General features: G+C 38.7%; 1 pseudogene; it reads right to left on the minus strand.

Annotated features, from left to right (window-relative positions):
- Positions 1 to 7,341: 7,341 nt before the first annotated feature.
- On the minus strand, positions 7,342 to 16,269 carry LOC140516276 (E3 ubiquitin-protein ligase DTX3L-like; annotated as a pseudogene).
- Positions 16,270 to 55,275: the final 39,006 nt, after the last annotated feature.

The following is a 55,275-nucleotide window of genomic DNA, read 5'->3' on the forward strand; positions in this document are numbered from 1 at the left end:
AAAAACCTGTTCAATTCTTATGACTCTGGTCTTATTAACAATAAAACTATGAGAATATCAAATTAGGAACCCATAATTAACCTGAAACTTCAGAAATGCTCAGCAATTACTGATTGTATCTTTTTTCTTTATGATTATCAGTGCAATTTTATATATAATGTCAGCAACCCAATTTTTAGAACTTCTTTTTATAACATATTTAGGACCTGCATACATATAATTCTGATCTTGTTGTTTTCTCAAAATTTTCCATGCCTGGTAATTTTCCTGTAGGAGGAAAAGGTATTTTAAGGATCTTTTCCAATAAATGAATACATAGTTACCAGCACTCGTAAGTAGATGCTCTTTATCCATAGGTTCAACAGGTACACAAATGAACTTGCTTAGAAGATGCTTATTTAGTATTGCAATGAAAAACTTACACTGTTCAGCTGCCTTGATAAGAGATATTTGCTATGAGAAGAAGAAAGAAGTACATAAGTATAACAGTATCAAAACTGTTCCTCCAGGATTAAGCCTAAGGGCACAGAATAACTCAAGAAAACATACCAGTATAAAGCATCCTTAGTTCTGTTTGATTTTAGGTAAGTCATAGTTAAGTTTTAAGAATAGCCATCATATGACAAAGTTCACCTCATACTCAGGGTCTCACAACCAGTCAGGCTCAGGATTAACCAGGTGGGAAAATGCCTGTTCAAAAGGGAATAGCACCATAGGAAAACCGAGACAAGAAAATCCTCCATTAGGCCATGCCAAGGTCATTTGCTCATTCTTTCCCAGGCCTCTATATCTACCTATAGCAGTTCCCAGACTTCACTCCCTTTGGACAACACGTGACATCTCCCTTGACTGACTTCATGACAGTGTGGACAATCACACCTGAAATCCAAAATTAGGATAATATCAGATTACAGTTCCAAGAGATTTTACCTCAAATGGCCAGTTTCATTAATCATGCTTAGGGCTAGATACAGCTGTTTTTATTTCTATCTTGGTGTTGTAATAATAAAAACGTTTACCAGGCCTTAAAAATTTTGTTCAATGTTGTTTCTTTCTTTTGCTTTTTCTCCTTTTTCAGTTTCATCCTGATGTAAAAATAATTTATCAGAAATCAATAAAATAATTACATTCTGGAATTTCACAGAGATTGCGAATATATGATAAAATAATCACTCAAAAATCCAGAAAAACACTGACCAATTCCTGTCACTGTCATTCTCCCTATTAATGGATATCCATCTCTTAAGGTAGTCTATATTTGCCATTTAAAGCAAGAATTAATCTTTAAGACTGGATTTTGGTGAGACTAAGTTGGCTGAAAGTATAACTTCAATACACACTATTCCAGGTAAAATTCCATAATTTTCACAAGCGATAGGCAAATAACCTTAGACAAAACTTACTCTTTATTGTAAGCTGGCTTGGACATGTATCCCCTATTTTTTCAAGGAATAGAAGAGGGGATCCCATTTTCTCAGTTAACCAGTTTATTATTTAGGAATTTAACAACATAAGCAAATTCTTTCACAGGGCTGATAAGATTTTATGACATTGACATTTTATGACATTGCTCAAGCAGATGGCTTCAAGAAATTTTGGAAATTTACAAATAATGAGACTTTATAAGGTCTTTGTACTTTTCCCCAAACAGTAAGTAATTAGCAATTTTCTTTTACAAAATATACCCTGTTAAATTCTGGATAGGTTTTGACATTGACAATAAATGTTAATGACTTAATAATTTCATAGTAGTAGAATCAAAAGAAATTTTCAGCATGTATCATGGTTTCCTAGCATCCACAATATAAAGAAATTTAGAAACACAATAATGGTAAAAGCAATGTTATAGATATTTAAACTATAAAAGAATTTGGAGACACATTTAACTGGATGGAAACTAACTAATTTATTTGAATGTATCTATAATTTTTTTTAACATAGAAATCCCTTTATTTCATCTCTTTTAGCATTTTAAACTGATCATATCTAAAACGTGGTATAAAGTTATCAAGGATGGAACAATTGCATCTAGTTAAAGAAATAATAATATTAACCATAGTTAATGAATTTATATAGTGCTTGCCCTATTCCAGCCACTGTATTAAATACTTTACAATCATGTGATCCTTTCAACAACCCTGGGAGGTGGGGACTATTATTTCATTTTCTCCTTTACAGATTAGTAAACTGAGGTAAACAGAGATGAAGTCACACAGTTGTTTAATTTCTGAGATTAAATTTTTTGACTCAGGTTTTCCTCAGTCATGCATTTTTAGCATTTTTTTCTTCTGCTTTAATGTCCAATAACAAATTCATTTTTGCATTAAGTTCTGATTTATCATAATTATCCTGATAAGAGAGCACATTTTACTATAAATAAGACAACACGATAATTTAGTCTCAAGAACAAATCACATCTGGATTTATAATCACGAATGGTAATGTGTAAATCACAATTCATCCAAGGGTCATTTACTGCTAGCCCTTCAAGTTGTAGGGCCAGCTACTTTCAGTTAGTCTACTGACAAAGACTTAAAGTGACAATCTTTTATTTTTGCCCCTCTTTTAAGATTCATGAACATTTTCTGAAAAATAGAAATTGCAAAGATAACCTCTTTAATGCAGTAATGAAACTATAAATGCATATCACATAAGGACTAAAATAGTTTCTGCTAAGGCTAAGTTATCCTCAAGTAATTCAGTGTTGCAAATATATGTCTATATTTTCCACATCATGAAGAATAACCACATAAAGTTTCTCATATCCTTCTTCTCTGAATGAGTACCTGAAAAGGCCTTAGCCTAAAAGGTCTATTGCATCCTGGGCCATCTCCTGTCATCTTGATGAATATCTAGTCACTGGATCCAGATGGAGGAGAAAGTGAGAAAGTGAGCCTGGTGACCTTGCACAGCCCTCACTCAAATCAGTCAACTGTAAGTCATGTCATCATTCCCTGATGTCATGGTCCTCTTAGAAAATGGAAGACAAACACAGCCTGTGAGTAGACTGGCTGCCTGAATGGGGACCCAGCTAGTTGGGTAACTCAGCTCATCCTCTCCCTCTCCCTCTCCTTCTTCTCTCTAAAGGAAGGTAAATTTTGATGGCCAGAAGCTGCCTACTTAACTTGGCATTTACTGTCTAGATTTCTTTTTCTTTCCTTCTTTCCTTCCTTCCTTCTTTCTTTCTTTCTTTCTTTCTTTCTTTCTTTCTTTCTTTCTTTCTTTCTTTCTTTCTTTCCTTCCTTCCTTCCTTCCTTCCTTCCTTCCTTCCTTCCTTCCTTCCTTCCTTCCTTCCTTCCTTCTTTCTTTCTTTCTTTCTTTCTTTCTTTCTTTCTTTCTTTCTTTCTTTCTTTCTTTCTTTCTTTCTTTCTTTCTTTCTGTCTTTCTTTCTTTCTGTCTTTCTTTCTTTCTGTCTTTCTGTCTTTCTTTCTATCTTTCTTTCTTCCTTCCTTCCTTCCTTCCTTCCTTCCTTCCTTCCTTCCTTCCTTCCTTCCTTCCTTCCTTCCTTCCTTCCTTCCTTTCTCTCTCCCTTTCTCTCTTTCTTTCACTAAAGCTTAAACCCAATTCACTCTGAAGTTCATAGATTGTACCACAATAGATCCCTGCCCAAACTCCACTTAATGCCTGTATTTTGGGCCCTCCTGGGTTACAGTGAATGTCAGCGGTAACTGCTTCTCTTTGGAACAGCAACATTAAGGGTCTTCCCCTCCCAACTTGATTTTTTTTCTTTTTTCTAATTAAAGGGGCCATCCCTTGACTCACTTCATATAGCAGCAGGATGTTTCCCAAGCTATTACAACTTGTCTACCCTTGAGTCCCCTGAAGACCCACTCCTCCCATTCCCTTTATGAATACTGATATTCTCATGCAAATGCAGGCAAGGCCATTTACTTACTTGCCTCTTCTTCATGAGCCTTTTGACTTTCTCTCTCCTTTCCCTTCTTCCTACACAAAGGGAAAAACATCAAAATTTGGATTTGGGAACCTATTTCTCCATTTTCCATCATGAGTTTTGGGAGCTAAATTCTCTGCCACTTCACATCTTAACTAACTGCTGGGGTGGGCCAACTGTCAGGCAGTAATTGATTGCTGGCTCCAGGGGTGGAACAGGCCCACCTGCAGTGATAGCCAAAGGTGAAAACCCTCAAAAGCTCCAGGTAGTGCTCCATTTGTTAAAAGGAAAATTATTTGTTTGGGCTTTTCCCCAGATATTAAAAGGAGTTCATTAAAAGTAGCAACACATTGATAGGCTGATCTCTAGGGATGGAGCCAGCTTTTACTGATAACTTTCATAATGAGATAAAGACAGAATGTCCATATCAGCAAAAGGCATCAACCATTACTGAGTTCATTCATAGGAAGACAAACAAAATTAGTCTGAATATGAATGTTTATTTCTCTCAAAGCTTGCAGAACATGCATGTAGAGATATCCATGGGAGCTCATTGTGAGACAATAAACCCAAAGATGAACAGACAAAGCTGACCTTCTATCTTCAGAGCAATTCCCTCTCACCCCTCCCTCCCTTCCTGGCTCAGAATGCCTATGTCAGCCAAAATTATGATCTCCATATGGTTAACCATGATACGAGGAAAGGAATTTCTTAAGTGAATTGGTTGGAAATACAACAAGATAAGACAATCGACAAAGTAGTGTCAATTGGAAATTAGGATCCCAGGATATCTGTGTTTCTTTTAGCATTAAGATGACATAACATAATATATATCCATAAAATACTTAAGATAAGAAAATTCCCATTATTCAATGTAGTGTCTAGTCAAGATACCTTGTCTTTGGTAGTCATTAACAGAAGAATGAGAGTTGACACAGGAAGGGACATTTTCAGCTTACTCAGAGAGCAAAGCATGTCTATTGTGCTAGAGCATGCAAAGCAATATGGCAGATTAAACTCAGAGTAGGCCACAATGTCTCTCCTGATTGGCCAATCCAGGTTTTAGGCTTTTCTCAGATCTTAGCAGTTCAAAAGGGTTTGGCAAAAGGAATGGGACATTGCATCGAAGCTCCTCCCCAAATGCCATTAGGTGCTAGCTAACAGATGGCAGGTGACCTAGTACTGAAGGGATAGCAGAAATTACAAAATTACAGACTGGGTGAAGCTTCCCCCAACAGAGCCTTCATTTAAAGAGCCTCCCTAACAGTGAATGATAAGCAGGGCTACAATCCTATGAAAAAATGTAAGTATGTAATGCCCAGCTGCTGCCTGAGAAGATCCTGGTGCCCCTGGAGTAGCAGGCGGTGGGAGGGGCAGCCAAGCCTTACCCTTGGTGACCCCACCCTTCTCTGTTCCAGTTGCAGAAATTTATTAGCTGTGAAATCTTAGGCAAGTTATCTTATCTCTGTTTGCCCCAGCTTCCTGATCTATAAAGAGAAGAATAATAATGGTACCCCTCAACCAAAGGTGTTGTGAAGATCAAACTAATATGATTGTAAAGTGCTTAATACAGTGACTGGCACATGCTAAGCACTACATTATTATTATTTCTTTAATTGAATGTAATTGTTTGAAACCTGATCATTCTCAAGTGGTTTTAAAATGCCAAAGGTAATAAGATTTTTATATGCGATAATATGGAAATGCAGTTGATGTCATCTGAAGTTTATTGTTTGTGCTATTATTATTCTAAATTCTCTTATGTTGTGAAATTTGAGAGATGATTGTAACAAATGCTTTTAGACAAAAAAAAACAACTTTCCAATTTGGATGCTGTTACACATGAATTGGGCTTTTAAAATGATGTGATAAAAATAGATATTTGAAAATTATTAAAGATTTAATGAGGTATATTGTTATATAGCGGATAATAATATACGACAAATTTTCATTTGAAATTCTTGGCTATTATGAAAGGGTATACAATAGTTTAAAGATGTCACTTCAATATATTAATGCTGCATGTCTGAAGCCCCAGAATGTGAGTAGTTTTAATTTATAAGTGTGTTCATCCTTCGTTGCTGAAGAAGACCATGGCATCAGAGAAATAATGACATGACTTACACTTGACTTTGTTTTGAGTGAGGGAGGGCTGTGCAGGTCACCAGCCTCATTTCTCCTCCAGAGCCATCTGAATCCAGTGACCAGATATTCATCAGGATGAGTGGAGATGACCCAGGATGAGGCAGTTGGGGTTAAGTGACTTGCCCAAGGTCACACAGCTAGTGAGTATCAAGTGTCTGAGGTGAGATCTGACCTCAGGTCCTCCTGACTCCTGCACTGGTGCTCTATCCACTGTACCACCTAGCTGCCCCAATTTATTACTAAAGGATAAATGAAATATTAACTGTTAGGGAAAAACAGGAAAGATATTCAAGCCCTCAGTTGTGATTAGTGAAATTTTGCTATTAAAGTTAAAAATTCCTGGGACTGTAATTTACTCTTGTTTTGAGCCTTGATTACAAGGATAGTTGTCTGAATTTTCACAAAGCCAGTAATAAAAAATAGCATGTACTACTGTCTGGGATGTCTGTGCCTGGGGAAAGTTTTGGGGATGACTTAGGCAAGGCCTAGGTAGGATCTTCCTAAGCCTATTTGCCTATTGTGCTATTTCCTTTTTGAAAAGGAAATTTCCCCACCTGATTTATCCTAAGTCTTGCTTTTGACACCCTGTGACTACATAATTGGTTGTCAGATATGACTCATGCCTGGAATCAAACAGAGCTAAGGAAGTTTTTCCCCTCTGTTATGATATATGACATTATAATAACTATATTCTTGTCCTGCCCCATTTTCTGCTTGCAAGCAAACAATGGCTAGCAGTGGTACCTGGACCATACTTCCCGGATACATCGCCTCAAGGAACTAACCCAAGGGGCAACATCTCATCCTAGTCCAACTGGCCTCTCATGACATCTTGGCTTATATCCACCTCTACTTGATTGGCCAGAAGGATAGGGGTTCTTTCAAACTCCCTCTCTTTGGTCAAAAAGGGGAAACATCAATATATAAGGAAACAGCCTGCTTTCCAGAGTTATGGCCCAGTAAGCTTGGCATAACAACAATCATTTGCATTCACCCTCTGGATGATCTCAGTCACAGCAAAATCCCAGAATTGTTTCAGACCATGAAGACCTGCTATGAATCAAACTTGTCATTGTCAGGGCTGCAACTCACTGTACAGTCATTGATATAAGTATTAAGATCTCCCCACCCTGCTGTGGGACCCCCCTTTATGGATGGGGTTCCGCACATGTGTCCTTCCTTACAAGTCATTTCCCTAATTTTGAGATCAAACTTCTGTTTGATTCCTGACTCTCCTGTCTCTAACCTGCACTGTTTGGCTCTGGCTACCCACAAGTTAGAGGCTGGTTCCATCTAGTTGACATTCACTTAAATGGTTTTAGGATAACTACTTCTTTGACAATCTGAAGTAAGAGCATCTGAAAGACATCAATGAAATCTTCATAATTGTGTACAGAGAGGTCTAAGATTTGTCTTTTGGTTTAAATATAATGAGGGTTTTTTGGGTCTGGGGTTTGTTTACCACTTCCATTGCAATGTCATATGTTTTCTCTATTTCTGCGATTTCTTGGCATAGAAGATGCAAGTGAGCAGTGTCACCCTCAATCCCATTCTTCATCATGTTTTGCGAAACCATTACTTTCACAGGTTGTTCACAGGAGAAGTTTTACTTCAATGAAATGTTTATCTTCTGAAATATCCTTTGGGTTTCCCCAGAGGATTCAGACTTTTCCTTGAGCTTTAATGTGGAGGTTTTAAAACATGTCAGCGTTTTTTGGACATCAAGTATCAGCTTATAATCTGTGAAGTGAACATCATGACGAGTCACATTCTGGATTTCCTTCTGAAATGCTCTGGTAAAAGCTTCTTGAGCAGTTTTCCTGTCCCTTGAATTATTTGTGTTGAACTCTAAACACATATTGCCCAGAGGATATGCCAAAATACTTTTGAAACATACTTGATGCTCATTTTCTATTCTATCCAGAATTTCAGCAAAGAAATATTTGAAATTTTCATACAAATATGAAGGAACTGAGATAAGGTCTGACTCTTCTGTTCTGTGTTTGGGGTTTGAGTCAAGAATGGGACTGTCACAGTCATTTGGCATAACTTGCTCAATTGCTCTTGCTAAGACTGAGAAAGAAAAATCCTCTTTCTTGTCATTTCCTGGCATCCTCTCACTTAAGAATCCAAAATTTTTTTTTCAATATCTTTGTAGTTATCAATCACTTTCTCAGGTCAATCACAGTCTATTTTGAGATTTTGGCAGAGGTTAATAATTTTCTTCCTTTGCCCTTTGGGAAGCTTTAAGTTCAGCTGGACCTTTATGTGGAGAAATATCTTTTGCATAAAGAAATTAGAGGAGTCAAGAGCACTTCCTTCATCTGGGTGCTTCTCATCTGAAAATTCCTTAGGGAGTGACTGAGTCTGAAAGGAAAGCCGGCTTATTAGCAAAGTGTGCTCTCCTGGGTCTTCATTTGTTTCTAGAAAGATGTTCACTTCTGATGTATCACTGATTGCCACCAAGTGATCTCTCATTGCTAAAACACCATCCTTGGCTTGCCTTTTATAAAACTCTACCCAGAATTTTCCTTTGAGGGACCAGCTTTGACCCTGCACTTGCTCCCCTGCAACTTCCTCTGCATTCTAAGATAGCCCTCAGACACCCAGACCAGGACCTGGTACACCAGCCTGTAGGTAAATCCATGCCTAAATTCATGACTGAACTCTTAGCTTTCCCCACACAGTCTCTGAGTTGTTAATGGCATGCAATGCAAATCAGAAGTTCTTTTTTTTTTTTAAATTTATTTATTTAACTTTTAACATTCTTTTTCACAAAATTTTGGGTTCCAAATTTTCTCCCCATTTCTCCCCTCCCTCTCCCCAAAACGCTGAGCGTTCTAATTGCCCCTATCACTGATCTGCCCTCTCTTCTAACATCCCTCCCTTCCCTTGTCCCCATCTTCTCTTTTGTCCTGTAGGGCCAGATAACTTTCTATACCCCATTACCTGTATTGCTTATTTCCTAGTAGTAAGAACAATACTTGACAGTTATTCCTAAAACTTTGACTTCCAACTTCTCTTCATCCCTCCCTCCCCACCCATTCCCTTTGGGAAGCAAGCAATTCAATGTAGTCCATATCTCTGTAGTTTTGCATTTGACTTCCATAATAATCGTGTTGTGTAAGACTAACTATATTTCCCTCCATCCTATCCTGCCCCCCATTGCTTTTGTTCTCTCTTTGGATCCTCTCCCTCCCCAAGAATGTTGACCTCAAATTGCTCCCTCCTCCCACTGCCCTCCCCTCCCTCATCCCCCCCCACCCCTTCTATCCCCTTCTCCCCAGCTTTCCTGTATTGTAAGACAGTTTTTCATACCAAAATAATTATGCATTTTATTCCTTCCTTTAGTCGAATGTGATGAGAGTAAGCTTCATGTTTTTCTCTCACCTCCCCTCTTTTTCCCTCCACTGAAAAGTCTTTTGCTCACCTCTTTTATGAAGGATAATTTGCCCCATTCCATTTCTCCCTTTCTCCTCCCAATATATTTCTCTCTCACCCCTTAATTTCATTTTTTTAAAGATATGATCCCTTCCTATTCAACTCACTCTATGCTGTGTGTGTGTGTGTGTGTATGTGTAATCCCACCAACTACCCAGATACTGAAAAGTTTCAAGAGTTACAAATATTGTCTTTCCATGTAGGAATGTAAACAGTTCAATTTTAGTAAAGTCCCTTATGACTTCTCTTTGCTCTTTACCTTTTCATGCTTCTCTTCATTCTTGTGTTTGAAGGTTAAATTTTCTTTTCAGCTCTGGTCTTTTCATCAAGAATGCTTGAAAGTCCTCTATTTCATTGTTTTTCCCCTGAAGTATTATACTCAGTTTTGCTGGGTAGGTGATTCTTGGTTTTAGTCCTAGTTCCTTTGACTTCTGGAATATCCTATTCCATGCCCTTCGATCCCTTAATGTAGAAGCTGCTAGGTCTTGTGTTATCCTGATTGTATTTCCACAATACTTGAATTGTTTCTTTCTAGCTGCTTGCAATATTTTCTCCTTGACCAGGGAACTCTGGAATTTGGCCACAATGTTCGTAGGAGTTTCTCTTTTTGAATCTCTTTCAGGTGGTGATTGGTGGATTCCTTGAATACTTATTTTGCCCTCTGGTTCTAGAATCTCAGGGCAGTTTTCCTTGATAATTTCATGAAAGATGATGTCTAGGCTCTTCTTTTGATTATGGCTTTCAGGTAGGCCCATAATTTTTAAATTGTCTCTCCTGGATCTATTTTCCAGGTCAGTTGTTTTTCCAATGAGATGTTTCACATTATCTTCCATTTTTTCATTCTTTTGGTTTTGTTTTGTGATCTCTTGGTTTCTCATAAAGTCATTAGCCTTCCATTCTAATTTTTAAAGAACTATTTTCTTCATTGAGCTTTTGGACCTCCTTTTCCATTTGGCTAATTCTGCTTTTTAAAGCATTCTTCTCCTCATTGGCTTTTGGAACCTCTTTTGCCAATTGAGTTAGCCTATTTTTCAAGGTGTTATTTCCTTCAGCATTTTTTTGGGTCTCCTTTAGCAGGGTGTGGACCTGCTTTTCATGCTTTTCTTGCATCTCTCTCATTTCTCTTCCTAGTTTTTCCTCCACCTCTCTAACTTGATTTTCAAAATCCTTTTTGAGCTCTTCCATGGCCTGAGCCTACTGAATATTTATTTTGGTTGTTTGGGATATGGAAGCCTTGACTTTTATGTCTTTCCCTGATGATAAGCATTGTTCTTCCTCATCTGAAAGGATGGGAGGAGATATCTGTTCACCAAGAAAGTAGCCTTCTGTGGTCTTACTTTTTTCCCCTTTTTTGGGCATTTTCCCAACCAGTTACTTGACTTTTGGGTCCTTTGTCAAGAGTAGGGTATACTCTGGGAATCTGTGAGATCTCAGTTCCTCCAAGGTGGCACAATCAAGCATGTACTGGTCTGGATGCAGAGAGGGATTTTTGTGCCCAGAATCTTAGCAGATACCTCTCCACAGCCACTTGGCCTCCAGTTCCCAAGTTGGCACTGAGGGCTGGTTTTCAGATAAGCTGGATAGGCAGGGCTGCCATTCATTGTGAGACAAAGACCAGCTCTCCCAGGGCCTCCAGCCAGGGCTGAGGTAAGACTAAGCTCTTTAAGCCCCCAGGGGTTTTTATGCTCCAACAATGGAGCTTCCCTACAGGCTGCTGTGCAGGCTCTGTGGCTGCTGCTTGATGCTGGAGCTATGGGAAAGCCCTTTTCCCTTCCTGGCCTGCTGATTAAACCCCATCACTGACCTTTGGGGCCTGTGGGCTGAGGGATCTGAGGCCCCGCTACTGTGACTGGAGATTTTGCCCCCTAGGTGTCCTTCTCCCAGAGTCTCGTCACCCCACGCCGCTGCTTGGCCAGGGCTGGGCTGGGCTTGGTGCTCAGCTCCGTGTCCAGCACAACCAACCTTTCTGTGGGCCTTTCAGGTCACTGTGGGCTGGAAATCTCCTCCACTCTGTTGTTCTCCACTTTTGCTGCTCCAAAATTTGTTGAGAGTCCCTCTCTACAGGTATTTTATGGGCTGTGGGGAGGACCCTGCATAAGTGTGTCTTTCTAGTCTGTCATCTTGGCTCCACCCCGCAGAAGTTCTTTAATGATTACATTTTCACCTGTCTCATTTAATCCTAACAAGACCCTTGGGAAGTAGAGAATTTGAGTATTATTTTCTATTTTTCAGATGAAGTCAAGTCACAAAGAAGGATTTAACAGATGCTTCCTATGTGGTAGGCACAGCAATAAACTCTGAGAATACAAATAGAAGCCAAAGAAAAACCATCCCTGGCCTCTAGGAGTTTACATTCTAATGCAGAAACTCAGCACCCCAGAAGCTATAAAGGAGGGCAAGAGGAGGGGGTGGGTCAGGAGAAGGTGTGTGGTGGAAAAGGAAGGCCTGAGAGACAGGAGCAGAGCCCTGAGGAGAAAGAAGGAGTGAAAATGGCTGGCTTGGGTCCTTCCTTAAAATGAAAGCTGAGGAAGGAAGTGACCAATCAGAGGAAGGGACTGTAGAGTGGAGGCATGGTCCAAGTGAGAAGGTTGCTGGGTGATGGTGGAGAAAGAAATCCAGAGAGGCAGCAGCAGCCTCCAGAAAGGGTTGGTCAACCTTGATCTGGACCTTCCACTCTTCCATACCCATGTCCCACTCCACACTGTTTGAACAAGCATGCACTTTACCCCAGGGGAAAGAATCCTGGGACTCCATGGTGGCTCTCTGGCCAATGTGACTAGGTAGCTTTTCCTTTCTGCATCCATTGCATGGTTTATATCTTTAGTCTGTTACAGGGACTTACTGAGACAAACTGTCTAGCAGAAGTTGGTTATACCATGGCAGGGGGCTAATGCTTACTTCATTCATTTATTACTAAAAATCTCTGGGAGGGCCTCATTTCAGGATTCAGCAGACTGCATTTCCACCAAACACACTCCTTTACCAAGGTAAGATACCAGGGGGAAGAGGGTGGCATCAATGAGCTCTAAAGAATCATAGATCATGGGAATGTATACCTTTATCCTTGGTCTGAGTTCCACTTTGAGGAGGCTCATGCACTCCACAAAAAGGAAGCTGCTATCCCCATCACAAGCTCTGCAAAATTGGCCAAATTTCTTCCCAGCTCTGTCATTCTATGACTCATGAGCTCCCAACTCTGACATCCAGTATTACAAGGTCCTTTCCATCTCTATCCCTCTAAGTTCTGGGATTTAAGGGTCCTCCCAGCTCTGATATTCTATGATCTAAGCATATTTCCAGTTCTGATACTCTTATCACCTCTTTTCTAAGTGTAAAACCTGACACAATATTCAGCTCTTTGAAAGCCTATGTGCAATGTAATGGCCCCTAAGATTAATAGACTTACCTCCTCTCTTACTTAGTGAATTTATCTTAGACGAGAAGCTATGAGTTCAACCACAGCCTCTTTGGGCCCCCAGTCAGGAAATTCCTCCCATTTAGGCAGAGGCATTTAGGCCTAAGTTTGCATTTTCAGCTGCTCCCAAAGTCCCCAGCCAAAAACAGTTCTGTCAGTAGTTGGCAGCTTCAGGAGCCTTGCAGGAGGAGCAGCAGGGAGATGAGGAGGGAGCCCCAGAGAGAAAGGGCCACCGTTTCTTTTGGATTCCTGCTGCACCTTCACCCTCCCAGCCTGCAGGAATGGACATGCACACAGCAGGCAACCCAAAGCAAGAGAAATGGATACCTAGTCCTGGACCAAAACTTGGCTTGCTGCTTGGTGAAAGCTATCAGGGGCAAAATACTTTAGGCCTTAGAAGAACAAATATCCCTGCAGACAAGAGAGGTCATTGTCAAATGCAGCAGGTCAGCAGCAGGATAAAGATGCCAGTGACAGGTGCTTGGTTAGTCCCCCTCCCCCAACTGCTTTATTATGGGGGGAGGGGATGGTATGGGCAACAAGTATTCATAAATAGAACATTAGAGCTGGAAGGGACATTAGAATAAAAAATGTCTTAACAACAAGGGGACCTTGGATCCAGTCATCCAGTTCAAACACTTCAACTTACTCATAAGGAAACTGAGGTTTCAGGAGATTTCACTTCCCTGGGTCATCGAGAGCCAGAATTTGAACTCAAGCACTCTGATTCTCAAGCCATTTGCTCCATCCACTTCTTCCTGCTGCCCCTCTGCTTGCCTCTCCTGCTAATTTCCAAATAGTTTTTCATTGTTGAGCAGCAGCTTCTTGCCCCCGTCTGTATTAGCCCTGGATGGAATTAATCCCCTGAACTACTTCCTCTCTATTTGCCCTCTCCCACTACCTTGTCTTGACTCCCACAGGCCTCCATACTTGACAACCTTTATCCCCCATCTGCATTGACTAAAATCCCTTTTCTTCCTCAAGCCTTAGAGCAACAGAAGTCTCCAGGAAGGGTTCCCTGAAGCCTTGTAAGTGTCTTCTCCCTCCTCAAACTTCTCTTGACACTCTGAATTTTCCACAGACTAATAGTAGTTGATTTTCCTATAGGCTTTGAAGCTTAGAGCAGTTTTATTTACACAATCATTAGAGTTTTACCTTGGAACATCCTGGTCCTCACTCCACTCCTCTTCCCCCCCACTCCCCACAACCCCTGTAGACCAAGGTCATTAAAGGCAGGGAATTAACAACAATTCAGTGTTTTATGTGTGATTATGAGCTGAACAATCTTCAACAAACTCTGGCACACAAAGAAGGAAAAGAGAATCATATATGACACAAAACTTCTATTACATACAGCCTTAAAGTATTTATTGTAGAAGTTATGAACAAATCATCCAATTTGTTTCCATTTCATCTTCTGTTTATTGTTATTATATATTGAATTTTCTCCCCTATTGTTGCATCTCCGTCACTTCCCACTAACTCACCTACCTTCTGCCTCTCCAAGACTATGCTACCTTTAATTTTATATCATTCACAGCAGGAAGCACTAAGAGCCCTGTCAGCCCCCAGTAGGGACTCAGTGAACGCTTTCTGAATTGACTTGAAAAGTCCAGGTTGTGAGTGTAGACCATAGGCTTCACAGCTGGAAGGGGTCTCAGAGATCATCTAAGATAACATCCTCCCTCCCCTACTGTAGAGGGGAGAAAAGGGAGGTCTAGGAAGGGAGCCTCATTTGCCCAAGCTCACCCAGGTATCCTGGCCCATGAGGCAGGAGCCAGGTCCTTTGACTTCCAGACCATGGCTCTTTCCATTACACCACTAGATGCCTATGCTGGCTCAGGCCCAAGAGCCCAATTCCACTACTGTTCTTAGTCCAGGATAGTCACCCCATCAGCTTCTCAGGATCCCAAAGAAAATCCTCTAGGCCCTGTCAGACAGGTTCTCCCCATCTTGGGTGCCTGAATCCTTCATAAACAATCTGGAGGAAGTCTTCCTCAACTGCAATTCATGGAGAGGGGGGAAGGGGTACCAGGTATTACAATTTTAGGATTTCAGAGCTAGGAGAAACTTTGGAGACCCTTGAGCACAATCCCACTATTTTCTTTCTGTAAGTGATGTTGCAGAAATAGTCATTTTTACTAAAAACCAAATCAAACAAGATACTTGTTCTGGAATGGTACATTGACCGAATTTTACACACACACACACACACACACACACACACACACACACACACACACACACACACACACACGGCAAAACTATACAAATATTTTCTTTTTCTGTCCTGTTTTATATATGCAAATATTCTTCTTTCTGGGTGTGAAGTTCAGAATAAAACAAAATAAAATATGAATGTTTCTAAAGGCAAATATAAATGTTTCATCTGGGCCTATGTTGGCAAATGCCATTGAAATCAGTGCAGGGATGTGCTGGAGCCAGCTCATACCAGCTGGAGAGAGCCAATTGTGAAATTTTCAGTGGGAGCCTTTACAGCACAGCAATTGACAATCAAAGGTTGACTTATTATTTTGTTGATTGTCTATATTTAAGAAACGGATGGAAAATGTTAATAGTTCAGATTAAACATATAAGTGTGTCTTGTATACATTTTTGAGAGCTAGCTATTAAACATTCGCTAATATAGGTTAATCAGATTCCTGAAATGTCAGAGCTGGAAAGATCTTTGGAGATCAAAGACCTCCATCTACCTCCTCATCATAAAGATGAGGACAGGAAGACCTAGTGAGGGGATGAGACCAATAAAATGTCACATAGCCAGTGGCGGGCAGAGGGTGCACTACACCCCAGATCTCCTGGTTCTTCATGTAGTGCTATTTCTAGACACCTGTCCCCAATCAACCTCTTCTTCAAAGGCTTTGAAAGGTCCTATATCACCAGATGAAAACTCTTCTTATGTGGAAAAAATCAGTTGTCCTAGGAGGGCAATTTGGAATCTTGAGCTGCAGCAATATGGCTGGAGTCTATTTTATCTGGAGAGGTATATTCACCTTCATCTCTTTAGATCAAAACCCTTCACAGATTACCCAGTGGAGTTGTTCTGATCATAAAAGCCATTCCCCTGCAGACACTGAAGGGGGATCATGACTGTGATGGTCTTCTTGAAGAATGGCTAAACTAGTACTTAGACTTCAGACACCCAGTTCATCACTGAGACTTCCCTGGAAGCCCTTTTGGTTTGCTAGATATGCCAGAAGGTGTGCCCATCTAAGACCCAGAGAACCTTCTATCTCTTCTGCCTTCTCCTCATCAGGCACCAGGAGGGCACTGCAAATGAAGAAGTTACAGACATATCACCAAACATAGACTGCTCTTCTATGGGATGTGGCAATGCTTTGCACATGGCAGTCATTCGGAGATCCCTCTAACCAGTCAATCAACACTACTGTACTCTGTACCTGAAGGAAAGCTCACTAACCTCAGGGACACAGAAACCCCCAAAGCAGACCTTCCTAAAAGTGCCTCAATATTTTCTACTCTGGATTGGAACTCTGCTTTTCATTCCTAATCTTCATGACAAAAGAAGTTATAAGTCATACCCCAGTGCTTCAAACATCTCTGTAAGACTGCAGGTTTCAGAGCAAGAGTCAAACTGCCTAGTAGAAATCATAGGTCTGATTCAACCACATACATAAACATAACAGTTCCCATTATTATAGCACTTTCACATTTCTAAAGTAGCTTCTTTCTTCAAGACATTTATGTAAAGTTGTTAGTGCAAATACCATTTTCCTGTCTTCAAATATGAGCAAACTAAGTCCCTCAGAAGGGAAGTGAATTGCCCAAGTACATGTTTCAGGTGAAGGGGACAGAGAAAGCAGTGACTTCATGGGATAAGTATTAAAATGAAGTAAAGAGATTTCAAAAAGCAAAAATAAATGTGAGATTCATACTATCAAAAACAACTGAGTTGGAAATGCAAAGAGAAGGAAAATGAATGGTTTAAAGCTCGTGACTAGAGAATGAGGTGCAGTCTTGGTTCCAAGAAAGATACACTGTCAGGTCACTTATTAGAGGAGGACTGTGAGGTTTCAGCCCTGTCTGGCTTGAAGTGTTATGCTGTCCCTAACTATAAGAGAATTCAGAAGAGGGATGTGTTTGAGGGGAAAGATAATGACTTTTTCTGTGAACATGTAGAATTGGGGTGCCTATGAGACATCCATCTCAAAATGGCTTTCTTCTTTTGCAAGGCAGTGGAAGGATATGTCTCCATATGCACCTTGTCTCTGTAGAGCAAAGTGTGACATGCCCCTCTATATGTGCTATAAGAAGAAGCCCATTTCCAGAGAGGAGGAGCATGTCCAGGTAGGCTGGTTTTCTCCAGATTAATGCTGCATTTGGCTGAAGGGCTTATTTCAACTATCAAAATAAAAAACAACTCTGAGGTACCACCTCATACCTTTTAGATTGGATAACATGATAGAAAAGGCAAATGACAAATGCTGGAAGGGATTTAGAAAGAGATACTAATACACAGTTGGGGGAGTTATGAACAGGCCCAATTGTTCAGGAGAACAATTTGGAACTGTAGCCAAAGGACTATAAAACTGCATAAAGGGCAGGTAAGTGGTGCAGTGGATAGAGCACCAGTGCAGGAATCAGGAGGACTTGAGTTCAAATCTCACCTCAGACACTTGGACACTCACTAGCTGTGTGACCTTGGACAAGTCACTTAACCCCAATTGCCTCATCCTGGGTCATCTCCACTCATCCTGATGAATATCTGGTCACTGGATTTAGATGGCTCTGGAAAAGAAGTGAGGCTGGTGACCTGCACAGCCCTCCCTCACTCAAAACAAAGTCAAGTGGAAGTCATGTCATTTCTCTGACAGCATGGTCTTCTTCAAAGGACAAACACACATAGCCTTTCACTCTGCAATACCACTTGTAGGTCTGTACCGCAAAGAGATCAAAGAAAAGGGAAAGGATCTATATGTACAAAAATATTTATAACAGTTCTTTTTGTGGTGGCAAAGAATTGAAAATTGAGAGGATGCTCATAAATTTTAGGGAATGACTGAAAAAGTTATGGCATATGATTGTTATGGAATACTATTGTGCTACAAGAAATGGCACATGGGATGGTTTCAGACAAAAATCCAGGAAGATGTATATGACCTGATGCAAATTAAAATGAGCAAGACCTGGAGAACCACACACATGCAGCAGCAGCAGCAGCAGCACTATTTTAATGATGATTACCGTGAAAGACTTAGCTATTCTAATCTAGACAATTTCAATGGATCCATAATGAGAAATACTACCCACATTCAGAGAGAACTGGAAAACTGAGTGCAGATTGAAACATAATGTTTTCTCTTTGTTCTTATTGCTTTTTTGTCTTATAATTTTATTTTTGATAACTTTATTATTTCTTTTTTAAATAAATAGTTTACTTTTAGTTTTGGCATTTACTTTCATAAGATTTTGAGTTTTGTTCACTGCTCCAAATACCGCAAGGAAATTTAGTTAGTATCTAGCATGATATTGGGAGGAAATATTTTCTCTGCCTGATTTTGGGTGAAGGAGTTCATTAGGAATGACAGAGCCAAAATGGGAGTGAGGAGAGAATAAAAAATAATCTGGAAGAGATTGATAATCCACAAACCAAATGAGTAATTCCATTTTAAATTAATATCTTAACATGCCAACAAAGGATGCTATGAACATTAATAACACAAACCACAAATACCTTGTGACAGTTTTTATTAAATATACAAATGCAGAACAAATCCATTGAGCTATAAGGACCAATTTTAAGTGCATTTTCTTTGGTCACATATAAAACCTTTTAAGGTTAAAACTTGATAATTTTAAGAAAACAAGAAAAATGCTAAAATAAACTATATTTTGTTTGTCTTGTCATTAATGCCCAGGCTTACTTCTTGTTCCAGTATACTACTTAATTGCACTCTTACTTCCAGAACAGAAGACAAGAAAATTGTAACCAAAGGAAAGTACATTTTATAAATAGAAATAAAAACCTGATGATTCACACTTAAAGTCTGAAATGCCAATTGTGAAATACATCAAGATGCTTTCTAATTATATGTAATTATACAATGAACACTACTAAAACCATTTAGTGACATCATTACGACACTGTAGCAGCACCATACAGTTAATTCCAAATCCCAACAAACCAAACTCCAGAGTTAAAATTTGATGATTAAATCTATACCCTTAGTCTAATTAAAACAGTAACTTTTATAAGTACAGGTAGCCACCTGAAACTGTAATAGCTATAAAAGTAGAAGAACCCTGCTTTTTTCTCAATACAAGTTATTACGTACTGATTCACTGAGATTTATTGATACCAAAATATTCTTTGCACAGTAGTAAACAAGCATAATACTAAAGAGCTTGCTTCTGGCAAAATAACTTAAAAATTATTTCACTTTTATAATGGACGTAAAAAGTTGTAAAAAAATTTAAGAATGAATATCTTACATTACTGGTGGTATAGTTATCAAGATTTTCTTCCTGACTATGTCAAAATATAGTTGTTGTTCATCAGGGCTTCTGAATAGCTTTCAGTTATACTGTATGATTTCTTATCAGATGTACAATGTTTATAAGACCAGAGATACCAAATGAATGATTTGCAATTTTGTTGAAAAAAAATTTGAGTTTTGAATGTTCTTTCTCATCCTCTTCTCCCCCCTCTCCAAAATGGCATGTAATTTGATATAGATTCTACTTATACATTTATATGAAACATATTTTCACATTAGTCATGATGTAAAGAAGAGTTAGAACTAATGGGAGGAACCATGAGAAAGAAGAAACAAAACAATGAAAGAAAAGGAGAGGAAACAGTATGCTTCCATTTGCATTTAGATTCTGAAATTCTTTATCTGGATGTAGATAACATTTTCCATCATTAGTCTTTCTTTTTTTTTTTTTTTTTTGGACAACAAACATTTATTAAATACTTACTATGTGCCAGGAACTGCTGCAAAATGCTGGGGATACAAGGAACAACAAAGAAATAATCAAAACAATCTGTCATGCTTTCAAAGAGCTCACATTCTAAAAGGAGAGACAGCTTGTAAACAATGAGATACATAGAAGTTCTAAAATCAATAAATGGAAAGCAATCTGAGAGGGGAAGGCATTAGCAGATGGGAAAGTGGGAAGGGCCTCTGGCAGTACGTGGGAATCCTGAAGGAAATCATGGCAACTAGAAGAAGGTGAATGGGGTAGAACATTCCAAACGTGGGGGATGACCAGAACACAGAACTTGGATAAAATGTATGTTTGAGGAACTTCAAATACTTCTATTGCTGAAATGCAGGGTACATGTTGCTGTTTATCGTTATTCATTTCTTTCGGTCATATCTGACTCTTCATGAACCCATTTAGAATTTTTTTTGGCAGAGATATTGGTTTGCCATTTCCTTCTCCAGCTCATTTTACAAATGAGGAAACTGAGACAAATAGGATTAAGTGACTTCCCCAAGGTCACATAGTTAATAAATGTCTAAAGCCAGATTTGAACTCAGGAAGACGAATGTTCCTAATTCCAAAACCAGTGCTCTATCCACTGAGCTACCTAGCTGCCCTGCTTTGCACATAGTAGGCACTTAATTAAAACTAGTTAACTGACTGACCAACATCAACACCAAATGAATTGGAGCCCAATTCAAAAAGGCAAATTCAGTCTCATAGGTTTCACTGAGACTTGTTAGGACAAAACCCATGACTGGTATGTGGTTTAGTAATATTGTTCCCTGGACAGAGATAATGATAATACTTGATGTCCTGTATTGTTACCAAACAACAGAGTGACTTAATTCATTTTTTTTCCATTTTTGGTCTGGACAAGTATTGTGATTTGGTTTTGTGATGTCTTTACATGTTCCTGTAACAGAAATTGTTAATTTTCTTGTTTTAAATTTTATTTTATTTTTCATTTTTAACACAATTTATATCACATAAAACAATTCCAACTTTTGGTCAGGTGATACTTCTTTTTAAGGCATTTATAATATAGACCACAAAAGAATTTTTTTTAAACATTAACCAGCTGAGACACAAATAATATTTATGTATGCTAACTTCACAAGCCCTTGACTTAACTGTCTCCACAGTATTACTAAGAATTCAAGGGGATTTTATTATTGTTGGTCTAAAATCCTAAGCTTAAGAGTTTAATTTTAGACTTAACCTAGGATGTTCCCCTACCAACAATCTATAATTTAATAGATCTGGTATTAAGCTTACAATCCTTTTGACTATAGGAAATTGCCACTAAGAGGAGGGACATTGCAGGGAACCAATATCTCCCCAACTTCATGTCAATTCCAGGAAGGAGTAGATTGTCAACTTGCATTCAGTCAGGCTTACAGTCCGCCAGGTGTCAGTGGGGAAATTGAGTCAGGAGAATCCTACCTCAGCCCAGGCTGAACTGTCGCTCTCCCACCCTTCCTATGAGATCACCTTTTGCAGTTCATACCAGCATCTCACAGGCTTATTGGCATCATGGTTTGGAGGCTCAGACTGCCTTTCTTGCTATCCATACCTGGAGTTAGACTCAGAAGAACAGTTACTTAATAGTCCCATAGCATCTTAAAATAGCAAGTTCCAATAACCAGGTTTCAAATACAACTCTAATCTCACTTTGGCTAAGGAACATCTTTTGAGGCAAGTCTTAAGTGACTGACATGCCTTTCTACACATGTTCTAGTTCCTGATTAATTAGCAATCATAAAATAAATTTACCATTAAAACCTTTATTTTTCCATCAATGCCAAATTTTACCCAAGGTTACCTGCCTCTAGGAAATTTAGACTAAAAGTTTTCCTCAAACTAAAGATGTCTTTGATTTATTCTCAGTAATTAATTCAGTCAATTGTTTTAATAGTAATTGCTTTTACATCACTTTGTAACGTGTCCAAGTTTTCTCCCCATCACTCCCCTCCCCCTGCTTCCTGATACCTAGCATTCTGATTACTCCTTCCCTCAATGTACCCTCCCTTCTATCACAACCCATCCTTCTCTTATCCCTATCTTCTTTCTTTTCTTGTAGGGAAAGATAAATTTCTATACCCCATTCCCTGTATTTGTTTCCCGATTTTATGCAATAAAAATTCTCAACATTCGTTACTAGAACTTTGAATCCCAACTTCTCTCCCTTCCTCCCTCCCTACCCATCCCCACTGAGAAGGGAAGCAATTCAATACAGACTAAATATGTGTTGTTTTGCAAAAGACTTCCATAATAATCATGTTGTGTAATACTAACTATATTGCCCTCTATCCTACTCTATCACCCTTTATTTTTTTATTCCCTCATTTGACCTTGTCCCTTCCCCAAAAATGTTTATTTCTAGTTACTTCCACTTGCCCTCCCTTCTATCATTCCCCTCATCCAACTTGTCGCCTCCTCTCCTACTTTCCTGTGGTGTAAGATAGATTTTCATACCAAATTTAGTGAGCATGTTATTCCCTCCTTCAGCCATATGTGAAGAGAGTAGCTTCACTTTTCCCCTCTCCCTTTCTCCCTTTTCTCCTCCATTGAACAAGATTTTTCTTATCTCTTTTACGAGTGATAGCCTGCCCCATTCCATTTCTCCCTTTCTCCTCCCAGTATTTTCCTCCCTCATCCCTTAATTTTTATTTTATTTTATTTTTTGTGTGAATATCATCTTTTCAGATTCAACACAGTCTGTACTCTCTGTCTACGTGTCTGTGTGTGTGTGTGTGTGTCTGTGTGTATACAATCCCTCCATCTACCCAAATACTGAGAAAAGATTCAAGAGTTATAAATATTTTCTTTCCATGTAGGAATGTAAACAGTTCAGCTTTAGAAAATTTTTTTATGATTTCTCTTTTCTGTTTAACTTTTCATGCTTCTCTTGATTGTTGTGTTGGAAAGTGAAATTTTCTATACAGTTCTGGTCTTTTCCTTAATATTAATGCTTCATAGTCCTCTATATCATTGAACGACCATTTATTCCCTTGACATATTATACTCAGTTTTACTGGGTAGTTGATTCTTGGTTTTAATCCCAGTTCCTTTGACTTCTGGAACATCCTATTCCAAGCCCTTAGATCCCTTAATGTTGAAGCTGCCAGATCCTGTGTTATCCTGATTGTATTTTCACAATACTCAAATTGTTTCTTTCTAGCTGCTTGCAGTACTTTCTCCTTGATCTGGGAACTGAAATTTAACCACAACATTCCTAGGAGTTTCTCTGTTCGAGTCTCTTTCAGGAGGTGATCGGTGAATTTTTGCAATATTTATCTTGCTCTCTGGTTCTAGAATACCAGGGCAGTTTTCCTTGATAATTTCATGGAAGATAATGTCTAGGCTCTTCTTTTGATCATGGCTTTCAGGTAGTCCCATAATTTTTAAATTGTTTCTCTTGGATCTATTCTCCAGGTCAGTTGTTTTTCCAATGAGATGTTTCATATTATCTTCATTTTTTCAAACTTTTGGTTTTGTTTTTTAACTGCTTGGTTTTTCTCATAGTCATTCATTTCCCTGAACTCAATTCTCTCTTTCAACGAATTATTTTGTTCAGTGAACTTTTGAAACTTCTCTTCCATTTGGCTAATGCTGCTTTTTAAAGCCTCTTTCTCCTCATTGGCTTTTTGGACCTCTTTTTCCAATTGAGTTAGCCTCTTTTTAAAGGTATTATTTTCCTCAGCATTTTTTTGGTTCTCCCTTAGCAAGCTGCTAACTCTCTTTTCAAGCTCTTCTTCTTTTCTTTTCTCTTTCTTTTTTTAAATTAAATTTATTTATTTAACTTTTAACATTCATTTTCACAAAATTTTGGGTTAAGAATTTTCTCCCCTTTTATCCCCTCCCCCCCCAAACACCAAGCATTCTAATTGCCCCTATGACCAATCTGCTCTCTCTTCCATCATCCCTCCCTGCCCTTGTCTCTGTCCTCTCTCCTGTCCTGCAGGGCCAGACAGCTTTCCATACCCCCCTACCTGTATTTCCCATTTCCCAGTGGCAAGAACATTACAGTTGATCCTAACACTTTGAGTTCCAACCTCTCTATCCCCCTCCCTCTCCACCCCTTCCCCTTGGAAGGCAAGCAATTCAATATAGACCAAATCTGAGTAGTTTTGCAAATGACTTCCACAATAGTTGTGTAGTATAGGACTAACTACATTTCCCTCCATCCTATCCTGTCCCCCATTACTTCCACTCTCTTTTGATCCTATCCCTCCCCATGAGTGTCTACCTCGAATTGCACTCTCCTCCCCATGCCCTTCCTTCTATCATCCCCCCCACCCTGCTTGTCCCCTTATCCCCCACTTTCCTGTATTGTGAGATAGGTTTTCTTACCAAAATGAGTATGCATCTTATTCCCTCCTTTAGTGGAATGTGATGAGAGTAGACTTCATGTTTTTCTCTCACCTCCCCTCTTTATCCCTCCACTAATAAGCCTTTTGCTTGCCTCTTTTATGAGAGATAATTTGCCCCATTCCATTTCTCCCTTTCTCCTCCCAATATATTTCTCTCTCACTGCTTGATTTCATTTTTTTTAAGATATGATCCCATCCTCTTCAATTCACTCTGTGCACCCTGTCTCTATGTATGTGTGCGTGTGTGCACGTGTGTGTGTGTAATCCCACCCAGTACCCAGATACTGAAATGTTTCAAGAGTTACAAATATTGTCTTTCCATGTAGGAATGTAAACAGTTCAACTTTAGTAAGTCCCTTATGACTTCTCTTTACTGTTCACCTTTTCATGCTTCTCTTCATTCTTGTGTTTGAAAGTCAAATTTTCTTTTCAGCTCTGGTCTTTTCATCAAGAATGCTTGAAAGTCCTCTATTTCATTGAAAGACCAGTTTTTCCCCTGAAGTATTATACTCAGTTTTGCTGGGTAGGTGATTCTTGGTTTTAGTCCTAGTTCCTTTGACTTCTGGAATATCCTATTCGATGCCCTTCGATCCCTTAATGTAGAGGCTGCTAGGTCTTGTGTTATCCTGATTGTATTTCCACAATACTTGAATTGTTTCTTTCTAGCTGCTTGCAATATTTTCTCCTTGACCTGGGAACTCTGGAATTTGTCCACAATGTTCTCTTTTTGGATGTCTTTCAGGCGGTGTTCTGTGGATTCCTTGAATATTTATTTTGCCCTCTGGTTCTAGAATCTCAGGGCAGTTTTCCTTGATAATTTCATGAAAGATGATGTCTAGGCTCTTCTTTTGATTATGGCTTTCAGGTAGTCCCATAATTTTTAAATTGTCTCTCCTGGATCTATTTTCCAGGTCAGTTGTTTTTCCAGTGAGATATTTCACATTATCTTCCATTTTTCCATTCTTTTGGTTTTGTATTGTGATATCTTGTTTTCTCACAAAGTCCTTAGCCTCCATCTGTGCCATTCTAATTTTGAAAGAACTATTTTCCTCAGTGAGCTTTTGAATCTCCTTTTCCATTTGGCTAATTCTGCTTTTGAAAGCATTCTTCTCCTCATTGGCTTTTTGAACCTCTTTTGCCAATTGAGTTAGGCTAGTTTTCAAGGTGTTATTTTCTTCAACATTTTTTTGGGTCTCCTTTAGCAGGGAGCTGATCTGCTGTTCATGCTTTGACTTCAAGTCTCTCATTTCTCTTCCCAGCTTTTCCCCTACCTCTCTAACTTGATTTTCAAAATTCTTTTTGAGCTCTTCCATGGCCTGAGCCCATTGGGTGGGCTGGGACACAGAAGCCTTGATTTCTGTGTCTTTGCCTGATGGTAAGCATTGTTCTTCCTCATCAGAAAGGAAGGGAGGAAATGCCTGTTCACTAAGAAAGTAACCTTCTATAGTCTTATTTCTTTTCCCTTTTCTGGGCATTTTCCCAGCCAGTGACTTGACCTCTGAATAGTCTCCTCACACCCACCTCCCCTCCTGATCCTCCCAGCCAGCACTTGGGGTCTGAGAATCAAATGCTGCTTCCCAGCCTCAGTGCTTTGGGCGGGGGCAGGGCTGCTATTCAGTGTGAGATTAAGTTCAGCTGCTCAGGTGGGGGCAGGGCCGCCTCTCAGGCTCAGTTCCCTCAGGGGGTTTATGCACAGACCTTCCACAATGGATTCAGGTTCCCGCCCGCTTGGGGAGCCCCTGTCTGCAGCCGCCTCTCAGCTTCTACCTCCCGGGGGGGCCTGAATTATAGGGGCACCCCACTCCCCTTTCGACCCGCCAAAGAGACTCTCTCACCGACCCCCATCACCTGTGGGTGGAGGGACTTGTGCAGCTGCTGGAGATCCCGTCCCTGAAGCCTGCTCGAATCTGTTTCTCTCGGTGCTGTAGCCGCGGCCACAGCAGGTCTGGGCTGGGCTCCGCGTCTGCAGTGCAACGGACCTTTTGCGAGAGGTTTGCAGGTCCCTCTGTGGGTGGAGGGACCTGCATGGCCGCTGGAGATCCCATCCCTGAAGCCTGCTCAGATCTTTTCCTCTTGGTGCCGCGGCCGCAGCAGGGCTGCACTCAGCTCCCAATCCCGGCGCCCAGTCCGCAGCGTGAAGGACCCCCCGCGAAAGGTTTGCAGGTCTCTCTGGAACAGAAATCTCTCTCGCTCCAATGTTCTGTGGCCTCTGGGTGCAGAATTCGCCATGAGTTACTTCCCTGTAGCCGTTGTATGGGTTGTGGGTTCGGACCTATGTGTATGTGCGTCTTTCTACTCTGCCATCTTGGCTCTGCCCCTCAAGCTCTTCTTTACCTGAGCCCAGATTAAGATCCCTTTGGAGGTCCTGGAGGCAGGGGCCTTGACTTCCTCTGACAGTATGCCTTGTTCTTCCTCATCTGAAAGGATTGGAGGAGATACCTGTTCACCAAGAAAGTAGCCTTCTATGGTCTTATTTTTTCCCCCATTTTTGGGCATTTTCCCAGCCAGTTACCTGACTTCTGAGTTTCTTCTCCACACCCACCTTGCCTCCAGTTCTGCCAAGCCAGCACTGGGGGCTGAGATTCAGATGAGCTGCTCCCAATCCCTCAGGGGCTTTAGGCGGGGTCAGGGCTGCTATTCAGTGTGAGATTAAGATCAGCTGCTCAGGTGGGGGCAGGGCCTCCACACAGGGCTCAGTTCCCTCAGGGCCTTTACTATGAGACCTTCAACAATGGATGCAGGCTGCTGCCTGCCTTGTTGAGACTCCATCCACTTCTGCCTCTGCTGCTGCCACCTGAGAAGGCCTGAGTCATGGGGATGCCCTGCTCCCTTCTCAGCCAGCCAAAAAAACCCTCTCACTGACCTTTGGCGCCTGTGGGTTTAGGGATCTGTGCTGCTGCTGGAGATTCTGTCCCTGAAGTCTGCTCAGTCCTGCTCCTCCCAGCCACGTGGCCAAGGCTGGGTTGGGCTCTGCCCCCCTCTGGTGCAACAGACCTTTCCTGTCAGTCTTTCAGGTTATTCTGGGCTATAAATCTCCTCCATTCTGTTGTTCTGCTGCTCCTGATGCTCTAGAATTTGTTGAGAGTCCTTCTTTAGAGGTATTTTATGGGCTGTGGGGGAAGAGGTAGTGTATATGAGTCTTTCTACTCCACCATCTTGGCTCTGCCCTCCATCATTAGTCTTTTGGAGTTGTCTTAGATCCTGGAACTGGTGAGAAGGGCTAAGTCTGTCAAGGTCAGTCATCTAATAGTGTGGCTGCTACTGTGTACACAGTTCTCTTGGTTCTGTCATTTCACTCTGCATCAGTTCATATAAGTCTTTTGAGGTTTTTCTGAAGTCCACCTGCTCATCATTTCTTATAGCACAATAGCATTCCATTACATTCATATACCACAGATTCTCTAGCCTTTCCCCAAGAGATGGACATTCCCTCAATTTCTAATTCTTTGCCATCACAAAAAGAGCTATGATAAATACTTTTTTACATGTGGGTCCTTTCCCCATTTTTATGATCTCTTTGGGAAACAGACATAGAAGTGGTATTACTTGGTCATTTTGTAGCCCCTTGGGTATAGTTCCAAATTGCTCTCCAGAATGTTTGAATTAATTCACAACTCCACCAACAATACATTAGTGTTCCATTTTCCCCCATTTCCAACATTTACCACTTTCCTGTTTTGTCATGTTAACCAATTTGTTAAATGTGAGGTGGGTATCTTAGAGTCATTTTGATTTGCATTTCTCTAACCAATAGGAATTTAGATCATTTTTTCATATGACAATAGATAGTTTTAATTTCTTCCTTTGAAAACTGCATGTTCAACCCACACAAATCTTCTGCATTTCTATAAACCCACACAAATCTTCTGCATTTTTATATATTACTAACAAAGTCCAACAGTAAGAGATAGAAAGAGAAATCCCATTGAAAGCTACAGGAGAGAATACAAAGTATTTGGGAGTCTATCTGCCAAAACAAACCCAGGGACTGTATGAACACAACTACAAGACACTTTTTACACAAACAAAGTCAGATTTAAGTAAATGGAAAAACATTGGTTGCTTGTGGGTAGGCTGAGCAAATACAATAAAAATGACAATTCTACCTAAATTAATTTACTCATTTAGTGGCATACCAATCAAACTATCTGATAATTATTTTCTAGAGCTGGAAAAAATAATATCAAAATTCATCTGAAAGAACAAAAGTTCCAGAATATCGTGGGAACTAATGAAAAGAAATGCTAGGGAAGGTGGCGTAGCTCTACCAGATCTCAAATTGTATTATAAAGCAGCAATTATCAGAACCACTTGGTACTGGCTAAGAAACAGAAGGGTAGACAATTGGAATAGGCTAGGTACTCAAGACACAGTAGGCAATGAATGTTGCAATCTAGTGTTTGATAAACTCAAGGATCCCAGCTTCTGGGATAAGAACTCACTGTTTGACAAAAATTTCTGGGAAAACTGGATAAAAGTGTGGTGGAAACTACGCATAGATCAATGCCTGACACTGTACACAAGAATAAAGTCCAAATGGGCACATGATCTAAATATAAAGGTTGATACTATGAACAAATTAGTGGAGCAAGGAATAGTGTATTTATCAGATTTATGGAGAAGGGAAGAATTTTTGACCAAAGAAAAGATGGAAAGCATTATGAAGTGCAAAATGGATAATTTTGATTACATTAAACTGAAAAGGTTTTGCACAACCAAATCCAATGTAGCCAAGATTAGGAGGGAAGCAGAAAACTGGGAAAGAATTTTTGCAACTAGTGTCTGTGATAAAGGCCTCATTTCTAAAATATATAGAGAACTGAGTCAAATTTATAAAAATACAAGTCATTCCTCAATTGATAAATGGTCAAAGAATATGAACAGGTAGTTTTCAGAGGAAGAAATTAAAGCTATCTATGGTCATATGAAGAAATGCTCTAAATCACTATTGATTAGAGAGATGCAAATCAAAACAACTCTGAGGTATCACATCACACCTGTCAGATTGGCTAACATGACAGAACAGGAAGATGATAAATGTTGGAGAGGATGTGGGAGAGTTGGAACACTGATTCATTGTTGGTGGAGCTGTGAGCTGATCCAACCATTCTGGAGAGCAATTTGGAACTAGGCCCAAAGGGCTACAGAAATGTACATACCCTTTGACTCAGCAATATCACTTCTAGGACTGTATCCCCAAGAGGTCATAAAAATAGGAGAGGGTCCCACATGTACAAAAACATTTATAGCAGCATTCTTTGTGGTGGCCAAAAACTGGAAATCAAGGGGATGCCCATGAATTGGGGAATAGCTGAATAAAATATGGCATATGAATGTAATGGAATACTATTGCACTATAATAAATGATGAACAGGAAGACTTCAGAGAGGCCTGGAAAGACTTATATGATCTGATGCTGAGTGAAAGGAGCAGAACCAGGAGAACTTTGTGCACAGCAATGACCACAGTGTGTGATAGTTTTTTTCTAGTAGATTTGAGACTTCATTGCAATGCAAGGACTTAAAATAATTCCCGATGGTCTTTCAAGGCAAAATGACTTCCACATCCAGAGAAAGAACTATGGAATTCAATCATAGAATGTAGCAGATCATCTTCTTTTGTATTATGTTTTGGTTTGTTATATGATTTCTTCCATTCATTTTAATTTTTCTACACAGTATGACTATAGTGAAAATGTATTTGATAGGAATGTATGTGTAGAGCCTATATAGAATTGTATGCTGTCTCGGGGAGGAAGGAGGGACGTAGTGGGAAGGGAGGGGAAAATTCTAAGTTGTATGGTAGTGATTGTAGAACACTGAAAATAAATAAAATCAATAAAAAATTTTAAAAAAGAAGAAAACTGCCTGTTCATACCTTTTGACCATTTATGAACTGGGAAATGACTTGTATTCTTATAAATTAGACTCAGTTCTCTATGTAGTTTAGAAATGAGACCTTTATCAGAGACACTGACTGTAAAAATTGTTTCCCAGCTTTCTGCTTCTTTTCTAATCTTGGCTGCATTGGGTTTGTTTGTTCAAAACCTTTTCAGTTTAATATAATCAAAATCATTTTGGATTTCATAATATTCTCTATTTCTTGTTTGGTCATAAATTCTTCCCTTCTCCATAGATCTGGCAGGTAAACGATTATTTGTTCTTCTAGTTTGCTTATAGTATCAGTCTTTATATCTAAATCATGTACCAATTTTTATTTTATCTTGGTATAGGGGGTAAGATGTTGGTCTATACCTAGCTTCTGCCACACTATTTTCCATTTTTTCCAGAAGTTTTTTTTTTAAAATAGTGAGCTCCTTTGCCAGAAGCTAGAGTCTTTGAGTTTATCAAATACTAGATTGCTTTCACTTGCATTTTTAAAAATTAACTTGGCTATAGAGAAAAAGAATGAAAAACAAATGTAAGTGATTTATGGTTGGAGCTCCATGCTCCAAATTGGATTTAGACATACCTCCACAGGAGATTTAAGCAGTTTCTGTTGAGTCAGGCCACACTGTCATCTAGTAGCCAGAACCGTTTTAGGATAGTTACTATCTTCCACTCCAAATTAATCAGTCAACAAGCACTTATCTATCACCCGCCTAGGTCCAGGCTCTGCTCTAGGATCTGGACATATAGATACAATGGACAAAACAATCTTTCATCACAACATCCAATAGATATTAAGAGCTTCTGGAATTTTCATATCTGAGTAACCATTACAGAAAGGGATCCTACTGTCTGAGTCAGGAAGCTGGGACCGTAGGTGGGGATGGATCTACGCAACCCATCCCCACAGGCCTAAGCTCAGGCAGAGCCCAGGGCTTTCTCCTGCACTGGGATGTTCTCATAAGTCATTCCCACATATTGGTATAAATCAGAATCAGTAAGACACCTATTAACTTCCTGAGACAGGAAGTGCCTTGAGGGGGTACTGATTTAGGAAACAGTGAAATTGGTCCACAAGGTTGACTATTGACATTGGAACAATAGGTTCTGCTTGGGAAGTGTGACTTGAGGGATACAGAAATGGCACTTACCCTCATCACCAGATCTCTTTACCTGCAATTTCTACTCATTCATTTTAATACAGGGGAAAGACCTCTGCTTCTGGATTTCAATCAATCAAAAAACATTTATTAAGCACCTATTATGTTCCAAACACTGTCCTAAGTGCTGAAACTGGGATGCAGTAAGCATGCCTTCCTGCCCAACTCTTCCCTTCATCCTGCTTTCCTTCTGTGTCTTGCCTCAATTAGCAAGTACCATATTTTATGGTCAGCTCAGAGAAGTGAGGTTCTAGAGGGTTATCTAAGCAGTCTCTGGAATCCTGGGGCTCCCTCACCTAGAGTTGTTCCAGACAGAAGGTAGCATGTTTCCAATGTCTACTTCCCCCATCTTCCTTCTGAAGTGACTGTGAAGAAGCTATATGTCTAATTGAAGGGAGATGTGACAAAGCCTATAGAGAAGGGGGAAAGCCAACATAATTTCAGTCAGGAAACCACAGGTCAGATGCTACATCCCTCCCTCCTGGAAACATGGAGGCTGGTGGAGGAGGAGTGTTGAGGGAGTGCTGTAAGGATTACTGTCCTCGTTCTGTGTCAAATCATCCCAATTTGACCACATCTGAATTCTCTTTTCTTTGTCAGAAAAGGGGAGGGGGATGCTGGCAAAGACTTTATAAAAGGATAGGATCCCAATAGGGGCTCTAGGCTGCAGCCCCACCCTTCAGGCTGTGAGACCCTGCTGAGGAAGAACTAAGTGTCCATGAAAGCAGTATTAGCTGGAGCGCATCACTGGTTGCCATGGTAACTTGTCTGTTGCCAAGGAAATCTGATTTCTTGAGTTGCCAGCTGCATGTTAGCTTTTCATTAGGCCTGTGTTATTATGATTTCTCAGCCAAGAGGACAAAGGGGGTTCTTCCCCATTTTGCTCTGAGTAGCCAAATGGGCATAGAGAGTGCCCTATGGAGTGCAATGAACAGGAGGTAATGAACATATCAAAAAACCTCATAATACATACATATGTATATATGTATATGTGTATAGATAGAAAGACAGAGAGACAGAGACACACAGAGAAAGAGAGAGAGAGAGAGAGAGAGAGAGACAGAGAGACAGAGAGACAGAGAGACTGAGAGAGGAAAACAAGTTGAGTCAGAGATAGTTTAATGTAGAAGCTAGCTGCAAAACAAAATGTATAAGAACATAGGTAAATCAATGGTGGCTACGAGAATTGTGTCAGGAGGAAAAACAAGCATACCATTCATCATTCTATTGCAGGACTCAGTAATCACTTCCTAACCAGGTGCCCATAAGTCTGTCCAGGGTCCTGAAATCTTGTCTGAAATCTTGAATTTTCCAAGAGAATCTCTGAATTTTAAGGAATGTTCTGCAGATCACAAACACTTTTAAGATTATAATTCATCTATCATATGCCACATTCAAATTTTCCTAAGCACTGGAATGACAGGCAACAAACATGGTCTCCTCTTCAAATCCTTTCTTAGCATCCCTTTCTTTCTATATCTTGGTTGAATTAGCATCTACCATATTTTATGCCTTTTGAAAGCTCAGACTGGGAAAGGTTTAGAATATATCCTGAGTAGTGTGTCTGCAGTCTGGGTGCTCTCTAACCTAAGACTGACCTCAGACAGAAAATAGCTTGTTTTCAATGCCCACCTCCCACCCTTTTCTTTCTGAGGTAACTGGATAGAAGTTATATCTACTGCAAATTGAAGAGAGATGTGACATCTCTACAACAGGAGGAAAGCCAACATAGGTCTTAGGAAGTCACAGGTTACATGATACATCCCTCCCTCCTGGGAATGTGGAGGCTGGTGGGGGAGGAGTGCTTAATATGCTCCTCCTGTGTCAATTCATCCCAATTTCACCATACCCTAATTACTTTTTCTTTGTCCTCTGGGAATGGGGCACAGGGGAATGCTGGCAAACCTCTGGAGGGGGTTAGGATCCCAATATGGGCTATAGGTTGCAGGAGTAAGGCCCTGCTGAGGAAGAATTGTGTTATTGAAAGCTGTATCAGTGAGGACCTATCTCTGGTTGTCATGGAGCCTTGTCTGTTACCAAGGAAATCTTTACCTGAATTGTGGGCTCTGATGCTAGCTCCTTATTAGGCTGACATTATGATGATTCTTCAGCCAAGAGGAGGAGGAGACTTCTTTCCCTCTTTGCTCTGAGCAGCCAATGGGGCATAGTCCTAAATCCCTAGGTTCTACAGGCTAATGGGAGATAACAAACATATCCCAAATCTCATAAATGCAAATGTATATATGTATGTATGTGTGTACATATATATATATATATACATATATACATGTATATGTCCATGGAGAGACAGAGACAGAGACAGAGACAGAGAGAGAGAGAGAGACTAACTACAAAACAGTATTTAAAATAATATTACATGTGCTTTAAGGATTACAAAGGACCTTTCACATACTTCCTTTGATGTTCACAAGCTGCCTATAAGAGCTCTTACACCAATTCCACAGTGGAAAGTACAAATATTATGCTACCCATTGCCCAGATGGAGGAAAAGAGGCCCAGAGAAGGGAAATGCCCTGCCTGAAAAGGGAGTGGATTTGGGGATGGTAATGGGGGTAGGGTTAAGTCACACAACTAATAAGTGCCTCCCTTCACTCATTTCAGCACTCATTTCCCACACCTGCAGAAAAAATCCCTTTGAGGACTTCATCCTTACCCTGTTGGAATCCTCCTCCCTGCCCAGCCTCCTTGGTGAGTAAACACAAATTCACCCAGACCACTGTATTCAGCCAGCCCTATGCCAAGCCATGCTTTCCTTCCTCTCCAGGCAGACAGCCAGGCCATCACCTTGCCATCTTCCCTGGGAATATATCAGACAAAGTTTAGGACCTTTCCCCTGAGTTTCTTTCATACTTCTCTGCCACCTAAGTACCCAGAGGAAATGCTAAAACTCTGCACTACCTTTATGTTTTATTGATTACCAAGACTTAAGTGTAGAAATGTTAATAAAAAGATCAAACTTAAGCATTTTTCATAGTTCCCACCTCCCCCCTAGAGAGGTGATAAATTTTTACTAGTACACCTCAGAAGTCAGTTCATCTCTCCACCTTCTGAACTGTAAAATGAGCTAAGGATAAGTGCCTTCCTTCCCTTCAAAGGCTGTCTGAGACAAGTGGTTCCCAATCCTTATAACTCTAGGATAGCAATTGATACCACCCAGCACTTTAAGGCTAGTAAAGCTTCCTCTATGTGTAACACTGGATGTGGAGTAAGTCAATCAATCAATCTCTCACCCTCTACAGCCCCTTCTCACCATAGTCTTACCTCCATCAGGTAAGAATCCATGGAAATTGAACAAGAATTCCAGAAATGTGAACTAGATGTGAACCAGACCTGGTCATCATTTCTGGCATTTTTACTAAGTGTGACAGGAAGTCCATGCAGATGGGTTGAGGAATGTGATCAGATCCCTGGCAGGTTTGAGAAACCCAGAGATACTTTGGGATCAGGGCATTTCAGTTTCCAGCAGTTCATTGGTAGAAGCCTTCAGCCAAGTCTTTCATCAGGAATCACCTGGGGAGGGGGTAAAGAAGTGCATCTCTCAGTCTCCTCTCCTCTCCCTCCTCCTCTTACGCAAAATAGGACCTTGTGGACCACAGGATTTGGACTTTTCATCAATATCCTAGCAATGTCCCAGCAGGCAGCAGTGAGTCTGTATCAGGAGGAGGACAGATTCACACCACAAGCACAAGCAGAGCAAAGGCTTTACAAGGATCCCAGCAGAAAAGCTACACCCTGAGTAAGGAGACTACATTGAGGATCCAGCAAAAGGACTTCAAGGACTGTTAACCCTTTGCCACCTGGGTTCTTTACTCTCGAGCCCACTTTCTCTTGGACTCTGTGTGGACTAGAGGGTGACGCTGGGAGTTGGAGTTAGTTTTATGCCAACCACTGTATTAACTACACTTCTCTGAACATTAAAAAGGTCAGCTTGACTAAATAATATCAACTGAAATTCATGGGTAAAATGCACTAGTGGAAGCTCATGACTTATGACATTGCTTCAAGCCTTTAGAATTATGTCTAATACACTGAAGGGGAGATGTAGGCAGATGCTCCCCCGGGACCTGCCCTGCCCCATTGTGACTGAGGGTTGGGCTAACAGCTTCAAGTCTGGGCTACTCATGCATAACTCAGTTGGCTCTCATAACCTCTCTGGGATGTATTATTATCTATTTTAAAGAAGAGGAAAATGGGGCTCAGAAAAGCCCAGTGACTTGCCCCTGGTTCCCAATCTGCTTAGTACCAGAGATGGTATTTGAACCCGTGTTTCCTCAGACCTCACAACCACATCCATCACTTTTTTAACTATATCATACTATTTCTTTCCTTTTCCTTCAAAAAAGTTCTTTTTAAATATCAGTCATTTCATAATATTCCTCAACTTAATTTAACTGTCACTTACAATATCTTTATAAAATTGCTCAGTGATCATGGTCCGCCACCTCTGTAATCCTTGCTGCTGGAGAGATTGAGGCAGATGGGTCACTTGGCTTCAAGAGGTCAGAGCTACAATAAGCTACACCAATCCAGTGTCTGAATGGGGCCAAAATTTTGTTAAAATAGAATTGTATGCATATCTTCTTTTAATGACCAAAATTTTTCCTAATATGTCTTCTTCCCCCTCCATGGGAGATATCCCATATAAGAATATTTTTTAAAAGGAGAAAATTCCACAATATTCATCAATCCATTGAAAATGTCTGATAGTATATCAACACAATAGTGGACCTGCCACATCTGTAAAAGAGTAGGGAAAGAGTGTCTTCTGGTATCTCTTCATTGGAATCATACCAGGGCTATATAATTTTGTAACATTCACTTTTGACTGTTTTGTGCTTGTTCTTTCCATTTAATTTATTGGAGTCACTTTCTTTATGGTCTTTTCTCCATTGCGTTTTTACTTGAGGTTTCATCTGATATGGAAAATATTTCTATGTTCCTATGTATTTGTCAACCTCATTAGGTGTCTCTGTCTAATTGTCTGTGTCCACATAGTAACATTCCATGACATGCACATCCCACAGTTTCTTTAGCCACTCTGAAATTGGTGGGAAATTACTTGATTTTGCTACAATAAATATTTTGATGTATATTGGGAATTCTCATCAGTAAATCTCCTTTGGTTATATATATATATATATATATATATATATATATATATATATATATATATATATATATATATATATATATATATATATATATATATATATATATATATATACATATATATATATATATATAATCTATATTTATATCTTGTTAGTAGCATCTCTCTGAAAAAACCCACTTATCTGAGAAATTTTATGTCAGGGATTTTCCCCCACTTGATCACTTCTTTTCTTATTTGAAATGCATTGATTTTTTTTGTACAGAAGCATTTCAGTTTTATGTAGTCAAAGTTACATATTTTATCATTTATAATTGCCTCTAGTCCTCATTTGGTTAAGATGACTTCTACCCATAGCTGTGAAAGGTATATGAGCTTTCCTTTTTTTATTTTATGTAATCTTCTGGTGGGATGCAGTGGTGTCCCTGTGGAATTTAGAAATGATGGAACACTTGCTAATGTGACCCTACTGTGTTTTCTGCACTTTCTTAGAAGGGGAAGTATAATCTTCACGATCAAGGTCACATATATATTTAGGACTTCTTGTTGAAGATGGTAAAAATTGTTGGTCTAAGTCTAATGTCTTACAGCCTCCTTTCTACTTTCCTAGCAGATTTTATCAAATAAGGAGTTCTTTCCTAAGCAATTTAGGTGTTGGTATTTATTAAGCACTGGGTTATTGAATTCCCTTGCTTCTTATTCCTCCCTTATTCTCTACTTTTTCATTATTTCCATTGATATTCTGGTTGCTTCTCCAATTTTAGTTATTTTTTTGAGGTTTAAAATTATTAAGTAGAAATGCTGTTGATTTTTCTGAGCTTATTTTTTAGACCCTTATTAGTAACTTTTGCTTCAAAAATCTTGGTGCACACCACCTTTACTCATACCAGATAAGCACTTGATGGGCAATAGATTTTTTTGTTTGTTTTATGAAGCATTTGGCTTAAGTGACTTGCCCAGGGTCACACAGCTAGTAAACGGTAAGTGTCTGAGGCTGGATTTGAACTCAGGTCTTCCTAAACTCCAGCACCAGTGCTTTATCCACCTCACCACCTAACTGTCCCTGGGTAATAAATTTTCATTGTTTATACTTAGAAATAGATTATACGTAACAATTCAGAAGAGAAGGAAAGTCTCCTAACTGGAAGGAAAATGGTCCATTTGAACACATACTTCTTTGACTATATCTGTGGGTTTCAGATCTCTGTCTCTCCTGTTTCTTCCTCTTCTAAGAAAGTGCAGAAAAAACAGTAGGGTCACATTAGCAAGTGTCCCATCATTTCTAAATTCCACAGGGACATCACTGCATCCCACCGGAATCCAGAAGGATGGGAGAGCCAGTGTGTAGAAGTCAGAGCAAGTTCAATCCTTCCAGTGGCACTTCCTCATACCTGGTTCCAAGATGCAAGATAAATGACTCTCTTCTGGATTTCAGTGCCCAGAAGTCTCCAAAGGCAAGTTCAACCAGATGTCACCAAGTCTGTTGATTCTGGGTTAGGATCTGCTTGAGTCTTCCATAGCAATACTTTAGGGAGAGGGAACCTGGAGCCAGGGTCACATTTCCATGATGGCCTGCCTTTCAAACTTCATATCTGGGGGATAAAAAAATTTGTATAGGGTAATTGTTTCAATTATCTTTACTACTATCTTTTAGATGGTAGTATCTCCACTGTCACTGTATTCAAAGAGCTCAAAATCTAAGGAGATAGCATGTAAACAAAGAGGTATATAAATGATACTTAGAGAATAGACAGAAAATAACTTTAGGGGAGAATATTTTATTAGATGGTAGCTGGGGGAACCTGAAGAAGGTAGGATTTGATCTCTTACATAAAGAAAGTCATGGAAGCTAAGAGGTAAAAATAAGAACATTTCAGGCATTTCAATATCATATAGGCAGTTGGCAATAATAAGAAAAGAAGGCATCCTTCCAATTTCTTTCTATGATACAGTCTTGCTCTCTAAATCAGGGAGAAACAATACAGAGAAAGAAAAGTATACATCAACAACAGTAATTGCTCATGCATAGGTTCCGTGAATATAACAAAATTGACAATACTACCTGAATAAATTTACTTATTCAGTGTTATCCCAATCAAGCTACGAAAGAAATATTTTACAGAGCTAGGAAAAATGATAACCTATTTCATGTGGAAGAACAAAAAGTCAACAATCTCAAGAGTAATAATGAAAACAAAATAGTAAAGGTCTATCAGTACCAGATCTCAAACTGTACTATAAAGAAAACCATAATTATTCAAATGACTTGGTGCTGGTGAGGAAATTGAGAGGTCATTCAGTCAAACAGATTAGAGATACAATATGCAACAGAAAACAATGACATTGGCATAATGTGCCAAAAGTGATGAAAAAACAAGATGACAATTTGTCAGAAATTTGACTCATATTCATACTTCATATGATATATCAACATAAGCTCCAAATGGATAAATGACTTTATTGTAAAAGGTCGCCTAATAACAAAAAACTAGGAATTAAGAATAAATTGCTTTTCAGATCCATGGAGAGAAAAAGAGTTTGTGACCAATCAGACAATAAATAGGATCACATAGCATAAAGTGGGCAATCATGATTATCTCAAATTTAAAAATATTTAGCACATTTTACATAATATTGCTAAAATGAGAAGAAAAAAAGTAACAAAAAAAACAATTTTGCAAGAAGTTTCTCTGATAAAGGTCTCCCATTCAATATATATATGAGAAACTTATTCCAATTTGTAAGATCTAAAGCCATTTCCCAATTGATAAGTAGTCAAATAAATGAGCAGCAGCTTTGAAAGGAAAAAAAAAAACCTGAAGCTATCAACAGCCATATATGGAAAGATAAAAACAACTTCCAGGTTTCACTTTATATACCTCAGAGAGACAAAGATGACACAAGGGAAAATTGACAAATGCTGCAGGGTCTGTGGGAAAACAGGAGCACTAGTGTACTGTAGGTGAAGCTATGAATTGGTCCAACCCTTCAGGAAAGCATTTAGACCCAACAAATTATTAAGTTGTGCTTAACCTTTGACCCCATTATGCCACTACTGGGCCTATACACTGAAGAGACCAAAGAATGAGGGAAAGAATCTATATGTACAACAACATTTATGGTAGCTCTTTTCATGGAATCCAAAAATTGCAACCTAAAGGGGTGTCCTCATTTTGGTGAAGGGCTAAACAAAGTGGATGATATGAACATCATGGAGTGTTATTTTGCCCTAAGAAATAATCACATGAATAATTTCTGAGGAAGCTGGGAAGGCTTCTACAAATCAGTACAAAACAAAGAGAACAGAAGAACTAGGAGAATAATTTATTTAGTGACAACAATATTCTAGAAAAAAACCATTCTAAAAGACTTTACAATTCTGATTAGTGTCGTGATAAACCAGCAGGCTAAAGAGAGAAAATGAAACACCATTCTTCCTATCAGAAAAGAGATAAAATTATAATGTAGAGATTTCCATGTTCGGAGATAAGCCAGTGGGGGAATTTGTTTGGTAAACAATTCATTTTTTAAGGAGAATTGAATTTTTATTTGCTGAATTGTATTTGGGATGTGTGTGAAGTGAGAGGCACAGATTATAAATGCTTATAACAAAAATGAATAAATTTATTTTTTAAAGTTGCCTTCAACTCTATGGTCTGTTATTTTAAAACCTCATCCTTTCTTGTTGAAACCTGTGAATTCATCTTAGAGATGAAAAAGATTTTAGAAATGTGAGTGAGCACCTTCTCTACCACTTCAAGTCTTTGAGAGTTGCCTAGGACACAGAGAGGTTAAGTAACTTGTTCAAGAACACAGAACCAGTCTGTTAGAGGCAGCATTAAAACTCCCATGTGAGCTCTACTCACTAAGACACATTGCCTCTCATTGAATCTTACTTATAGCCAACCTTCATTGTCTCAAAATGACTTTGTTCCATTTAATTGGGGATTTTGAATTTGTTGTTTTTCTATTTTTTTAGTTGCATGGCCAATGTATCAATCTGTTCTTTCTCTATTTTATTGATGTAAGTGATAGAGATACAAATTTTCCCCTAAGTACCACTATGGTTGCATCCCATAAATTTTGGTATGTTGTCTCATTGTCATTTTCTTTAATAAAATTATCAATTGTTTTTATGATTTATTCTTTAATCCACTTATTTTTTAGGATTCAGTTAGTTTCCAGTTAAATTTTAATCTATTTTACATTGCCCATTATTGAATATATTTTTTATTGCATTATGATCTGAAGAGGATGCATTTAATATTTCTGTTTTTCTGCATTTTGTTGTGAGGCTTTTATGCTATAATATATGGTCAGTTTTTGTAAAAGTGCCATGCATAAGAAAAAGGTATATTTCTTTCTATTCCTATTCAGTTTTCTCCAGAGATCTATCACATCAAACTTTTCCAAAATTCTATTCACCTGTTTAACTTCTTTCTTCTAGTTCTGAGAGTGAAATGTTGAGGTGACCCACAGTTTTATCTTCTATTTCTTCCTGTAAGTCATTCATTTAACTTCAAAAATTTAGATGCTATAACATTTGGTACATATATATTTAGTATTGATACTATTTCACTGTCTATTGTACCTTTCAGGAAGATACAGTTTCCTTCCTTATCTCTTTTAATTAGATCTATTTTTGATTTTGCTTTATCTGAGATTGTGATTGCTACCCGTGCTTTTTTTGCTTCAGCTGATGCAGCATAGATTCCACTCCAGCTCCTTATCTTTACTCAGCATGTAACTTTGTGCTTCACATGTGCTTCTTGCAAACAACATATTATAGGATTCTGGTTTTTAATCTATTCTGTTTTCCACTTCCATTTTAGGGTAAATTAATCCTTTCACATTTATAATTATGATAACTAACTGTATATTTCCATGCTATTTTTTCCTTGTTTATCCTTCTCTCTCATCTTTACCCTGTCCTTCCTCACAAGTGTTTTACTTCTTATCACCCCCTCCTCCAATCAGTCCTCTCTTCTAGTCCCCGCTCCCTTTTCTTATACCCATCTTTTATTAATTCCTTATAGGGTAAAACATATCTCTGTATCCAACTGAGTGTGTGTGTTATTCCCTCTTTGAACCAAATCTAATTAGAATAAGGTTCAAGCTTTACCCACCATGGCCCCGTCTTCCCCTTCATTATAATCACTCTTTCATGCCTCTTTTATATGAGATAATTTCTCCATTCTCTCTCCCTCCTTCTTCTCCCATTGCTCTCTCAGTTCTCTCTTTCTTACCCTCTCTTTTTGGGGGGGAGAGGGGAGTATCATTCCATTAAAGTCACCTTATATCCACACCTTCTATGTATACTCCTAATTTTCCTTATACTGATAAAGTTATTAAGAGTTACAAATATTATCTTGCCATATAGGAATAGAAACAGTTAAACCTTATTTAATCTCTTTTGTTTTTCTTGTTTCTTTTTTTTTAACCTTTTTGTGTTCCCTTTGTGTCTTGTATTTGAACATCAATTTTTTTAATCCTAACTTCTTTGCCTTCCAGAATATCATATTACAAGTCCTTTGGTTCTGTGATGTGGAAGCTACCAAATCCTATGTAATCCTGACTGTAGCTCCACGATATTTGAATTGTTTCATTTTAGTTGTTTGCAATACTTTGTCTTTGACCTGGGAGCTCTGGAATTTGACTATAATGTTTCTGGGAGTTTTAATTTTGGGATCTCTTTCAGGTAGTGATGAGTGAATTATTTCCATTTTTATTTCACCCTCAATTAAACACCAAATTGGAAAATCAAAGGAGAGATTAATAAAATTGAAAGCAAGAAAAACATTGAACTTGTACATAAAACGAGAAGCTGATTTTATGGGGGAAAAGTAAAACAGATAAACCATTGCTTAATTTTATTAAAAAAGAAAAGAAGAAAATTAGCTTAACAGTATTAAAAATGAAAGGGATAAATTCACAACCAATGAAGAGAAAACTGAAACAATTTTTAGACACTATTTTGTCCAATTACATGTCAATCAACTTGACAACCTAAATGAAATGGATGAGTATCTAAATAAATAAATAAATTATTATAATAAATAAATAAATATAAATAAAAATTACCCAGATTAACAGAAGGATGAATAGAATACTTACAATCCAATCTTAGAGAAAAGAAATTGACTGGGACAAGAACTCACTGTTTGACAAAAACTACTGGGAAAACTGGATAATAGTGTGGCTGAAACTGGGCATAGACACTGTACACAAGAATAAAGTCCAAATAGATACATGTTCTAGGTATAAAGGCTGATACTATAAACAAATTAGGGGAGCAAGGAATAGTGTATTTGTCAGATTTATGGAGAATGGAGAAATTTATGACCAGACAAGAAATAGAGAACATTATGCAGTGCAAAATGGATAATTTTGGTTACATTAAATTGCAAAGTTTTTGCACAAACAAACTCAGTGCAACGAAGATTAGGAGAGAAGAAGAAAACTGGGAAAGAATTTTTGAAACTAGTATCTGTGATAAAGGCCTCATTTCTAAAATATAGAGAGAACTGAGTCAAATTTATAAGAATACAAGTCATTCCCCAATTGATAAATGGTCAAATGATATGAACAGGCAGTTTTTAGAGGAAGAAATTAAAGTTATCTACGGTCATATAAAAAAAATGATCTAAATCACTATTGATTAGAGAAATGCAAATCAAAACAACTCTAAGGTACCACATCACACCTATCAGATTGGCTAACATGACAAAACAGGAGATGATAAATGTTGGAGAAGATGTGGCAGAGTTGGAACACTAATTATAATTCTGGAGAGCAATTTGGAACTATGCCCAAAGGGCTACAAAAATGTGCATACCCTTTGACCCAGCAATATCACTTCTAGGACAGCATCCCAAAGAGATCACAAAAATGTACAAAAATATTTATAGCAATTCTCTTTGTGGTGGTCAAGAAATGGAAATCAAGGGGATGCCCATCAACTGGGGGATGGCTGAACAATTTGTGGTATATGAATATAATAGAATACTATTGTGCTATAAGAAATGATGAACAGGAAGACTTCAGAGAGGCCTTGGAAGGACTTATATGAACTGATGCTGAGTGAAAGGAGGAGAATCAGGAGAACATTATATACAGTAACAGCTACAGTATGCGAGGACTGTTTCTGATAGACTTAGTCCTTCATAGCAATGCAAGGACCTAAATTATTCTCAATGGACTTTTCAGACAAAACACCTACCACGACCAGAGAAAGAAGTATGGAATTGGATTGCAGAATGAAGCAGACCATTTTTCAGTTTCTTTCTTTTTTTGAGCTTTCTTATATAAAATGAAAAACATGGAAATATTTTACTTGATGGCATATGTATAATCTATATCAAATGATTATTTGTCTCAAGGAGAAGGGAGAGGAGGAAAGGACAAAGATGTAGAATTTGGAATTCAAAACTTTAAAAAGTATTAAAAGTATTTAACATGTAATTGGAGAAAAAAATTATCTTTTTTCAAAAAAGATGATTTTACTCCTCAGAAACAATGTCAAGTTCATTCAACAAACAAACCAAGATGTAAATGGTAACCTGTAGCCAAGTCACATCAATAATCAAGCTGGAGAATCCTGGTTTGCGTGAAAATTTCAAGGAGTCCCTATAAAGTCAAGAGAATGGTCTTTTTCTCTGTCCTGTGAAGGACATCTCTACTTTGGAGATAGCAATTTCATCACCTCAGTTTAAAAACTAATGTCATGACTTGAGATTCTTAACTCATAGGTCACCAATGTCTTCTGACTTACTCCTCCAGCCTGATGATTCTAAGTCGTATCATCTGAAATCAAGTATGTATTCTTTGTCACTCACACTGGGAACTGGAAGGAAATGATTTCTAGAAATTATCGATGAATAACATTTCCAAAACTAATCCTATTAATAGGGCACAAATGAGGGGTTTGGAGAGTGAAAGAGGAAGGGAGTTGATGCAGGGGCAGCAGAAGCTGAGACTCAGGTCAGAGTAAAAGGGACCAAGGGACATGTAAGGACAATAGCACCATTGCTCTTGACCTGAGTTGGCTCCTGATTCCACTAACCACACTCTATAATGGGGAGTTACCTGTGGCCAGCCACGGTCAGAGCCAAAGGACCTAGCCAACCAGCATAAGTTCCAAGGCTCTTATTAGTCTCTTATTATAAGTCCCCTCTAGGGGCAGCTAGATGGTTCAGCAAATAGAGCATTGGTCCTGGAGTCAGGGAGATCTGAGTTTAAATGTTGCCTCATACACTTGCTAGCTATGTGACCCGGGTCAAGTCACAACCCTTATTTGCCTCATTTCCTCATCTGTCCAATGGATACAGATGGAAGAAGGAAATGGCAAACCACCTCAGTATCTTTGCAAAGAAAACACCTTGTACAAAGTTCATGGGGACATGTATGGTTAGATAGAACTCAACAACAATAATTAGTTCCCTTGGAATCAGACAAACCACCAACCCCTCTGAGTTCCCACTGGACCCCATGCTCCAGCCCAGAGCTCCTGCTGATATATCAGATGTAAACTGCAGGACTCACCTTAAGAGACTTGGATTCCTCTATTGTGAAGGGAAGATGGTCAGAGATTACATAGGCCAGCTAACAGAATCCAAGTCCTTCTTTTCCCAAGCCAGTAAAAAGGTCTAGAAAAGGGAGATGGAATTTTATTCCTCATTTCTGAGGAATAAGGAGGCCAGTATAGCTGGATCAAAGTATAGCTCAGAGGGGTAAGTGTAAGAAAACTAGAAAGGCAAGATGATTTTATATTTGATTCTGGAGGTAAGAGGGAGCCATTGGAGTTTGTCATGTGGAGAAATGATACAGTTAGACTTGCATTTTAGAAACATCACCTCAAAAGTGATCTTTACTGGGGAACAGAGCCAAGATAGTGGACTAGAAGGATGCACCTCTAGAAGATCTCCTCCCACAGCCCATAAAATACCTGCAAAAAATGATTAAATAAATTTCAGAGCAGCAGGAGCCACAAAACAACAGAGTGAAAGAGATTTCTAGCCCAAGGGAACATGGAAGGCCAAGCAGAAAGGTCTATCATGCTGGGCAGGGAGCAGAGAGCAGCACAATGTGGTCTGCACCACAACAAGGACAGGACTGGAGAGGGCTTCAAGGAGCTATGAGCAGCAGATGAGGGTCCCAGATTCCTCAACTCACAAACACCAAAGATAGTTTCAAAGGTCAGTGAGAAAGCTCTTTCACTTGAGTGAGAAGAGAATGCTGTGGTCTAGCCCTGACCCCAAGCAGTGGCAGCTTCCATTGCTGGAGCCCTGGCCTAAAGCCCCTGAGGGAACTGATCAACTGATCTGGATCTCAGTCCTGAGTGGCTGCCCTGGGGTGAGTAGGAGTGCTGTTTGGCATGGTGAAGCAGGTGGAGGCACTGAAGAGGGAATCCTGCTCACAAAACAGAGTGCAGGCAAGGAGAGGAATAAACTTCTCTCACTTGATTGTGCCACCTTGGAGGAACTGAGAACTTTCAGGTCCCCAGAGTATATCATCCCCTTGATGAAGAACTCAAAAGTCAAGTAACCGGCTGGGAAAATGCCCCCAAAAGGGAAAAAGAATAAGACAATAGGAGGGTACTTTCCTGGTGTGCAGGTATTTTCTTCCATCCTTACAGATGAGGAAGATTAAAGCATCCCATCAGAGGAAGTCAAGGCTTCTGCATCCAAAACCTCCAAAATAAATATGAAATGATTTCAGGCCATGGAAGAGCTCAAACAGGATTTTGAAAATCAAGTAAGAGAGGTGGAAGAAAAATTGGGAAGAGAAATGAGAGCAATGAAAGAAAATCATGAAAAACAAGTCAATAGCTTGCTAAACGAGACCCCAAAAATGCTGAAGAAATTAGCACCTTTAAAAATAGATTAACTCAAATGTCAAAAGAGACCCAAAAAGCCAATGAGGAAAAAAATGCTTTAAAAAGCAGAATTAGCCAAATGGAAAAGGAGGTTCAAAAGTTCACTGAAGAAAATAATTCTTTAAAAATTAGAATGGAGAAGATAGAAGCTAATGACTTTATGAGAAACCAAGAAATTACAAAACAAAACCAAAAGAATGAAAAAATAGAAGACAATGTGAAATATCTCATTGGAAAAACAACTGACCTGGAAAATAGATCCAAGAGAGAAAATTTAAAAATTATGGGACTACCTGAAAGCCATGATGAAAAAAAAAAGAGCCTAGACATCATCTTTCATGAAATTATCAGGGAAAACTGCCCTAATATTCTAGAACGAGAGGGCAAAATAAATATTGAAAGAATCCACAGATCACCTCCTGAAAGAGATGTGAAAAGAGAAACTCCTAGGAATACTGTAGCCAAATTCCAGAGTTCTCAGGTCAAGGAGAGAATATTGCAAGCAGATAGAAAGGAACAATTCGAGTATTGTGGAAATACAATCAGGATAACACAAGATCTGGCAGCTTCTACGTTAAGGGATCGAAGGGCTTGGAATAGGATATGCCAAAAGTCAAAGGAACAAGGATTAAAACCAAGAATCAGCTACCCAGGAAAACTGAGTATAATATCTCAGGGGAAAAATAGTCATTCAATGAAATAGAGGATTTTCAAGCATTCTTGATGAAAAGACCAGAGCTGAATAGAAAATTTGACTTTCAAACACAAGAATCAAGAGAAACATAAAAAGATAAACAGGAAAGAGAAATTATAAGGGACTTACTGAAGTTGAACTGTTTACATTCCTACATGGAAAGATAATATTTGTAACTCTTGAAACTTTTCTCAGTATTTGGGTAGTTGTAGGGATTACACACACACATACACACACACACACACTCACTCACACACACATACACATATACAGACAGAGAGTACGGGGTGAGTTGAAGAGGAAGGGATGATATCTTTTTTGATATATTCATTTTATTTATTTTTAATGTTCTACAATCACTACCATAAAACTTAGTTTTTCCCCCATCTACCCCCCACCACCCCCCTCCCTCCCCAAGACGGCTTACAATTCTATATAGGATCTACACATCCATTCCTACTGAATACATTTTCACTATAGTCATTTCTGTGTAGAAGAACTGAAATAAATGGGAGAAATCATATAACAAACCAAAACATAACACACACACACACACATACAAACACACACACACACACAATGATCTGCTACATTCTGCAGTTGAATTCCATGGTTCTTTCTCTGAATGTGGAAGGCATTTTGCTTTAGAAGACCATTGGGAATTTTTTTTTTTAAGTCCTTGCATTGCTATGAAGATTCAAGTCTGTCAGAAAAAAAATCTCACACACTGTGGTCATTGCTGTACACAAAGTTCTCCTGGTTCTGCTCCTTTCACTCAACATCAGATCATATAAGTCCTTCCAGGCCTCTCTGAAGTCTTCTTGTTCATCATTTCTTATGGCCCAATAGTATTCCATTACATTCATATACTATAATTTATTCAGCCATTCCCCAATTGATGGGCATTCCCTTGATTTCCAGTTTTTGGCAACTACAAAGAGTGCTGCTACAAATATTTTTGTACATGTGGGACCCTTTCCCATTTTTATGATCTCTTGGGAATACAGTCCTAGAAGTGATATTGCTGGGTCAAAGGGTATGCACATTTTTGTAGCCCTTTGGGCATAGTTCCCAATTGCTCTCCAGAATGGTTGGATCAGCTCACAGCTCCACCAACAATCAATTAGTGTTCCAACTCTCCCACATCCTCTCCAACATTTATCATTTTTCTTTTCTGTCATGTTTGCCAATCTAATAGGTGTGATGTGGCACCTCAGAGTTCTTTTGATTTGCATCTCTCTAATCAAAAGTGATTTAGAGCATTTTTTCATATGATTATAGATATTTTTAATTTCTTCCTCTGAAAATTGTCTGTTCATATCCTTTGACCATTTATCAATTGGCAAATGACTTGTATTGTTGTACATTTGACTTAGTTCTCTACATATGCTAGGAATAAGGCCTTTGTCCCTGAGATTAGCTGTAAAAATTCTTTCCCAATATATTACATCCCTCCGAATTTTGGTTGCATTGGGTTTGGTTGTGCAAAAACTTTTCAGTTTAATGTAATCAAAATTATCCATCTTGCAATTCATAATGCTTTCTATCTCTTCTATAGTCAAAAATTTTTCTGGAAGGGATGATACCTAAAAAAATAAAATTAAGTGGTGAAGAGGATTATATTGGGAGGAAAAAGGGAAAAATAAAATGAGGCAAATTATCTCTCATAAAAGAGATAAGAAAAAACTTTTTCAATGGAGGAGAAAAGGGGGGAGGTGAGAGGGAAAAAGTGAAGCTTATTCTCTTCACATTTGGCTTAAGGAGGGAATAACATGCTCACTCAATTTGGTATGAAAATCTATCTTACACTACAGGAAAATAAAGGAGAAGGGGACAAGTGGGGTGAAGGAATGATGGATGGGAGGGCAAATGGGAACAGGGAGCAATTAGAAGTAAACACTTTTGGGGAGGGACAAGGTCAAAAGAGAGAATTGAACAAATGGGGGCAGGATAGGATGGAGGGAAATATAGTTAGTCTTACACAACATGACTATTATGGAAGTTGTTTGCAAAACTACACATATATAGCCTATATTGAATTGCTTACTTTCTTAGTGAGGATGAGTGGGGAGGGAAGAAGGGAGAGAAGTTGGAACTCAAAATTTTAGGAACGAATGCTGAGAATTGTTTTTGCATACAACTGGGAAAAAAGAAATACAGGTAATGGGGTATAGAAATTGATCTTGCCCTACAGGACAAGAGAGAAGATGGGGATAAAGGAAGGGAGGGGTGTGATAGAAGGGAGGGCAGATTGGGGGAAGCAGTAATCAGAATGCATGGTATTTTGGGATGGAGGGAGGGGAGAGATGAGGAGAAAATTTGGAACTCAAAATTTTGTGGAAATGAATGTTGAAAACTAAAAATAAAAAAAATAAACATTGAAAAAGAAAAAAATTCCCTCCATTTATTACAAAAAACAAAGGGGATATTAATGACAGATTTATTTGATCAATTTTCTGAGGGGAATTATTTTGTTCATCCTCATTTTTTAAGAACCGTTGCAGATACTTTGTATTCATTTTTTCCATTAGGCTTCATGGTCAAAGACTTGAATTTTAATTCAGAATATCAAAATAGTGTTAATTTCAATATTCTTAAATAAAAACTATTTATCAAATTATGAGCATATTTTATAATTTATTTTTCTTAACTATCATGCCTATCATTAGTTTAATCCACTGATTACAGAAAAAATACATTAAAAATGCTGCTTATTTATTTTGCATGTGCCTGTATATGTAAATATACATGTGTGTATGTGCTGAAATGAAGTCTGCTAATCATGCCATAGTTATGTTTTGTTTTAAAATTTTTGCTCTCTCTGCCTATACATTGGGGGTAATGAACATAAAACACATTTGTGGAAAAAAGCAGAATGCCCTAAGTGTTTCAGGATTTTCTAGGACCTCCTCCAAGGACTGAGGACAGAGACATTAGTGACTCAAGACTTCAAACCCTGGGCCTAGGGTCAGAAGGGTTACGTTTACATCCACCCTTAGATACAGACTAGGTTTGTGACCCTGGGTCAAACCTGGAGCTTTCTGACCCTCATTGCCATCTCATTTAAAGTGAGAAGTGACATTGGCAGATAGCTGACTGCTTTCTGATGAGGATCACATAAGCTAGTATGGGAAGGAGCTTTTCCATCCTCCTTTGCTATGGTAGAGGTCACTCTGACTTCCCCTATTGTGCAGGTTCTTCTATTTCTGATAGAACCTTTGAAGTGCCCTTCCAGTCTGACAGTCTTTTCTCTATGACAGCTCCTAGCTCAGGCATTCCCTGTGTGTTCTCAGGTCTTTGTAAGCCTTGATATTCCATGTTCTAAGGCTTCACCCTTTTATTACATGCAAGACTCTGGTGTCTTTTGAGTACATGCATTTTGCTGAAAATTGCCAGCTTATGTGTTTTAACAATGCAGAGGCTTACAAAGACAATGGAGGACCTTTCAAATCCTCTCTAATAAACCGCTTATTGCTTCAAATAAAGTAAATACTGAAATAAGGTCTCTGCTCTGGGAGCTCCTGGGGCTGCTTAGACCCCAAGGAAGTGGCAGAACTTGTGTCTGTCGGGGTGACTGAAGCTAATGTTGGGGTTATTGGAGCATTTCAAGCATCTGTTGGGCTGCCAGGGATGCGGCTGGGGGTGGGGTGCTGCAGGCTCTCTGCTGGACTTGGTTTACATCCCTGGGTGGATTAAGGGGAGGGGGGCTCCTCCAGGACCGTCTGGGCTGAGCTGTTCTAGCTGCTCCTTGGGTAACATACCATGGACTTGTTTGTATCGCACCTCCACCTGGACCCACGAGCCTTGAGCTCTTTGGGCCCTTGGAAGGTCAGCACCAACTCCCCTTCTTGGACAGCAGCAGGTCTGTGACCTGCTTATGTAGCTGCTTGGCACAGGCTGCTGATCAGTGAGCAGCACCTGGGACACCTCTTCCTCTGGTATCTGGCTGGACCACTCAGCAGCGCAGGGCTGGCTAGATGGCAGTCAGGGTTGTTTGGATGTCAGGGCTGCTGGTACAACACTGCTCCTGCCTCCTCCTGTCTCTACAGCACTTGGGCAGCCCCAGGTTGGCTGGACATGAGAACAGTCAGTGCCTCGATGTCTGGCTCCTCTCTTCTTTGGTCTGTAGTTGAAGAACTGTGGAATGCAGAGGCAGGGGGAAAAGTCAGTGACCAGTGGTCTAGACTCAAGGCGAAAGGCCAGATTAGCTCCAGGCTCCCAAGGAGCCACTTCCTCCTTGGCTCTCCCTAGCATCATGGTTGAGTTTGCAGGGTCCACCTAACAGCCCAGGGCCTGCAACAAGCCTGGGAGAAAGGGCAGGAAATATTTGGCTCCAAGTCACAGCTAATTCATTTATAGAGTGTAATGGAAAAGCCTGGATGTGGATTCTAATGTCAGACTCCACTCCCCACTACCTTTTTTTACTCTACCTAAGCCTCAGTTACCATTCTATCTGCAAAATGGAAAGGGAGGTTAGCAATAAAATGAAAAATGCTGGAGGGGATGTGGAAAAATAGGTATATTCATGCATTATTGGTGGAGTTGTGAACTGGTCCATTCATTCTAGAGAGCAATTAAGGACAGTGAGCAAAAGGATATAAAACTATGATCCCTTTGATCCAGGAATACCACTAGTAGGTCTGTATCCCAAACAGATCAAAGAAACGGGAAAAGGACCTCTACATTACAAAAAATTATAGCAGCTCTTTCTGTGTTGGCAATACATTGGAAATTGAGAGAGATGTCCATCCATGGAGAAATGACTGAACAAGTTGTGGTATATAATTGTGATGGGATACTATTATGCTATAAGAAATAACAAGCAAGATGCTTGCAGAAAGATTTGTGAAGATTTGTATGAACTGATGCAGAATGAACATTGTATACAGTAGCAACAATATTGTAACAATGATCAACTGTAAAAGACTTAGCTACTCTGATGGATAAAATGATCCACAACAATTCCAAAGGGCCCATAAACAAAAATTCTATCCATATTCAGAGCAAAAATTGATGAAATCTGAATGCAGATTGAAGCATATTTTTCCATTTTATTTTTCTTGATTTTTGTGCAACATGTCTCATATGAAAATCTAATTTTATCATAATATACCTCAAATGTATAACTGGTATTATATTGCTCAGTGATTGGGGGTGAAGACTGAGGGAGTGAAAGAATTTGGAATTGAAAGTAAAAACAAATCAATGTTAAAAATAAATTAAACATGTTTTATTCCTAGCTTCTCTAATTTGGTTATGATCCTATCTTTTATAACTAGGTTATGTATCCATTTGGAGTTTATAATGGTGTTTAATGTAAGACTGGTCCATCCATACAGATTAGTGTCTAATTTTCCTAGAAGGTTTTGTCAAATACTTAGTCCTTTTCCCAGTAACTAGGGGTTTTCGGTTTATCACTTTGCTACTGTGATTATTTTCTGCTATATATTATACGCATATATCTAATGTTTCACTGACCAACCTCTCAATTGCTTAACCAGTACCAAGTAATTTTAATGATTACTACTTTGTAGCACAGTACTAATAGACCCCCTCCCTTGCCACATTCTTTTCATTATTACCTTTGAGAATTGTGACCTTTTGTTTCTTCATATGAAATTGGTTATTATTTTTCTCACTCTATACAATATTTTTATACTTTGGTATATCACTGAATAAGTTAATTAATTTAGATATTGGTTGGTTAGTTGCTGTCCTTCGTTCTTGAAGAGGACCAAAATGACATCACCATGATAAAGTGAAATTTCAGTGTGTCTGACTGTGGCTGATTAGACCAATATGAGTTCAAAATGTTCTACCACAGGTTGACCACAGATAGTCTGTGTGAACATTTGGAGTGGATACTCCAAATTTGCACATCCTACATTTACTTTGTTCTGTCTCAATTCTGTTTTGTTCATAGAGCACAGCACCCCCTGTGATGTGGGCACACCATGCTGAGCAATCCTGTGCCAGTGTCTCCCATGTTACACATTCAAATCCAAAGTTCTTGAGAAAGACCTTGAGAGTGTCCTTGTATTGCTTTTTCTGACCACCAGGTCATCGCCTGCCCCATGTGAGTTCTCCATAAAATAGTCTTTTTGGTAAGCACACATTTTGCATTAAAATCAGAATTGTGCTTTCTGAAGCATGGTCTGAATACTTGGCAGTTTTATGGCACCTTTTCTAGCCCCCTTACTCGTACCGGGAATTGAGCAGATTACTACCTTTTTTATTATGTTAGATCAACCTACCCATCAGTAATTAGTGTTTCATTATTCAAGATTATTTCTGCAAAGGGTTTTATTCTTGGATTCCTAGAGTTCCTGGCTGCATCTTGGATATTTTATATCTCCTGGAATTATTTAGAATGCAGTTTCTCTTTCTAGATCTTCCCACTGGGTTTTTTTTGTGTGTGACATATATGGATACTAATGACTTAGGTGAATTTATTTTATATGTCACAACTTTGCTAAATTTACTGTTTCAATTATTTTTTGTTTGACTCTTAGGGTTTTCTAAGTAAATCATCATATCATTTATAAAAAGTGAATCTTTTTTTCCCTCTTTGCCTAATGCTCATTGTTTTTCTATTTTTCTTTCTTGTTTTATTGCAACAGCTAGCTTTTCCAGCACTGTTAAATAGTAATGATGATAATGGGCATCCTTAGTTTAGACATTTTTTTGGAGAAGATTTCTAACATCTTCCACTATGTATAATTTTTACTCTTTGATTTAGATATTTCTGGCTATATGAAAATAAAGTCATGAGATTACTATTCCATACAGAGTAATAAAAAAGAATGTTGAATTTTGTCACAAGCTTTTTTGTCATCAGTTGACATTGTAGATACTTTAAGTATTTATTTGATTAACATAATTTATTCTCATATTCTTTCTGATATTGAACTAACCCTACATTTCTGACATAAACACAACCTTGTCATAATCATAATTTAAATGTTCTTTTAACTTACAAATATTTTATTTAAGACTTGTGTCCATGTTTATTAGGAATATTGTTCTATTTTTTCTATCTCTACATTGTCTTCCCCTGGCACAAGGACAAATATTTTTATGGTACATATTTGTATGATAGAAAGATTGAAAGGATGCCCATTTTTAATATTATGTCAAATAGCGTATATAATACCAAAATGACAGGAATATTCTTATCACTTCTGCATCTTTACTTCCCTGGCTTTCTTCAAGCCTCAGATTAAATCTCACCTTCCACAGATTCTTGCTCAATCCACCTAACTGAGTCATCTCCTTTCTTCTGTTCCATATGTATCATGTATATACTTATTTAATTATAAGTTGTCTCCACTGTTAGATTTTAAGCTTCTTGAAATCAGTGACTATTTTTGTATTTTTGCTTTGTGTTCACAGAAATAAAAAGAGACACATCGAAAGACACACACACACACACACACACATACAAAGGGAATTATTCAAAGAGATGTCAGTAAAGATAACTGAAATAATTACTATTTGCAGTACCTAATTTATCCCTCAGTTATGAACTTGAGAAGGGAGAATCAGAGAATAAGTCTTCTCAGGTTCCTTGTCCTTGTTCTATTATAGTTTTGCAACAGAGATGGGAGGCTCAAGCAGATGTTAATTCAGAACATTTTATTTTATATAGTTAATTGTTTCTATTTGTTCTCTGACCTACCCATTATTTAAGATTTCACTGTTATCTTCATTTAGTTCTGTCTTTTGTTTGTGGTCCCTGAGTCAATAACTATTATTATTGCATTATGCAAATTTTGTAAAGTACATGTTTACTCTTTCTGTCTTGTTACATTTCTTTACAATGTTTCTGTGCCCAAATTCATGGTCAGTTTTCCTAAAAGGACTACGAGGTGCTGAGAAATATATATAATTTTTGTTGTCCAATTAAGTCTTTTAACTCTAAATTCTTCACCAATTTGTTCAGTTCTGTGTTTTCCATTTTGTTTACTTTCTGTTAGACTTATCCATAACTGAGGATATTGAAATCTGTCAATATTGTGATAACATCTATATTATCTTGCAACCCAATTAATATTTGCTTTGTGAATTTGTATGTGAAGGTATCTGAAACATATAATTTTATAACTGACATCATTTTGTTTATGACTCCTTTCAACATAATATTCTTATGCATTCTTTTAAATTTTGGATCTGTTTTGACTCTGTCAAACAGCATGATTACAACTTCTCTTTTTTTGAAGTCCCTTAATGCATAGTAAATTCCCCCCTGCATCTCATCAGTTTTATTTTATGTGTTGTTGTTTATAAA

This window comes from Notamacropus eugenii, chromosome X, assembly GCF_028372415.1.
Source record: "Notamacropus eugenii isolate mMacEug1 chromosome X, mMacEug1.pri_v2, whole genome shotgun sequence".
Lineage (NCBI taxonomy): Eukaryota > Metazoa > Chordata > Mammalia > Diprotodontia > Macropodidae > Notamacropus > Notamacropus eugenii.